The 70,811-nt window shown below is 46.1% G+C and overlaps 3 protein-coding genes and 2 long non-coding RNA genes across 5 annotated transcripts in view; 2 read left to right on the top strand and 3 right to left on the bottom strand.

Annotated features, from left to right (window-relative positions):
- Positions 1 to 13,452: 13,452 nt before the first annotated feature.
- Positions 13,453 to 15,393, top strand: LOC135827670 (uncharacterized). The gene has a single exon (XM_065340125.1). The coding sequence runs from the start codon at positions 13,453 to 13,455 to the stop codon at positions 15,391 to 15,393; it is 1,941 nt and encodes a 646-aa protein (XP_065196197.1).
- Positions 15,394 to 30,337: 14,944 nt separating this feature from the next.
- On the top strand, positions 30,338 to 32,638 carry LOC135827472 (uncharacterized). Its single transcript, XR_010555460.1, has 2 exons — positions 30,338 to 31,097; positions 31,989 to 32,638. It is a non-coding gene; the product is annotated as an uncharacterized LOC135827472 (long non-coding RNA).
- A 769-nt stretch (positions 32,639 to 33,407) lies between these two features.
- Positions 33,408 to 36,755, bottom strand: LOC135827331 (uncharacterized). The gene is made up of 2 exons (XM_065339851.1): positions 34,005 to 36,755; positions 33,408 to 33,906 (listed from the first exon to the last, which is right to left on the bottom strand). The coding sequence occupies exons 1-2, from the start codon at positions 35,112 to 35,114 to the stop codon at positions 33,904 to 33,906; spliced, it is 1,113 nt and encodes a 370-aa protein (XP_065195923.1). The 5' UTR covers positions 35,115 to 36,755; the 3' UTR covers positions 33,408 to 33,903.
- A 7,965-nt stretch (positions 36,756 to 44,720) lies between these two features.
- LOC135827527 (uncharacterized) lies at positions 44,721 to 57,674 on the bottom strand. The gene is made up of 3 exons (XR_010555483.1): positions 57,343 to 57,674; positions 56,697 to 56,778; positions 44,721 to 44,871 (listed from the first exon to the last, which is right to left on the bottom strand). It is a non-coding gene; the product is annotated as an uncharacterized LOC135827527 (long non-coding RNA).
- A 12,724-nt stretch (positions 57,675 to 70,398) lies between these two features.
- The window catches only part of LOC135827669 (uncharacterized protein K02A2.6-like), a 4,026-nt gene continuing 3,613 nt past the window's right edge, over positions 70,399 to 70,811 (bottom strand). Inside the window, exon 1 of the mRNA XM_065340123.1 lies at positions 70,399 to 70,811. This exon is cut by the window's right edge and continues 3,613 nt beyond it. Within this exon, the coding sequence (XP_065196195.1) occupies positions 70,399 to 70,811 (413 nt within the window).

Raw genomic sequence — 70,811 nt, 5'->3', positions numbered from 1 at the left:
CAACTCTACACACTAAATTACTCTCTCTCTCATTTACAAAACATATATCCTGCCTATAATTGAATATGCATGCATTGCTGCCAACCCGCTCTCGATCGCAGCCCTTGACCGTCTTGAGCGAATCCAGCCCAAGGCGGCCAGAAGTTGCCTCCGTCTCCCCCTCTACACTCCTCTGAATCATTCAACACTGCTCGATCGGCTCAAATGGCCAACAATGTTCTCTCGCCGCAAAGTGAAGTTCACCCTTCTTGCACACTCCATAAAATACCAATATGCCCCACTACACATAATTATGCATGCTCAACACCCCCGCTCAAGTTATGGCCCAGCAAAGCCTTTGACATGCACGTACTTGGCACCAACCACCCTCCAGAACCGATCGTTGTAAAGACTCCCCACTGTACAAGGCCCTCCCTGCTGGCATTCGTGACGTCTCCTCCCGACCTGCTCACTGCTGATTAACTCAATCTGCTCCTGCAGTGCTCGACCTCTCCCATACTTGTAAAATTCAAAGTGATGTAAATCCTTTTTTACTTTTAACCCACATCCCCACCAACAGCTTCTCACCTTCTCATAAACGTACTTGGTCCGACTTATTAAAATGTGCGTTTCGCTTCGAACATCAACCAAACAAATTCAAATAATCTCAGGACGGAATAAACTTTCCAACTATCTAACACTACCATTCAGTTGTCAAATTGTGATGTTGAAGAAGAAATGGCTCCAACTCTAAAGGAGGCAGCGGCTCAGGATCCTCGTCGACTCGAGCATTTTGCGTCCAATTTGGTCGTCAGAGGACTCCTGCTGCTTCTCGCGCAACACAGAGAAGGCCTGGTGCTGAAATCAAAACCCCGCTGCGATGGGGGATTGTCACGGAGTACCAGAACCTCTTGAGCGATCGTTCTCGAGTGCCTCCTGGCGGATTGAAGTCGCTGCAATCGCTGTTTCCTTGGCAGAATTTCAGCAAATGCGTCATCCAGAAACTCGTGCAGAAAGCACCAGCATCGCACCGTCCAGTTTGCTGATCTCTCTCGCAGTCGTTCACGATGTGGCGGCCGACGAATCAAGATCACAGAAGAGATCGTCGAGAAGTTGATCGAAATATATAACCGGCCTTGGGGTCGACTTTCAGGCGACAACCTGGCTGGAAAACTGAAGCGCAGAAAGGGTGAATTATCCGGCGGATACGTTGCGGAACCCTCGGATCCGCGCGCGGAGCCGCGATCGCGATGCGTCACAAGATCGCCAGTCTTCGGGCCGCCGGGGCAGTGGATTCGTGAAACAGGCAGGAAAGAGCAGCTTAGAGCACGCATGGTCTGACTGCATGACATGTCGACACAGATCAGACTCAGTACACGGTGGTCAGCAGTGATTTTTATGAGTGGTGCCGGTTTACTTGTTCGCCTCATTTGAAGGTGTCGTGGGAGCTTCAGGCTAAAACACCTACAGCCACTATTCTCGTAGTCGCACTGCACGAGGAGGAGGCGAAGTCGATCGTGGAAGTCGTGTATATCGAGTGAAAAAATCAAAGAAGCGCAGTGTAGCTTGGAGGAGATGAAAAAAAATGTCGACGCTTTTGCAGGTTGACGCACTTGCTGATGCGCCCTGAGACACCAGCAGCGATGAAAACTAGAAGGTCAGGCCAAGAAACGACACAGCAGTTATCTATCTACCGTCTCTTGGTTGATTTTTTAGTACAGGTGCTCCTTGAGTTTTGAAGTGAAGCGCACATTTTAATAAGTCGGACCAAGTATCTCTTATTGGCGATGGTGCCATCGTGAGAAAAGATTTTCAATAACAATCCAGCAGAAAGCCGCACGATTATGCCTCCGCCTCCCTCTCTACACCCATATCAACCACTCTGACCTTCTACACTGCATCAAATGGCCCACTCTCGTCCCCCGCTTTAAAGTGAAACACACATCATTTGCTCACTCCATCCATCACAGTTACGCCCCGCCTCATATTCTAATCCAACCCCAAATTGTGTCAACATAGGCTATAACTTCCGGCACACTCATCCTTGGCATTTGCCAACTGCAAGAACCGAACGCTGCCTGGGTTCCCCTCTGTACAAATCTCTCCATAATTTTACTGGCCTGTCATCAACAAAAAAAAAAGAAGCGATATTTAATTACCAGCTTTGTTTAAGCAAAATACATCAACACTGCTCCTCAAATCAATCTGCTGGTGCACGAACAACGCTCACCCTTACATCTAGTTTGATCACTGCTAGCCATGAAGCTTCCACATCATACTAATCTCACTATAATTATGATCTCTTATTGGTCACTGGCCATCGTGAGAATAAAAATTTGAAACAACAACAACAGGAAGCAAAGGAAGCCCGGATCCTGCATTGGGACTTAGTGCCGTTTTTTATTTGTTCGGTGTGCATGGACGCGATGATTCAGGTGGTCGTGTTCCCTGATGTTGAGGTTTCTGCTCCGTCAGTTGCCGTTCTTCAACTCTGTCACAATTGAATGCCTCAAATTCAATGCATTTTTACTATTTTACAGCTGCTAAAGGGTTTTATAATCACTTTATCAGCGCTTCTATGAGCTTGTACATGTAAAGAAATAAGTCTCTCTTCTAAACAGAATGAAGGTCGACTTACGTATCTCGCACACCACGAGAAAACGACGTGACAGGTCCACACGTTCACCAAATGTATTCAACGCCTTGTTATGTGTGTCCGGTAATCCTCTCCACGCCAATCTGATACCGTCTGTCAAGCCAATTGAGCACCCATCGTGGAACGATGCTTCAGAGAGAATTGTGCCATTGTGACTGCTACACAGTGCATGTGCTGAAGCGTAATTGAATAGCTCTTCAGTTATTCTTGTTATAATGTTTGGCGGCCTGCAAATTCTCATGCCGCTCAGCCCTTCAGTCATACAAAAAGAGATGAGGAACAAATACAGACCATGAGAACAAAAACCATGTGTGCAAGGATCCTGCAAAACCACTTGGGTGTGTTTGCGGGTAATGGGCATGGTTGACTACACATGCGACCATATATGTGCGTAACTGCAGTGGATTATGGGAGGGGGGGGGGGGGGGGTGCTTCGGCATTGGTGAACTCACATCTAAACTAACATAGTTAGTAATGGTGCGTCTACAGGTACATTGAAAATCCACATACCTTTGTGAATCGAACTTTTGTCCAGCGTCACTTTTCAAAGAGAATGTAGCAAAGTTGGCCGTATGAAGACTAGAGGAAGAAAGTCATCCTCTCCACTTCACAATCACGACACTGACAGAGATACGGAACGAAACAACTAGAATCCACAAGAAAACTGTACGCCCACCGCCGTGTTGACTTTGGTCTGACAATTTTCTATTATCATCAAAATACACCAGGAGCACTAGAAAAATCAGCTAGAGACGGACCTTTGAAGCTCTCTATTCCTTTTCCAAGTCACGGAAGTCGTCTCTCGACTTTCAAACCTGGAACAATACACACATGTATCTATGTTCCTTTTCCGCTATTCCACGAGCGCAGGTAAAGTTCACCAAAGTCCGCAGAGCAGCATCCATTCCGGCCAAACAGCTAAAATGCAAGTAAACCAGCAGTGCCATAGTACATGATGACATCAGTCCAGTCATGCAGTGAAATTAATGTTCAATTTCAACAATTTTATCAGTGTTTCTGCTGAATGTAAAAGACACAGGCATACAGGATCAATTCCTTTTGCTTTGCACCTGACTTAAAAGTGCGTTGGGCTTGCACACCATGACACCAGGCATGCGCTATCATCTAACACATTTGTTCTGTGCAGGTACACTCAGGGTTTACGGGGTCGATTCAGCTCTTGTTACAATAACGGACATTTTCATACCAACTCCACCCAACAGCCTCCCCCTTCACAATTTTAAAACGCTTCAAGCTTTCTTTTTGTGCGCCTGACGAAAAAGCAGAGTGCCACATCACGCGCACAGCGTAGGATGTTGGAGCCTTCTTGAGGTGTAGTGCCAGACCTCAAGGCCACACAATCTGGACCTGATGGTGAGCCGCATTGGGATTACATGAGAGACTCGAATCAGCAAGGATCCCTCTCCTTTCTTCTTTGAAAACGACCAGTTCGGCGCAACTCTACAAAACAGGATTGCTCTACTTTTGGGCAAAAGCTACTGGTTGGTTTAATCTGTTCACAGCTCATGTACTAGCTAGCTGTGCAGTAAAACCTGGTTTAAGTGACCACCCCATGGTGCAAACAAAACCGGTCGTTAAAGCCATGTGGTCTTTAAAACCAGGTCCCACAGCGTCTGTGTAGAACTGTTGGTGCATGGAAAAGCGGTTGTGAAGAGCATATGGTCGCTAAACCAAGAGGTCGCTTACACCAGGTTTTCCAGTAAAGAAAGTAATTTACACTTACTATAACATATCGGCACTGAGCTCAATGTACCATTACCGTTGCATCTAGCTAATGGATTCCCCAACAGAAAGTATGTATGCTCACATGTAAACTGTACAGTAGCACCATATTGAACAAGTGAAGCATTACTCATACCATTTTGTATAACTGGTACACTGCATTTGAGACCTGGACATAAGGTCAACAGAGAAGAAGAACAAGAAAATAAATTATCCCAATCCAATCTCGGCCTGAGATGTTACGACTTCGGCGGTATTAGTTATTCCTCGTAAACTCCTAATGGCTGTCGTGAGTCAGTCAAGTGTCAAGGTCGGCAACAAGTATGTGTTCCTCATTGGAACAACCAACATCATGTCCAACGTCGGTCTTAGTACATTTTTCTCATGCCTGGTTAGGATTCTCTCCAAACATGAAACACTCTGCACTTCAATGAAACATTCACAGTTGGCGTGAGACTCGGCTGGGGGCCCGCTATTTCCACATCCGTACGAGTGCCACTATCCTCTATGAATCAAGGCCCAGTTGCAGCTTCTGAAGCGATGGGTGGCGAATAGATCAGACCCACCACAAAGTGGAAAAAACCTAAAATCCCACTGGTTGCATACATGCTTCCCTCATGCCAGGCAAGGAGTTCCCAACTGACTGTGTTTCGCAGCAAACTTGAAAGTAAAGCATTTCCACGGCCGCGCTGGAGTAGAATTTTGCCAACAGTGACGTTTTCTTTATTTTCTCGATTTGTTGGCAACACGCTAAGCCACTTTTTAGTAGTAGTAGTAGTAGTAGTAGTAGTAGTAGTAGTAGTAGTAGTAGTAGTAGTAGTAGTAGTAGTAGTAGTAGTAGTAGTAGTAGTAGTAGTAGTAGTAGTAGTAGTAGTAGTAGTAGTAGTAGTAGTAGTAGTAGTAGTAGTAGTAGTAGTAGTAGTAGTAGTAGTAGTAGTAGTAGTAGTAGTAGTAGTAGTAGTAGTAGTAGTAGTAGTAGTAGTAGTAGTAGTAGTAGTAGTAGTAGTAGTAGTAGTAGTAGTAGTAGTAGTAGTAGTAGTAGTAGTAGTAGTAGTAGTAGTAGTAGTAGTAGTAGTAGTAGTAGTAGTAGTAGTAGTAGTAGTAGTAGTAGTAGTAGTAGTAGTAGTAGTAGTAGTAGTAGTAGTAGTAGTAGTAGTAGTAGTAGTAGTAGTAGTAGTAGTAGTAGTAGTAGTAGTAGTAGTAGTAGTAGTAGTAGTAGTAGTAGTAGTAGTAGTAGTAGTAGTAGTAGTAGTAGTAGTAGTAGTAGTAGTAGTAGTAGTAGTAGTAGTAGTAGTAGTAGTAGTAGTAGTAGTAGTAGTAGTAGTAGTAGTAGTAGTAGTAGTAGTAGTAGTAGTAGTAGTAGTAGTAGTAGTAGTAGTAGTAGTAGTAGTAGTAGTAGTAGTAGTAGTAGTAGTAGTAGTAGTAGTAGTAGTAGTAGTAGTAGTAGTAGTAGTAGTAGTAGTAGTAGTAGTAGTAGTAGTAGTAGTAGTAGTAGTAGTAGTAGTAGTAGTAGTAGTAGTAGTAGTAGTAGTAGTAGTAGTAGTAGTAGTAGTAGTAGTAGTAGTAGTAGTAGTAGTAGTAGTAGTAGTAGTAGTAGTAGTAGTAGTAGTAGTAGTAGTAGTAGTAGTAGTAGTAGTAGTAGTAGTAGTAGTAGTAGTAGTAGTAGTAGTAGTAGTAGTAGTAGTAGTAGTAGTAGTAGTAGTAGTAGTAGTAGTAGTAGTAGTAGTAGTAGTAGTAGTAGTAGTAGTAGTAGTAGTAGTAGTAGTAGTAGTAGTAGTAGTAGTAGTAGTAGTAGTAGTAGTAGTAGTAGTAGTAGTAGTAGTAGTAGTAGTAGTAGTAGTAGTAGTAGTAGTAGTAGTAGTAGTAGTAGTAGTAGTAGTAGTAGTAGTAGTAGTAGTAGTAGTAGTAGTAGTAGTAGTAGTAGTAGTAGTAGTAGTAGTAGTAGTAGTAGTAGTAGTAGTAGTAGTAGTAGTAGTAGTAGTAGTAGTAGTAGTAGTAGTAGTAGTAGTAGTAGTAGTAGTAGTAGTAGTAGTAGTAGTAGTAGTAGTAGTAGTAGTAGTAGTAGTAGTAGTAGTAGTAGTAGTAGTAGTAGTAGTAGTAGTAGTAGTAGTAGTAGTAGTAGTAGTAGTAGTAGTAGTAGTAGTAGTAGTAGTAGTAGTAGTAGTAGTAGTAGTAGTAGTAGTAGTAGTAGTAGTAGTAGTAGTAGTAGTAGTAGTAGTAGTAGTAGTAGTAGTAGTAGTAGTAGTAGTAGTAGTAGTAGTAGTAGTAGTAGTAGTAGTAGTAGTAGTAGTAGTAGTAGTAGTAGTAGTAGTAGTAGTAGTAGTAGTAGTAGTAGTAGTAGTAGTAGTAGTAGTAGTAGTAGTAGTAGTAGTAGTAGTAGTAGTAGTAGTAGTAGTAGTAGTAGTAGTAGTAGTAGTAGTAGTAGTAGTAGTAGTAGTAGTAGTAGTAGTAGTAGTAGTAGTAGTAGTAGTAGTAGTAGTAGTAGTAGTAGTAGTAGTAGTAGTAGTAGTAGTAGTAGTAGTAGTAGTAGTAGTAGTAGTAGTAGTAGTAGTAGTAGTAGTAGTAGTAGTAGTAGTAGTAGTAGTAGTAGTAGTAGTAGTAGTAGTAGTAGTAGTAGTAGTAGTAGTAGTAGTAGTAGTAGTAGTAGTAGTAGTAGTAGTAGTAGTAGTAGTAGTAGTAGTAGTAGTAGTAGTAGTAGTAGTAGTAGTAGTAGTAGTAGTAGTAGTAGTAGTAGTAGTAGTAGTAGTAGTAGTAGTAGTAGTAGTAGTAGTAGTAGTAGTAGTAGTAGTAGTAGTAGTAGTAGTAGTAGTAGTAGTAGTAGTAGTAGTAGTAGTAGTAGTAGTAGTAGTAGTAGTAGTAGTAGTAGTAGTAGTAGTAGTAGTAGTAGTAGTAGGAGCAGCAGCAGCAGCAGCAGCAGCAGCAGCAGCAGCAGCAGCAGCAGCAGCAGCAGCAGCAGCAGCAGCAGCAGCAGCAGCAGCAGCAGCAGCAGGCAGCAGCAGCAGCAGCAGCAGCAGCAGCAGCAGCAGGAGTAGTAGTAGTAGTAGTAGTAGTAGTAGTAGTAGTAGTAGTAGTAGTAGTAGTAGTAGTAGTAGTAGTAGTAGTAGTAGTAGTAGTAGTAGTAGTAGTAGTAGTAGTAGTAGTAGTAGTAGTAGTAGTAGTAGTAGTAGTAGTAGTAGTAGTAGTAGTAGTAGTAGTAGTAGTAGTAGTAGTAGTAGTAGTAGTAGTAGTAGTAGTAGTAGTAGTAGTAGTAGTAGTAGTAGTAGTAGTAGTAGTAGTAGTAGTAGTAGTAGTAGTAGTAGTAGTAGTAGTAGTAGTAGTAGTAGTAGTAGTAGTAGTAGTAGTAGTAGTAGTAGTAGTAGTAGTAGTAGTAGTAGTAGTAGTAGTAGTAGTAGTAGTAGTAGTAGTAGTAGTAGTAGTAGTAGTAGTAGTAGTAGTAGTAGTAGTAGTAGTAGTAGTAGTAGTAGTAGTAGTAGTAGTAGTAGTAGTAGTAGTAGTAGTAGTAGTAGTAGTAGTAGTAGTAGTAGTAGTAGTAGTAGTAGTAGTAGTAGTAGTAGTAGTAGTAGTAGTAGTAGTAGTAGTAGTAGTAGTAGTAGTAGTAGTAGTAGTAGTAGTAGTAGTAGTAGTAGTAGTAGTAGTAGTAGTAGTAGTAGTAGTAGTAGTAGTAGTAGTAGTAGTAGTAGTAGTAGTAGTAGTCCCTGCTGCCTGCCATTGCTGGTGTGTCTCTAAGCAGTGACGATCCCCTTCGTCAGCTTATGGGACTTCCATGCCGCCGTGGCGGGCTAGGCATCCCCCCAGTTGCACCATTATGTGAGGGTGAGTATTCGCAGTGTACCGAAGCCGTGCGCCCAATAATTGAGGCAGCCGTGCCACAGCTTGCTGCCGATAGCACGCGAACGGCTGCGAGCCGGCCAGATGCAGCTGAGGAGTTGGCCGAGGTCGAATTGGCGGATGAGGAATCGTCCGGAGAGGCAGTGGAGCGGAACTCAGTAACTAACATCAACAACGTGGAAGCTATGCCGCTGAATTCTGGGTCGGTGGATATTGTCTCTGCTGACCGGGAGCGCTGTGATGTTCGTTCTGTGGATGGAGGTGATGCGTCAGAGATTTGGCTCTCACTGCGTCCGCCGCGTCACACAGTCAACAATGAAACCGCTGATGAGTCTCTCACCTCATCATGGCTTCCGCACCGGCCACCGTCAGCTTCAATGGAAATTCCGTCACGCGAGGCTAGCGTTAGCGAGGCTGTGATGGAGACTCGCCAGCGTTTAAGAGAAGGCAAGAAGAAGAGAGACGCTAGGGACATAGAGATCCTGGCCACAGTACATGATCACCTGACGCCAGACCAGCGATTCTTGGTGGAGATAGCTGGTGAGAAGGGCGTGTCCTCCTGGCTGACTGTTGAACCAAGGTCCGCCCATGGCACAACACTTAACAAATCAGATTTTCGAGATGCTGTGGCCCTTCGGTACGGTCTACCGCTTGATGGTCTTCCAACGAACTGTGTATGCGGAGCTAACTTGTCGACTGACCATGCCATGGTGTGCCCTTGTGGTGGCTATCCCACCGCAAGGCATAATGAGATACGTGATCTCATCGCTGAGCTACTCAGAAGTGTAAGTCCCGATGTGGCAATCGAGCCCAACCTTCTCCCATTTGGTGGTGAGACATTGGCATGGTCAACATCTAACCGATCCCAGGAAGCGCGGCTTGACGTCAGGGCTCGTGGCTTTTGGACGCGGCAGCAGGAGGCCTTCTTCGATATCCGGGTAACGCATCCCAGGGCCACCTTGCTGTCTCGTGAAAAAGCCATGAGCCAATTGGAGCGCAATGAGCGGGAAAAAAAGCGGCATTACGCAGAGCGAGTGAATCAGATCGATCGGGGCACATTCACCCCTCTGGTATTTGCGACCAACGGCATGATAGGGAAGGAGTGTTCCGTGTTTTTGAAGGCATTGGTTGGCCGTATTCTAGAGAAAAATGCTGATTTGGTGTATTCTGTTGTTGTCAATCATTTGCGATGCCGTTTGTCATTCTGCCTACTTCGCTGGTGTATCACCTGTTTACGTGGCTCTAGGTCCTCCTATCGCTCTAAGCGCTCGGCGAGCTTTGTGAATGACTGCCGTGTGCTCTCTAGGGCATAGTTTTTCGTTGTCATCATCTCGTATAATGTCAAAATGTGATCTAAAGTTTGTTTTCCGGTGTCCTGAAGTTTTTTCTTTTGTATGAATCTCGGTTTCATTTCTGGCGGTGTTCAAGCAGTTCTGGTTTGGATGTTTTTCTTTCCTTTTCCTTCCCCTTTTTCATGTATAAACATTGCTGTTGCCATTAATATTTGTTATCTTTCTATTTTGTTACAATTTTGCTGTTCGCCTTTTGAATTCATTGCCCTCCTTGCATTCACATCTTCATTGCTTTGTGCTTTCAATAAAAACACATTTCAGTAGTAGTAGTAGTAGTAGTAGTAGTAGTAGTAGTAGTAGTAGTAGTAGTAGTAGTAGTAGTAGTAGTAGTAGTAGTAGTAGTAGTAGTAGTAGTAGTAGTAGTAGTAGTAGTAGTAGTAGTAGTAGTAGTAGTAGTAGTAGTAGTAGTAGTAGTAGTAGTAGTAGTAGTAGTAGTAGTAGTAGTAGTAGTAGTAGTAGTAGTAGTAGTAGTAGTAGTAGTAGTAGTAGTAGTAGTAGTAGTAGTAGTAGTAGTAGTAGTAGTAGTAGTAGTAGTAGTAGTAGTAGTAGTAGTAGTAGTAGTAGTAGTAGTAGTAGTAGTAGTAGTAGTAGTAGTAGTAGTAGTAGTAGTAGTAGTAGTAGTAGTAGTAGTAGTAGTAGTAGTAGTAGTAGTAGTAGTAGTAGTAGTAGTAGTAGTAGTAGTAGTAGTAGTAGTAGTAGTAGTAGTAGTAGTAGTAGTAGTAGTAGTAGTAGTAGTAGTAGTAGTAGTAGTAGTAGTAGTAGTAGTAGTAGTAGTAGTAGTAGTAGTAGTAGTAGTAGTAGTAGTAGTAGTAGTAGTAGTAGTAGTAGTAGTAGTAGTAGTAGTAGTAGTAGTAGTAGTAGTAGTAGTAGTAGTAGTAGTAGTAGTAGTAGTAGTAGTAGTAGTAGTAGTAGTAGTAGTAGTAGTAGTAGTAGTAGTAGTAGTAGTAGTAGTAGTAGTAGTAGTAGTAGTAGTAGTAGTAGTAGTAGTAGTAGTAGTAGTAGTAGTAGTAGTAGTAGTAGTAGTAGTAGTAGTAGTAGTAGTAGTAGTAGTAGTAGTAGTAGTAGTAGTAGTAGTAGTAGTAGTAGTAGTAGTAGTAGTAGTAGTAGTAGTAGTAGTAGTAGTAGTAGTAGTAGTAGTAGTAGTAGTAGTAGTAGTAGTAGTAGTAGTAGTAGTAGTAGTAGTAGTAGTAGTAGTAGTAGTAGTAGTAGTAGTAGTAGTAGTAGTAGTAGTAGTAGTAGTAGTAGTAGTAGTAGTAGTAGTAGTAGTAGTAGTAGTAGTAGTAGTAGTAGTAGTAGTAGTAGTAGTAGTAGTAGTAGTAGTAGTAGTAGTAGTAGTAGTAGTAGTAGTAGTAGTAGTAGTAGTAGTAGTAGTAGTAGTAGTAGTAGTAGTAGTAGTAGTAGTAGTAGTAGTAGTAGTAGTAGTAGTAGTAGTAGTAGTAGTAGTAGTAGTAGTAGTAGTAGTAGTAGTAGTAGTAGTAGTAGTAGTAGTAGTAGTAGTAGTAGTAGTAGTAGTAGTAGTAGTAGTAGTAGTAGTAGTAGTAGTAGTAGTAGTAGTAGTAGTAGTAGTAGTAGTAGTAGTAGTAGTAGTAGTAGTAGTAGTAGTAGTAGTAGTAGTAGTAGTAGTAGTAGTAGTAGTAGTAGTAGTAGTAGTAGTAGTAGTAGTAGTAGTAGTAGTAGTAGTAGTAGTAGTAGTAGTAGTAGTAGTAGTAGTAGTAGTAGTAGTAGTAGTAGTAGTAGTAGTAGTAGTAGTAGTAGTAGTAGTAGTAGTAGTAGTAGTAGTAGTAGTAGTAGTAGTAGTAGTAGTAGTAGTAGTAGTAGTAGTAGTAGTAGTAGTAGTAGTAGTAGTAGTAGTAGTAGTAGTAGTAGTAGTAGTAGTAGTAGTAGTAGTAGTAGTAGTAGTAGTAGTAGTAGTAGTAGTAGTAGTAGTAGTAGTAGTAGTAGTAGTAGTAGTAGTAGTAGTAGTAGTAGTAGTAGTAGTAGTAGTAGTAGTAGTAGTAGTAGTAGTAGTAGTAGTAGTAGTAGTAGTAGTAGTAGTAGTAGTAGTAGTAGTAGTAGTAGTAGTAGTAGTAGTAGTAGTAGTAGTAGTAGTAGTAGTAGTAGTAGTAGTAGTAGTAGTAGTAGTAGTAGTAGTAGTAGTAGTAGTAGTAGTAGTAGTAGTAGTAGTAGTAGTAGTAGTAGTAGTAGTAGTAGTAGTAGTAGTAGTAGTAGTAGTAGTAGTAGTAGTAGTAGTAGTAGTAGTAGTAGTAGTAGTAGTAGTAGTAGTAGTAGTAGTAGTAGTAGTAGTAGTAGTAGTAGTAGTAGTAGTAGTAGTAGTAGTAGTAGTAGTAGTAGTAGTAGTAGTAGTAGTAGTAGTAGTAGTAGTAGTAGTAGTAGTAGTAGTAGTAGTAGTAGTAGTAGTAGTAGTAGTAGTAGTAGTAGTAGTAGTAGTAGTAGTAGTAGTAGTAGTAGTAGTAGTAGTAGTAGTAGTAGTAGTAGTAGTAGTAGTAGTAGTAGTAGTAGTAGTAGTAGTAGTAGTAGTAGTAGTAGTAGTAGTAGTAGTAGTAGTAGTAGTAGTAGTAGTAGTAGTAGTAGTAGTAGTAGTAGTAGTAGTAGTAGTAGTAGTAGTAGTAGTAGTAGTAGTAGTAGTAGTAGTAGTAGTAGTAGTAGTAGTAGTAGTAGTAGTAGTAGTAGTAGTAGTAGTAGTAGTAGTAGTAGTAGTAGTAGTAGTAGTAGTAGTAGTAGTAGTAGTAGTAGTAGTAGTAGTAGTAGTAGTAGTAGTAGTAGTAGTAGTAGTAGTAGTAGTAGTAGTAGTAGTAGTAGTAGTAGTAGTAGTAGTAGTAGTAGTAGTAGTAGTAGTAGTGGTAGTGGTAGTGGTAGTGGTAGTGGTAGTGGTAGTGGTAGTGGTAGTGGTAGTGGTAGTGGTAGTGGTAGTGGTAGTGGTAGTGGTAGTGGTAGTGGTAGTGGTAGTGGTAGTGGTAGTGGTAGTGGTAGTGGTAGTGGTAGTGGTAGTGGTAGTGGTAGTGGTAGTGGTAGTGGTAGTGGTAGTGGTAGTGGTAGTGGTAGTGGTAGTGGTAGTGGTAGTGGTAGTGGTAGTGGTAGTGGTAGTGGTAGTGGTAGTGGTAGTGGTAGTGGTAGTGGTAGTGGTAGTGGTAGTGGTAGTGGTAGTGGTAGTGGTAGTGGTAGTGGTAGTGGTAGTGGTAGTGGTAGTGGTAGTGGTAGTGGTAGTGGTAGTGGTAGTGGTAGTGGTAGTGGTAGTGGTAGTGGTAGTGGTAGTGGTAGTGGTAGTGGTAGTGGTAGTGGTAGTGGTAGTGGTAGTGGTAGTCGTAGTGGTAGTGGTAGTGGTAGTGGTAGTGGTAGTGGTAGTGGTAGTGGTAGTAGTAGTAGTAGTAGTAGTGGTAGTAGTAGTAGTAGTAGTAGTAGTAGTAGTAGTAGTAGTAGTAGTAGTAGTAGTAGTAGTAGTAGTAGTAGTAGTAGTAGTAGTAGTAGTAGTAGTAGTAGTAGTAGTAGTAGTAGTAGTAGTAGTAGTAGTAGTAGTAGTAGTAGTAGTAGTAGTAGTAGTAGTAGTAGTAGTAGTAGTAGTAGTAGTAGTAGTAGTAGTAGTAGTAGTAGTAGTAGTAGTAGTAGTAGTAGTAGTAGTAGTAGTAGTAGTAGTAGTAGTAGTAGTAGTAGTAGTAGTAGTAGTAGTAGTAGTAGTAGTAGTAGCAGTAGTAGTAGTAGTAGTAGTAGTAGTAGTAGTAGTAGTAGTAGTAGTAGTAGTAGTAGTAGTAGTAGTAGTAGTAGTAGTAGTAGTAGTAGTAGTAGTAGTAGTAGTAGTAGTAGTAGTAGTAGTAGTAGTAGTAGTAGTAGTAGTAGTAGTAGTAGTAGTGGCCCATCGCTGTGGGTGAGGTGTTTCGGCGTGCAGTTGGCAAGGCAATCATGGCGGCGATTGAGAAGGATGTGGTGATTGCGACGGCGCCAACCCAGCTGTGCGTCGGGATACCATCGGCATGTGAAGTGGCTGTGGAGGCGCTGTCATCGGTATTTGCCAAGGAGGAGTCAGAGGCAATACTCCTCGTCGACGCCACTAACGCCTTTAATTCAGTGAACCGGGCAGCTGCACTGAATAACATACCACGCGTGTGCCCAGCTGCAGGGCGGGTATTTGTGAACACGTACCAAGCGGATATCCCCCTGTACCTGGATGGTGGCGAGACACTCTACTCAAGAGAGGGCACGTGCCAAGGAGATCCACTGGCCATGGCATTTTATGCTTTGGCTACCGTCCCTCTGGCCAAGCATCTGTCCACAACATGCAGTGGTTCCATGCAGGTGTGGTATGCTGACGACGATGCCGCTGTGGACCGCGTTGTGGCACTCGGTGAGTACTGGAACTGCATCTCGGCTGAGGGCCCGAAGTATGGCTACAAGCCTAATGCTGCCAAGACCGTGCTCCTCGTCAAGAGCCATCTGGTGTCAGACGCTGAGCGGGTATTTGCAGGCACTGGCATCCGGATTTGCTCTGATGGCGTCCGGTATCTCGGTGGAGTCATCGGCAGCACTGAGTTCTGTGATGGGTTTGTGGGAAGCCGTGTGGGTGACTGGTGTGCTTTAACCAAGAGGCTGGCGAGTGTTGCAGAGACCCAGCCCCACGCGGCTTACCACTTATTCATCTCTGCCATTCAGTCTCGGTGGTCATACTTGCAGCGCGTTGCTAATGCTGACGGGGCACTCTACGCACCCCTGGATCGCGTCCTAAATGATCAGCTGCTGCCTGCATTCACGGGCCATTCTGTGCCGGTTGAGGGAGGTTTGCGAGCACTGCTTTCCCTTCCAGCAAAGCTTGGTGGTCTTGCGGTCCGTAGCAATGTGTCACGGGCGGCTGCTGAGCGCACCTTGTGCCGAGACGCCATTGCACCCATGGTGGAGTTGGTAGTCGGTGGCACCTCCACGCATGAGGTGTCGTCTGTGGTAACAGCATGCAGGACATTGGCTGCAGGTGCTCGGGCGGCGCGCCGTGTTCAGCAGCGGAACTTGGCAGAGGAGATCCGATCCGGCCTCCCGCCCACGCAACGGCTACTGGTAGAGGTCGCAGGTGAAGATGGCGTCTCAAGTTGGTTGACGACTCCACCTGCGACTACAATGCCTGGGACCGTTTTCAGCAGGACGGATTTCCGTGAAGCTGTGGGCCTACGATATGGCCTTCCCTTGGAAGGTTTGCCAGCATCATGCGTGTGTGGCAAAGACATGACAAGCCACCACGCTATGACATGCCCCTGTGGCGGGTACCCAACGCAACGTCACAACGAGGTTCGGGACCTGCTGGCTAGTGCCATGTCCGAGGTGGCGTATGATGTCGAGTTGGAGCCTGTTCTGCTGCCTCTCGATGGTGAGACGGTCTCAGGTATTAGAGCTGATGCCGCTCGTGCAGACATACGGGCTCGCGGTTTCTGGACGCGACAGCAAAACGCCTTCTTTGATGTTCGGGTTACCCACCCAAGGCCGTCTTTGCTGTCGCGTTCGGGAGTAGCGAGCCAGTTGTCTGACAACGAGAGGCAGAAGAAGCGCCAGTACTCGAGCCGGATCAACAACGTCGACCGCGGTTCGTTCACGCCGTTGGTTTTCGCCACCAATGGGCAGTGTGCGCCGGAGGCGTCAATATTCCTGAAGTCGTTAGCAGCTCAAATCAGTGAGAGGAACCGTGATCTCCCCTACTCACTGATCATGCGCCAGCTTCGTGCCCGGATCAGTGTGTGCCTGATTCGCTGGCAAATAACTTGTCTGCGGGGGTCACGGCACTCGTACCGCCGAAGGCTCATGGGTACTGGTCATGGCGGTTTTGTGGTGGAGTGTAGGGCCCGTGCCCACCTGGCTGTTTAGCATGCCTGACCTAACTGTTTCATGATATTGTCTGTATTTTTGTTGTAGCAATTTTGCTATTATATGTTGGTCATGATTTGATGGTTGACTTGCCCGTTTTCTTTGTGCACCTTATCTGGTTTTCTCTTGTCTGGGTTGTTGGATGAGTTGGGTAAACGGTGCTGCTTTGATTGTGTTTGCGGATGCAAGTTTACTCTTTGTTTTGGTATTCGATAGTTGACTTGATTCTTTTATTATATTTTCTTATTGGATTTTCCGATTTATTTGATTTGATTTTCCTATCTACGATATACTTGATTGGATTTGTCACCATTGCCTTCTTTGCTTCCGTTTTTTGAATTCTTCATTCCGGCACCCAGTTTGTTATCAAATAAAGTCAACGTTCTCAGTAGTAGTAGTAGTAGTAGTAGTAGTAGTAGTAGTAGTAGTAGTAGTAGTAGTAGTAGTAGTAGTAGTAGTAGTGGTAGTGGTAGTGGTAGTGGTAGTGGTAGTGGTAGTGGTAGTGGTAGTGGTAGTGGTAGTGGTAGTGGTAGTGGTAGTGGTAGTGGTAGTGGTAGTGGTAGTGGTAGTGGTAGTGGTAGTGGTAGTGGTAGTGGTAGTGGTAGTGGTAGTGGTAGTGGTAGTGGTAGTGGTAGTGGTAGTGGTAGTGGTAGTGGTAGTGGTAGTGGTAGTGGTAGTGGTAGTAGTAGTAGTAGTAGTAGTAGTAGTAGTAGTAGTAGTAGTAGTAGTAGTAGTAGTAGTAGTAGTAGTAGTAGTAGTAGTAGTAGTAGTAGTAGTAGTAGTAGTAGTAGTAGTAGTAGTAGTAGTAGTAGTAGTAGTAGTAGTAGTAGTAGTAGTAGTAGTAGTAGTAGTAGTAGTAGTAGTAGTAGTAGTAGTAGTAGTAGTAGTAGTAGTAGTAGTAGTAGTAGTAGTAGTAGTAGTAGTAGTAGTAGTAGTAGTAGTAGTAGTAGTAGTAGTAGTAGTAGTAGTAGTAGTAGTAGTAGTAGTAGTAGTAGTAGTAGTAGTAGTAGTAGTAGTAGTAGTAGTAGTAGTAGTAGTAGTAGTAGTAGTAGTAGTAGTAGTAGTAGTAGTAGTAGTAGTGGTAGTAGTAACCGCTCGGCAGGTGCCCGCCTGGACATCCGGGCTTGTGGCTTCTGGACGAGACAGCAAGATGCCTTTTTCGACATCCGGGTTACACACCCAAAGGCAAGCTTGCTGTCGCGTCAGGAAGTCATCAGCCAGCTCCGAACGCATGAACGGATGAAGAAGCGCCAGTACGGAGAGCGGGTGACAGCAGTTGACAGAGGTACGTTTACACCGCTAGTTTTTTCTACCTCGGGCATGATTGGCAGAGAATGTTCAATGGCACTGAAGACACTGGCATGCCTGATTGCTGAGAAGAACGTCGACCTACACGTATCGGTTATCATGGGTCAGCTCCGTTGTAAGCTGTCAGTCTGCCTTATGCGATGGGCAGTCACCTGTTTGCGTGGTTCAAGATCGTCATACCGCCGCAACAGGATGAATTTCACGACGATGTGCAGGTTGCGGGCAGCCTGAGCGTGATAGTACCTGACAGACATTTGCCCAACATTGCCCCATGATAATGAATTCTTGAGTTTTTGGACATTGTATTGCATTGCTGCTCCATCTACATGGCTGTATTTGTGTTTCACATCTCCATTTCAAGTTTCCTAATAAAGATTGTGTCAAGTAGTAGTAGTAGTAGCAGTAGTAGTAGTAGTAGTAGTAGTAGTAGTAGTAGTAGTAGTAGTAGTAGTAGTAGTAGTAGTAGTAGTAGTAGTAGTAGTAGTAGTAGTAGTAGTAGTAGTAGTAGTAGTAGTAGTAGTAGTAGTAGTAGTAGTAGTAGTAGTAGTAGTAGTAGTAGTAGTAGTAGTAGTAGTAGTAGTAGTAGTAGTAGTAGTAGTAGTAGTAGTAGTAGTAGTAGTAGTAGTAGTAGTAGTAGTAGTAGTAGTAGTAGTAGTAGTAGTAGTAGTAGTAGTAGTAGTAGTAGTAGTAGTAGTAGTAGTAGTAGTAGTAGTAGTAGTAGTAGTAGTAGTAGTAGTAGTAGTAGTAGTAGTAGTAGTAGTAGTAGTAGTAGTAGTAGTAGTAGTAGTAGTAGTAGTAGTAGTAGTAGTAGTAGTAGTAGTAGTAGTAGTAGTAGTAGTAGTAGTAGTAGTAGTAGTAGTAGTAGTAGTAGTAGTAGTAGTAGTAGTAGTAGTAGTAGTAGTAGTAGTAGTAGTAGTAGTAGTAGTAGTAGTAGTAGTAGTAGTAGTAGTAGTAGTAGTAGTAGTAGTAGTAGTAGTAGTAGTAGTAGTAGTAGTAGTAGTAGTAGTAGTAGTAGTAGTAGTAGTAGTAGTAGTAGTAGTAGTAGTAGTAGTAGTAGTAGTAGTAGTAGTAGTAGTAGTAGTAGTAGTAGTAGTAGTAGTAGTAGTAGTAGTAGTAGTAGTAGTAGTAGTAGTAGTAGTAGTAGTAGTAGTAGTAGTAGTAGTAGTAGTAGTAGTAGTAGTAGTAGTAGTAGTAGTAGTAGTAGTAGTAGTAGTAGTAGTAGTAGTAGTAGTAGTAGTAGTAGTAGTAGTAGTGGATTCTTTCACACGAGAAAACATGCCAAGGGGACCCTTTAGCAATTGCGATCTATGCGGTAGCAATCATGCCTCTCATTAATTCTCTATCCACTTAATGTCCCAACACAACACAGATCTGGTATGCGGACGATGATTCGGCTGCTGGTACTGTGGGCAATGTATTCGACTGTTGGTCCACACTTCGTGAAATCGGCCCAGAATATGGATACTACCCCAATGCATCAAAGACCGTCCTTCTTGTAAAGGAGGCATGTGCGGATGAGGCCCGCCGTATCTTTTCTTGCACGGGAATCAGCATCGTGACAGAGGGCTGCAGATACCTTGGCGGCGCGCTGGGATTGGATGAATTCCGCGAATCATTCATCCGGGAGAGGGTTGACAGGTGGGCTGCAGAGGTCGATCGCCTTGCGGCTTGCTGTCACCAAGCCCCATGCGACATACACTGTACTCGTGCGCAGCATAATTTCTCGTAGATACTGTCTAAGGGCAGTCAGCTGTGAGGCTACACAGTTTGCGAAGCTGGATCAGGCCATTCGGGAAAAATTGTTGCCCGCAGTCTCCGACATGATTTTGCAAGATGATGACCCGCTGCGATGTTTAATTTCACTGCCTTGTCGAATGGGTGGGTTAGGTATCCCCAAGATTTCAGTTTCTTGCGGGGTCGCGCACATAGAGTGCGAGCACACCGTGCGTCCCATCGTCGAATTGTGTGTGCCTCAATTACAGGAACAGCCTGCAGCATCATCTAGGTCTCAAAGCCTTCATGTTGCATCGCCTCCTGCCGAATCGTCGGCGGCTTCTCCCAGCGCGCAATCATGTGGTGTTGGAGAGGATGCAGGTGAGGAGGATGGTGATGATTGGCCGCCGCCACGACCTCCTGTGACAGCGCCATCTCACGGAGCTCGCAGCCTCATCAGCAATGCAGTCACGGAATGTCCCAGGCGCCTGCAGAATACCCGCAAGGACAGAGTTCGTCAAGAACAACAGCCTTTCAACAACATTCTGCAAACGGACCAATCGAACGGAATTTTTGACAAAACAAACGGGCCAGAATGATTCCCAGTGATTCCCGTTGTGGATTGTGACCAGCCAAACGCAATCTAAGTGTGTATCCCGGACACATTCTTCCTCACAACACCCTTCAGGTACAATCTTCCTCTGCCTACAGAAGCTCAACTGATGAGGGGTGAATTCCCAGAACCACTGTGTATTGAGCAAGGAGTGTTGTTTTCTTGCAAGAAACACATGAGAACGAGTTGTGTGGCAACTATCCACGATTTTCTTTTTACATTTTATGCCTGGCTTTAAAATTTTAAAATCAGTTTCGGGATTTAAAAAGATCGTTTAGCAACGCGAAGGTTCGATACCTCCGTTCTTCTTTGAAAACGACCAGTTCGGCGCAACTCTACAAAACAGGATTTCAATACTATTCAGCAAAAGCTACAGGTTGGTTTTACCTGATCACAGCTAGCTGTACTTGGAAAGAAAGTAATTTTCACTTACTATAACATGTCGGCACTGAGCTCAATGTACCATCACCGTTGCACGTAGCTTATGGATTCCCCAACAGAAAGTATGTATGCTTGCATGTAAACTGAACAACAGCACCATATTGAATGAGTGAAGCATTACTCATACCAAATTGTATGGCTGGCACGCTGCAATTGAGAACTGGACACAAGGTCAACAGGGAAGAAGAACAAGAAAAGAAATTATCACTATTCCAATCTTGGCCTCAGAAAATTTTCGACAAGTCTGGTGAGGATCCTCTGCAAACATGAAACAATCTACACTTCAATGAAAACATTCACAGTTTGCGTGAGACGGGGCTGGAGGCCCAAGTTTTCCGCATCCGTAGGAGCTCCGCTACCCTCCATGGGTAAGGTGGGCGAGGGCAACAAGAAAGAAGAAAAAGAAGGAAGGAAGTTATCCCTATTTTTGACTGCTCTAGTAAGTCCTGCTTGGAAACAGAAGGATTCTTCCAGCAGTGATGCGACCCGCGGTTAATAGGGAACTTGTGGCCAGGTACGAGGGAAACATGGGTGCAGTGAATGGGATTTCGGTCTTTGATCACTTGGTGGTGGGTCTGATCTACATGGTGGTGATGTTGCTGCGGATGCGGAAAATTCCGCTTCCAGCCCAGTTTCACACAAATCGTGAAATATATAATAGTGAGGGTAATCACCCAGCCTGAAACCTTCCAGTACTCCTAAAAGTGGGTATTTGGAAATTGATAATTTTTTAACAAGAGAGATTGGAAGCTCCAAATCGGAGCACAAGACTGATCTCAAGGTGCCTCAAAGAGGTGGTGCACACACACACACACACACACACACACACACACGCACACACGTACACACACATACTACTACTACTACTACTACTACTACTACTCCTACTACTACTACTACTATCAATCAGCTACTCCTTGGGGTCACGCCGCCCTCCACTCAGAGAACTGAGCGCAAGGTGACGGGCAGTGGCGCAAACAAAACAGAAAGTACAGCAAAATGAATTGAAAAAAAGGAAATCAAAACAAGCTGCCATATTGATGGAAAGGGACTCACAAACAGAGGAAGGAAATATCACAAACCAGATAAACAGTCTCCTGTAGGTCCACAATAACATGCAACGACTGAAGAAAGGAACAAAATGAATGTCAACATGATGTTCTGTTCAACAACACCGTCTGTACGCGTACTGCTTCGGCCTTCATGCACCAGAAAAGCACAATCTTGAGCTGGAGGGTGGGCACCGAACGTCCCACAAGGGCTCCACAAGACGTACTTTCACGAAACGACGAGGAGTATGCGCACACACACACACACACACACACACAAACACACACACGCAGACACACCTCAGACCTCAGGCTTCAGACCTGCCCATCGCGGAAGCAATGATAGCGAACAGGTATGTTAGACATAGCAACTTGTGCTGGGATTGCACCATTCAACAGCTTGCAACGCTGATACCCAGATACACCCACACATACACACACACAAGCACAAACACACACACACACACACACAGAAAATAGGCAGCATGACTACTAGCTAGGTTCAAGTGATCTTGCGGACAAGGTTACCAAGGTAGAATTTGTTTGCATGGCGACACTTGGACACAACCTCTGCCCTCTCGTTGAGGGAGCGGGTCTTGTCGGCCCAGGCAATCTCTAGCTAATCAGCCAGACAAAGGTATGTTGATGACCATTGAATCGTGTTCTGAAAGTCCCTTCCGTGAATACGGTGCATTCTTTGATGTGGCTCCTGGTCACATGTACACTGTACACAATGCTCGATGTTAGACAGACTTTTGCAATATATATTTTAACCAACTGAACCCTTACCATCACAGAAGGGCAGTGAAGTGAGATTTCCATCAGCCGTGCAATTTGGCGTGGCATCACCCACTACCTCCTGACCCTCTTGGCAAGAATAGGTGACACTGTGTGGGAATTGGACTACGGTTCTGTCAGCAGTACCATTGGCAATAACTGGTACGCTACAGTTCAGCTTCAGCGCTGTGCACAGAATAACGAAAAAATGGTACATTTCTTAATTTTACTTGATTATGTTGTTGATTGAGAGCAATAAATGCGCAATATGCGTTAGAGTTCTCGGAATAAAGTAAAAAGGAAATTATTCTGTCTGTACCCGAAAGGTAACTCACGTAGTGCAGCTGGTAAACTTGGTTATCTTTCAGTGATGTCAATCCCTCCTCTTTCCTCGAACGAATTATTCTACAAGTGTGCTTCACGAATGAACGAATATTCCAATATTCTATACGTGAATACAATGTGCCAAACAGGACTTTCTGTGTTCACACTATAGTTCCCTCCTTCATGATAATAAATCGATATCTCTTATCATATTACCACTGATTTATATCATGTGGAAAATGGTCAATTGCTTCGTGCCTCCCAGGGTAAATTCCATCTAGCTGTTTCTGGCTAGTATCAGTTCTATCACACTTATCAATCGTCCTTATTGGCGTCACGCCATCGTGGAACAAAATAATAATAATAATTGCTCTTACGAACTTAGAAGTTGCGACTTCGGCGGTAATAGTCATGAAGTTGGTTGCTCCAACGAGGAGCACACGCGAATTGCTCTTACGTTTTTTGAATGCACTAAACCAAGTCATGCTGGTATATCAGAAGCGTTATATACCCCTTTTTCTTGGGCATTCCTCTTCTCACTAGAATTTTATTACACTTTTTGCAATGACCACAAGGCAAACACAACAAAATGAAATATGAGAGGCTAGTGATGGTGAAACAGCTGGCAGTAAGAAGCTTGTCATAATTACCGGTATAGGGTTTGTGATAAGCAAAGAATGTGTGCAGTGCTGCCAAACTCAAATGTGGCCTAATTTATCATTTAATAGAAAACCAAAAATGCTGATATTCTGCTTTGCATGGACAAATGCTCCGACCTTCCTATTGACAAAATCATACATTCGTCCCCTCTAAATGACGATAAATAAGTGAATAACTGGTCGTACGACCCTTGGTCGGCTGAGCTTCACAGGTCCCACCCACTCCGTCTTGCTGGATATGTACCACTGTGTCGAGTTCTCCTGCTCATTTTAGTTCATCATGCAGTGAGTGTTCAATAGTAAAAAATAAAAATAAAAAGTGCACCCTGACTCATTTCATTTTTCTTGACCTGCAGCCTGCTTACTGGCAGTCGCTTAATTGGTTCAAGTCTATGTGGTATCACCCGTAGCCACGTTCGTCTACCCGAAGCTAGACCTACCTTATTCATAAATTCCCCTTTCTTTTCCACCCACTCCACATGGCTTCGACTGCCTCTCAGTGTTACGCAAGCTGCGGATAAGACACAGTTCTGTGCACTCGTCAGACAGCACTTCAGTATCTTCCAGTGAACTAAATCACAGTCACCTCTTCCGCTGCATAGCTCGCTGGGCATCCCATTGCTTTGTAACTTGCTAATCCCTACCCCTTTTGTGTACGTGCTTTTCATTTCTCTTTTCTCTTCTTCCGTGGTTGGCCTCACCCTCTCCTCAATTCACTAGGATGTCTTGGGTGCGGAAAAAAACAAACAACAAAACACTAGTGTGTTATCAAAGAAGCGTCAGATCGTCAGACTTACGATCACATGAGAGGACTTGTGTTATTCCTTTGCACCCTGGTGTACTATGGTGGTACGCATATCCACGGTCACAAACAACGTCACAGTCTTCAGTGATGGTAGAGATATGGTCTCCGACAGCTGAATTCAAATTGATGAAAGGAACACGATGTGCAACAAAATCCTCTTTTTCATCTCTGACAGTGACATTTATATTTATTCCCGGAGCTATGCAGAAGACGTTACTTCAGTAACGTCTGGCTAGCCAGGGTCCACACAGCTTAAATTTGGTGTTTGTTTGTTTGTGTGTTTGTGTCACGCCTGGCACTACCCCGTATCTGTCCCGTACCGTACCATACCATCAAACACAGCTGGCCACATACAGCTGGCCGCAATATTCAAATAGGGCTTTCAAACGCAAGATCATATCGTGAAGCAACTTGGAAGAATGAGTATGAATGCGAAGTGTATGGGGGAATGCCTGTAGGGCGATAGTGCGGGTTCGAATCCCAGGTAATGCCTTAAAAAATAGGAGAATTGAAAAAATTATATAACATCCCAATTCCTTTTTTGCCATCATCAAGGCGGTACTTGGTGTCGTATTACCCTGTCCCGTACCTGCCCCGTGCCTGCCCCGTACCTGTCCCGTACCGGTCCCATACCTGCCCCGTGCCTGTCCCATACCTGTCCCGTACCTGTCCCGTACGTTTCCTGTACCGTACCATACAATCAAAGACGGCTGGCCACAATGCATATTCAAATAGGGCTTTTAAATACAAGATCATAACGTGAAGCAACTTGAAAGAATTAATATGTATGCAAAGTGTATCCGGGGGTGCATGTAGGGCGATAGTGTGGGTTAGAATCCCAAGTTATGTCAAAAACAAAAAAGTAGAAATTTATAAGAATTTATAACATCCCTATGCTTCTTTTGTCTAGGTCATCATGGCAAAAAAAGCATAGCGTAGGGCCCTGAGCTTCCAAGCTCTCTCGTTTTATTTAATTTCAAAGGATCAGTCGGGGAATTGAAGTTCTCCCAATCCTTTCGAAATTATTTATTTTATTCTTATTTACAACGCGGATGGCGAGCCAATTAAATTATGGTGAAATAGGAGAAGGACAAAATGTTACGAGTTTTGACTTACTCTCCACCAACGTAACCAGATCTTATTCCTTCAGCGAGTGCAACAAATAGGCACAAAACTGACAAGGAGTACCGAGACATTCGGCGACCTGACACCTAGCTCCAACACTTCTCCAAAGCGCAAACCAACAACCTTTCAACTTGGAAGGCTCAGGTTCGGAAAGGTCCAAGAGGAGAAAGAAGAGCGCAACGAAGAAGAGCACGAGCTACGCATCACGGCAACAAAGAATGCCGAAAGTCTGGATGATGACGAAACTAGTAAGACAATCTCAGTACTCCTTGTCAGTTTTGTGCCATTTTGTCACACTCGCTGACTGTATAAGATCTGGTTGCGTTGGTGGACAGTTAGTCATAACTTCCAACCTTTTTGTCCTTCTCCGTTTTCACTATTCCTATTTTACTCGGGAATTCCCAACAGGCGTCATCCCCTTTATACAGGCAGTCATAAGATAGTCTTGATGGATTATCGAAATCCAGCAGATGAATTACACATTTCACGTAGAGTGGTATTCGGCGTGCCAGATTTCAGAGCTTAGTAACGATATCATGACCCATGCCTTTGGGTAACCCAGGGCTTCCGTTTTGATAATATTTCGTGATGAAAGTGAGTTCTGTTTGTTTACCAAACCGTGGTGCACTAGCAGCGTTGCTTCTTCCTGCTTTTAGAGATACGTTCACTAAAAGAGCATTGCGAGAGTTGGCAATGTCGGAGGGCTGGCTGTGAGGTTTTGGAGATGATGGTGGGCAGGACAGTGCCCTTGTATTTTCCTCGGTTTTTTCTTTTCTTTTTTCTCGTTTTTTTGCGTTTTTTGCATGGATTTTGATGTTAAAAGGGGATTAGGGACTCTTCGATCTTTCCCTTACCAAATGGTACCATTTACACAATACATTCATGCAATTGTTATCTGTTTTTGGGTTTTGTGTTCTAATCATTCGTCGTGCCAGTGTCAATAATATTCTGTTTGCCCGTAAAAGGGGCCCTTTCTCTTAAAAGTGGGCTGTGAGCAACACTCGTTCATACTCAATCGCTGAAGTTTAGAAATCAATTTGTGAAATACTGTCCAGTATTCGATATAATTATAAAAACTCCAATTTGAAATTGGATTTTGACATATCGATTATGCTATGACTAATTGGCAATTTTGCGTGGTATCCAGAGGCTCAGATTGACCGTTTTGATTTCTTTGCACCGCTACAAAAGTGATTGGACAGAGGCAAGGGCAGATAAAGCCACTGCTGTGAAAACACAAGTTCTCGAGAGTGAAAGGCCTTCTCGCGTGTGACATTGTGTTCGTTTCAATGCAGTTGTATCCCGACTCCGCCGTACCGCTGATGTTTACGACGTGGTATACGCTAGAGGCGCTATGTGCGGTTTTGCTGTGTGCGCTGTTGTATGTGGTATGTGTATGCTTTTCTCATAAACGCTGTCATTTTCATGCTATAACTACCTGGTGGTTTGAGTGTTATTCATTATTGTTAGTCGATCAAAGTCAATATACTGTCAAGAGTAAATAGTTGTCCTCGTGCCGTGTGGTCATTCGCTCCTGACACGTTAGAGAACCAGAGGGTTCACAACATTTGGCGACCACGCCAGGATACGAAGCGAGCATGGCACAGGAACTATGGATCATTGAAGCCCGCTTTATTGCCAATGGAATTCTGTTAGGATTGAAAGGCGAGGAGTTGAGGGAACATGTGAAGAAGAGGCTCCGACAGTGCGGGGAGTTTGAAGAGCGCAGTGCTAGACGGCAAGAGGGTGCGCTCCGCACAGAGTTTAATGAAAAGCTCATGGACGAGCGCATCGGCGTCAGTACATATGAGGAAGCAAAACGAGATTTGCTTGCCTCGCTCGGAAGGACGCCGGACAAGGCGTGGAAGACTTTGCTCACAGACAAGCAGCGGTCAGAGGAGTATTTGAAGCCAGTGGGAGGATCAGATCCAAGGCCCAGTGCGTCGGTGCAGTGCATGGCAACATCGGTCGGAGACGCTCACCAGCAGCTGGAGTCTCGGCCGAACGGTGTAGAGGCGCAAGGCGTAGCGGCGCAAGGTGTAGAGGCGAAAGACGTCGAGGCGCAAGACGCAGAGGCGCAAGCCGCAGAGGCGCAAGACGCATAGGCGCAAGACGCAGAGGCGCAAGACGCAGAGGCGCAAGACACAGAGACGCAAGAGTTAGAGGCGCAAGAGTTAGAGGCGCAAGAGTTAGAGACGCAAGACGTAGAGGCGCAAGGAGTAGAAGCTAAGGAATTGACCAGGGCGATACTGGTTAGCACGGAAGAGGTTAACGGCGAGACTGTGTGGAACACAGAAATCAGATGTGTATTCTCGGGTTCCGCAACCGCCCCGGTGTGTACCGGTGACCGTGTCGTGTGTGCCCACATCGGCGAGCTTTACGACATTATCGGTTGTGTGTTGTCTGGTCCAGCGACTGTCCCATGTCGAAGTGGATCGGTGACAGTGCCGTGTGCGACAGCCCACAGCGGCAAGCTTCGCAAAATCGAGTTGACCGAATTGGTGGGCATTAGTGATATTCTACCATGGCGACCACCGCAGCAGCAGATGACGCGTAGTAAGCACCAAATCGTTTGACTGGTGAGTTGTTGTACGGCGGTGAGAAGCCCTTTTGTGGGGAGAATGTTGTGAAACCACAAGTTCTCGAGAGTGAAAGGCCTTCTCGCTTGTGACATTGTGTTCGTTTCAACCCAGTAGTATCCTGACTCCGCCGTACCGCTGATGTTTACGACGTGGTATACGCTCCAGCGCTATGTGCGGTTTTGCTGTGTGCGCTGTTGTTGTATGTGGTATGTGTATGCTTTTCTCATGTACGCTGTCATTTTCACGCTATAACTACCTGGTGGTTTTAGTGTTAGTTATTCATTCATTGTTCATTGTTAATTAGTCGATCGAAGTGAAATATACTGTTGAGAATAAATAGCTGTCCGCGTGCCGTGTGGGGTTGTTCGTTTCTGACACTTTAGAGAACCAGAGGGTTTATAACAGCCACAACAGGTGATATGAACTAGTAGCATATGCTTTTGCAGACAGGGTCTCTGTTGGCAGGACCTGGTTTGGTAACCTTGGTTTCCTTCTGAGCCAAGGAATACATTATAAGTCTGGGTTGGAATGTGGCACAATAAATTTGCTGCAAACCCAAAGGCAATTGAGCACTTACGAAATTCACATATAACATGTAACGGTCTGTGTGCAAAAAAGCCAAAATTGGCAGTAGACCAGTGTACTTGATTTCCATTTTCATCTTTATAACCACTGTTAATCCAGGACACAGTTTTTGGGTTCATGTCCATTACATCCGTACAGTTTGCTCGAAAGGACTCCCAGCTTAAGATCTTGCCATTGTGCAAATCACAGCCTTTCAGAGCGGTTGTATAGTTGACTCTTCCCCAACGAAATGCATCCCGGAGAACAGTGTGGGTACGTGGACAAAAGCTGTAGCTGTCTAGGCCGGGATCTTCTGCAGGTTTGTACACGGAACACACTTAACCGTATATAAAGTCGAAATAAAAGAACAATATGTTTACTTACTGTAAGACCGGAAAGTCTAACGAGTCTCAAAGTCTAACGTTTTAACGATCAGTTATTTTTCGTTCTTCGAAAAATACGTTATCGCTAGATGTCTGCGTAAATATGCGCAGACAGATGGGTGGCAAAGTAGCCAGCGTTTAACTTTCTGCACGTAATCATGCCAAAATTACTTGTCACGTGAGTCTCCCCGGGAGAGGGGAGAGACACTCAAAAGGGGTCTTGGAAAGATGATTCGAGTGGCTATTGAACCGCCTAACGGCCGAAAAACCTTGAAATCCCAAACTCTAGGGTGGACTTGAATATCATCCCACTTATGGGCTCGCCACACGTCAGTGATATGGTGAGGACAAGTAGCAGAAAACAGCATCAGGATATTTGTCCCGGGATCCAACTGCAGTTACCCCTGCCCCCCTGGAAAGGTAACACTTGCTACTAATGTGTGTGTGGCTAAATCAGAATGGATCTGATAATTTAAAAGCTTCACTAGCACCATTGTTTCCACAAGAGTTACTGTAGCCAGAAGCAGTCCATGGTTATCAGGTATTGAAAGCATGAAGCCTCAAACCAACAAAGCTGGCAGGTAAAACATTACACCTTCAAACAGAAGAGGTCATTAGCAACAGACCAAAGCGAACTAGCAGGGGAATATGCACCCATAGGCCCACTCATTTGCATTTCTGACCATCAAATGGTTGTTCTTTGTTCGACGCTCACGCTGCTATCTGGCGTTCACAAAGCGTTTGTCGCACCGGAATCGGAGCGTCTCTTTAAGGTAATGTTTGGTTGGGCATTTTCAGAATGTCATCGACAACCATTCTGGAATGGGGATTGGTAAGAACCACCTGACCAAGCAAACGGGCCAGGAATCAACTAGGAAGCACTTGACATAATAATTCCATCATGTAACTGTGGAACAGCGGCTATCTTCTCTTTTACCCGACTCTATTTTCCTTGAGAGAGTCAAGGTACTTCTGAGTGCATGATTTAAGGCACTTGAAACTGTAGCTACATTGGTTGGCTCGTGGTAACCATTATCATGTTTGATTCCGGAATGAGAATGCTCATTCCAGCATGTGAGGTGGAATGATCATTCTCCAAAAAGAATAATTCTCAGCCATTCCCATTCTGCAAAGGGACCAATCGAACGGAATTTTTGACAAAACAAACGGGCCAGAATGATTCCCAGTGATTCCGATTGTGGATTGTGACCAGCCAAACGCAATCTAAGCATGTATCCCTGACACATTCTTCCTCACAATACTCTTCAGGTACAATCTTCCTCTGCCTACAGAAGCTGAACTGATGAGGGGTGAATTCCCCTCGAGTGGTGTTTTCTTGCAGGAAACAAATGAGAACGAGTTGTGTAGCAACTATCCACGATTCTCGTTTTACATTTTATGACTGGCTTATTAAATTTTAAAATCAGTTTTGGGATTTGAAAAGATCGTTTAGCAACGCGAAAGTAGGATACCTCCGTTCTTCTTTGAAAACGACCAGTTCGGCGCAACTCTACAAAACAGGATTTCTATACTTTTCAGCAAAAGCTACAGGTTGGTTTTACCTGATCACAGCTAGCTGTACTTGGAAAGAAAGTAATTTACACTTACTATAACATATTGGCATTGAGCTCAATGTACCATCTTCGTTGCATGTAGCTGATGAATTCCCCCACAGAAAGTATGTATGCTGACATGTAAACTGAACAGCAGCACCATATTGAACGAATGAAGCATTACTCATACCAAATTGTATGGCTGGCACGCTGCAATTGAGAACTAGACACAAGGTCAATAGGGAAGAAGAACAAGAAAAGAAATTATCACTATTCCAATCTTGGCCTCAGAACGTTTTCGATATGTCTGGTGAGGATCCTCTGCAAACATGAAACAATCTACACTTCAATGAAAACATTCACAGTTTGCGTGAGACTGGGCTGGAGGCCAGAGTTTTCTGCATCCGTAGGAGCGCCACCTTCCTCCATGGGTAAGGTGGGTAAGGGGAACAGAGCAGAAGAAGGAAAGTAATTCGCACCAAAACAACTGGTGGGTAGGAAACCCGTCTCGACTGTTTTTTTAGGCAGTGACGAATAAAGTAAAAGGAGAAAGGAAATAGAAAAAAAGGAAGCGACTGCCACTGTGGGCCAATGCCTGGGTTTGAGCAAAAACAGTGGAGGCTAAAAAGCTCTTCAGAGCGGGAGCAGGCCAGTACTCAGCGTAGTGCAATATGGACGAGACTCTTGTAGTGAGGTTGTGGACGAAACTGTTGTATTAAAATTGAGTTGTGGTGTAATGCAGTTAAACAGCAGCTAGGTGCAGCGAAATCATACAGCGAAAAGCAACGCGCAGTGTTGTGGCTTTGTGCAATAGTCGCTCTATGCGGCGAAAGCATCAACAGATAGACTGGCTCCAGCGCGGCGCAGCACAAACAAGTAGACTAGAAAAAGAAGAAGAAAAAAACGAACGAAGGCTCGTCCCTATTTTTGACTGTTCTAGTGAGACCTGCTTGGAAACGGAAGGATTCTTTCAGCAGTGATTCTTTCAGCAGTGATGCGACCCGCAGTTAATTAGGAACATCTGGCCGGGCACGAGATAAACATGTGTTACGAATTTGTAGTACGACTATGATTTACGCATGTCGTTGTATTTGGTTCTTGTCTTGTGGAGTCCAGTGTCTGATGTCATATATGGTCTAGGTGTACGCGCGAGTATGGTGTGATGTGTGACGTTTATGGTATGTGGTGCATGCAGGAGTACGCGTTGTCAGAGTGTGAGGATGTGCTTCCGTCTGTGTGAGAGTGACTGTCCAGTGAATGCAGTACATGCGCAGTGCTAGTTTGGTCTGGGAATGAGAGTCGTGTGTGATTCGTCCGTGGTCTGGTTGTCTTGGTCTTGGTCATGTGTTCTGTATGTATTAGTCCCTGATTGGTCGTCACGATTTGTCCTCGGTTTATTACTGCTTGTTCTTTGTTGATCCTCTGAGTCTTTTCCCGGGAGTCTTTCCCGTCGTCGTTTTCTGTCTAGTCTTTTCGTCTTTCTCCTCCTGTGCCCTCGCCGTTTATTATTGAAGTGAATACTAGTATGGAAGCTAACGGAATGGTGCGTTGTTGAGTGACCGGGGCCAGGGGGAGAAGCCTACAACCATTTCCTTTACAGTGGCGCCCAACGGTATTTCGACGCGGAGTACTGCCTCCGCAGTCCACGACCCTGGGATCGTTTGGTTTTCGGCGTGGCTTCAGTTTGTGCTCGCCGTTTTGAAATATATTTTATTTCTCTCGTCGACCAACTCACTTCACCGAGATTGCTACTACGGCCATGGAGATGGAAAGGCGTTCGCCAGCCTGGCCTGCAGGCCCCTTACCCGGTGAGTCGCTACCAGTAAAGGGTTTGGTGTTTGCAGTGTGCGTATGTTTGCTGTCAGTGCGCGAGGGGATAGTTGTGTAACTGTTTGGTTTCCTGTGATGGTTTGTAGGATTCTCGTTTCGGATCCAGGTTGAATTTTTTTGTGAGCGTATGGTTTCGTAATTATTGTGTTTCGGCATATGGGGTTTCGGCATAGTTAATTGGGAACTCGTGGCCTGGCACGAGGAAAACATGGATGCAGCTAATGGGATTTTCGGTCTTTGACCACTTGCTGGTGAGCTGATCTACTCACCTCCCACCGCTTTAGGAGCTGCATCTGCGCCTTGATCCTTGAAGGGTGGTGGCGTTCCTACGGATGCGGAAAACCCGGCTTCCAGCCGAGTCTCACGCGAACCGTGAAAATTTTTTTTTTTTTAATATGGGTTTCTCTAGTTCGTTTGGGTGGGCGTCTGATCATGGTGAGCCACGGTCTGCCTGGTGGTCTGCAGGGATCCTGTGTTTTGTTGTATCGGTTTGCCTTGCGGGTGTTATGGTTTCCGTGTGTTGCTGGTTGGCCCTTGCGCGCCCCAGTCGGTCCCTGACAGTTTTTTTCTCGTTTTTTTGCGAAGCGGATGTAGTTCCGTGTTTTTCAGGTTCAATCCCTGTGTTTTTTTCCGGTTCAATCCCTGTGTTTTTTTTCAGGTTCAATCCCTGTGGTTTTTTCTCTATAATATTATTTGCGTAATGGCGGCCATAGTAATTTGTTTCGTCTATACTGTCCTCACTGTTCGTTTAACCCTACATGCCTGCTGTTCCTATGAATACCATGTACTGATCGAATGCTCTTGTACCTGTGTTTCGTTTTTTGCCCTGCTTGGTGCACCATACCTGGAACAACAACGGACTGGCCAAGCCGTACAAGCTTGCCATACGGTCGGTCGTCAGGCTCACAACTACCCGACAACCAAGGGCCTTACTGTTTCTTTTCTCTGATGTTGGTCATTTGTTCTGCCTGTTCTTTATTTTCCCTGAGTCGAGAGTCGAGGTCGACTCTCGCCGGAGGGGAAGGCTATGTTACGAATTTGTAGTACGACTATGATTTACGCATGTCGTTGTATTTGGTTCTTGTCTTGTGGAGTCCAGTGTCTGATGTCATATATGGTCTAGGTGTACGCACGAGTATGGTGTGATGTGTGACGTTTATGGTATGTGGTGCATGCAGGAGTACGCGTTGTCAGAGTGTGAGGATGTGCTTCCGTCTGTGTGAGAGTGACTGTCCAGTGAATGCAGTACATGCGCAGTGCTAGTTTGGTCTGGGAATGAGAGTCGTGTGTGATTCGTCCGTGGTCTGGTTGTCTTGGTCTTGGTCATGTGTTCTGTACGTATTAGTCCCTGATTGGTCGTCACGATTTGTCCTCGGTTTATTACTGCTTGTTCTTTGTTGATCCTCTGAGTCTTTTCCCGGGAGTCTTTCCCGTCGTCGTTTTCTGTCTAGTCTTTTCGTCTTTCTCCTCCTGTGCCCTCGCCGTTTAATATTGAAGTGAATACTAGTATGGAAGCTAACGGAATGGTGCGTTGTTGAGTGACCGGGGCCAGGGGGAGAAACCTACAACCATTTCCTTTACACATGGATGCAGTGAATGGGATTTCGGTCTTTGACCACTTGGTGGTGGGTCTGATCTACATGGTGGTGATGTTGCTGCGGATGCGGAAAACTCCTCTTCCAGCACAGTTTCACGCAAACCATGAAATATTTAATATAACAGTAATTCATACATCCGAGTTTCATAATAGTAATTATTATTATAAATTGGAAATTTTTATTTCCATTGCTATCAGGTTCGGCCTCATTTCCTCTGTGCTGCGCTGATGAGTTCACAAAGAACGAAACAGCATGCTCTCCGCAGATTGAGTAAGTATCTATTATTGCACGATTAAAGAGGTCAATATATGAAATATAGAACGAGTAAAAGACCGAGGTCCCCCGAGGTCTTTTACGAGATCTACATTTCATATATTGACCGATTATGAGTGCAATAATAGATTTATCATACCTAAACTGTTTTTAGCTTTGTTTACAGGAAGAAAGGAATCCTATTGTAATAGTACATAGTATGTACATATGCCGTTTACATTGGATTTTTTTTTTTTTTTTTTTAACAAAGACCACTGAATGCCAAACATGAGATGCAGCTAGGGGAAGCACGCACAACCTGAATCGTGGCAGTGGTGGTGAGGTTTAGGGAGCTCCGCCGACCTAGGGTCTCGACTTCATAGCCACCTAGACGCACCAAGAGTTGGTGGGGAGGGAGAGCGAGAGAGAGAGAGGGAGAGAGAGAGAGAGTAAGTTACATTTATAAAGACAGGTAAGTCTAACAAATGAGGACTGAGACCTCTACAACAGGGTTTTTACGCCTGAAAGCAGGTGCATGATTTAACAAGCAGGTTGTCAGTCTAGATTTTATGCGCAGATGGAGAAAAAGCGCAGAATTTTTGTAATGAGATGAAAAGCAGAAATAATAAGAAATAATAAGAAAAGATGAAATGAAAGCCTGCTCACAACCCCGCCCAGCCTTGCGAACTGGGTATGGTGGATTAAGAACCCGGTTCAACGCTCGAGCAAGCGCTCTCCACTCAAGGTGTTCACAGCAACTGATAGGAACTCATATGGGGAAATTATAGAAAAGAAATAATAAGATAAAGAGAATAAATTTCAACGCACCTCAATAAACGGAGCCCCACATACAGTACCTCAGAAAAGTGGATCTTCCGACCAGTGTTTTTGTTGACGCCGCAACCAGATGATGTAGCTGCTTCGCAGAGACGTCTTACTGCACAAATTACAAATAAATTTTATTCTTCGATTAGAAAATCCAAGCGCTTTCAGAGCCCTCCGAAGAGAGTCCGGGATGAAACCACGCACACCTACCTCAACCGAAAAAGAAACGACCTGCCACCCGTTTGCTCGGCATTGATCGGCCAGATCCGCATACCGCCTGTCCTTCCGCGAGTTACTGACACTGAATCTGTCCTCAGCACAAACTGTCAACTCCATCCAGAATACAATCCTACGACTCGTAGAGTACAGAACCATATCTGGTCTTAGGGTGGTAAGTGCAACACAGCTAGGGAAAGAAATCTTTGCACTAACTGAGTCGACAAGAAGTTTCCAGTCTGAGGCCGCTGACAGGAGATCAGTCGTAACCAACTTTCGTCTGGGCTGAACGCGAACTGGCTTCTCTCCCGCCTTGCAAAACGAGATGAAGTCAAGCTCATTTGAATTTTCGGTTTGTACGGTGTTTGCAGCAGTGCGGATTCGAATCTCCTCACGCATGTTCCTGACGATGACCCCGAGTACGTTGTCGTGCCTCCAGGTGTAACGTCCCTGGTCCAGCGCTACGCGACAAGCGCCAAGCACGTGGCGCGTAGTACAGGCCCAGGTACGGCACAAACTACAGTACGGATCCACTACGGTGTTTCCCCAACGGCGTAGGTTCGTCGGAGAAGGTAGCACGTCGAGGGTTGATGCGAGAAGAAATTTCAAATCCTTACCAGTACCACCGTACAAAAGGGATTTCCACGAGAGGTCCTGCCACATCACCGATGTCCACTCCAACCACTTGCCTTGCACCTGAAGAGTCTTCAGCCTCAAAATCTGCTCCTGCGCGTTGATCTCCTCAAATGTTTGAAGGAGATCCTTCCTCGGGGGTTTGGAATGCTGCTTCGGAGCAGGAGCACCCAACCCTGCACGATGACTTGAAGATGACGGTGGACGGAGAGTCCCTGAACCTACTGATGCCTCTGCACACTCCAGCTCTATTGTCGCCGCATATCGCTTTGTCAGCTTCGCATCCTTACTCCGACGCAGAGTGTACAGCGCCCTCATGCGCGCGCGTCCCCACTCGATCGAAGAATGTGCCATTTGATGGACTGGCACTTTTTCCACACCGTAGGAAGGTAGTGGAGGCGTAAGCCAAAGCGTTTGCGACTGCCAATAAAAAGAATGGCAGAGTTTGCGCATCGAGGTAGGCCTGACCATTTCTTCAGAAATGGTAAACACATAAAGTGCAGTTCACGTACAAAACCTTGTGTGAGTTCAAGAACCTGGAAAGACCAAGAAAGCTTGGGCACTACAAGATGGTGGTAAAGCCATAGCTTGTGGTGGTCTTGAAGCCAAGAGCCATCTACTTTTTGCATGAGAGATACAGTGAGTTGACGGATGTCTTCCCGCTGGGTCTGCTCAGAGCAATCAGCATGCAGCCTTCGCCCCAGGAACTTGAACTCTGCAGTGTCAATGAAAGCGATCTTCCTCCCTGACATTGTCAGGCAGGGATCGTAAGGTTTGTACCGGCCATCTACAAGCTTTGCTGCACTGCTTTTGCATTTGTGCGGCGCCGCCTGCATACATTGGGTCCACGAGAGAAAGTCCTCCGTGACCGCAATGAGTTTTTGACAACCTGCACTAGATTTGCTATAGAGGCCTAAGTCATCAGCAAAAGCTGTTTGGGACACTTGCAAAGGGGCAGATTTAAAATCATAGGAGAGGCAACTTAATTCAGGGGCTGCAAGTGAGTCCAGCAGAAGCTGGAAACAAATATTGAAAAGGACCGGGGACAAGGGGCACCCCTGGAAAACACCAATGTTGTAATTAAAGGTGGGTGTGTGTGGTTGTACGACGAAAGCGCAAAGACTGTCGTAGTAGGAAAAAATTAATTTCCTGAATTGCAAAGGAAGGCTGTAGTGGGTTAGAGCATACTGTATCAGATTGTGGCGCACTGAACCAAATGCATTCTTCAAATCTATCCACGCAATGCAAATTTGGCGTTTTGCCGTCTTTGCATCACGCATCGCCTCATAACAAAGTGATGTATGCTCTAAGCACCCAGCCTTTGCAGGCATAAATCCTTTCTGGTTGTCACCATCGAAGAACTTATTGCCTAGCATATGTTTCAAGAGGCGCTTTGCAACTAAGGTGAAAAAGATCTTCCCGGACGTGTTCGCTAGAGCAATCGGTCGGAATTTCGAAGGATCATCAGACACCTCCCCCTTGGCCAGGAGTGTGATACACGCTACCTGCCACTGCCTTGGAATGATCTTGCTCTCCCAAACCCGCCCAAAGATGGTGAAAAGAATGGATTGAAGGGAGGGACAAAGCTTCCAAACTATGTAAGGTATCTTGTCAGGACCCGGTGCAGAGGTGTTGCGACACTTCTTCAAAACATTCTGAAATTCAGTCCATGTAGGGGTCCCCTCATCGACTGGGTGGGTGCAATCCCGGGGCTTCCCTGCACTGGGGCAGGATTCGTACGAAGTGGCACGATCCTGGTCTGCATATGTGTGTTGGAAGTACTCAAAGCAGGTAGTGTCAGAGAAAGTGGGTTTGACATGGTTGGTTGGTTGAAACAATTTCTTTCCGAAGGCATATGGGTCCTTGAGAAAGGCATCCTGGTCCCTCTTGTTCCGGGATCGATCGTCGTACATCTTTTGTTGTTTCAAAAGACGCTTGATTTGTTTTCCAATTGAAAAATACTCATTTCTGAGCGCTGCAGGTACTTCGTCCGGGTTTTTGATCTTACGAAATTGGCGCTTTAAATCACGCCTGTGAGCCCGGAGTTTTTCCACTGCACGGTTTTTATTTGCATTCTTGTGTTTTGGTGGAGGTGGTGGTGGTTTCTGGTCGAAAAACCCGAGAGAGAGAGAGAGAGAGAGAGAGAGAGAGAGAGAAAGAGAGAGAGAGAGAGAGAGAGAGCGGGAGAGAGCGAGTAAGTTACATTTATAAAGACAGGTAAGTCTAACAAATGAGGACTGAGACCTCTACAACAGGGTTTTTACGCCTGAAAGCAGGTGCATGATTTAACAAGCAGGTTGTCAGTCTAGATTTTATGCGCAGATGGAGAAAAAGCGCAGAATTTGTGTAATGAGATGAAAAGCAGAAATAATAAGAAATAATAAGAAAAGATGAAATGAAAGCCTGCTCACAACCCCGCCCAGCCTTGCGAACTGGGTATGGTGGATTAAGAACCCGGTGAGAGAGAGAGAGAGAGAGAGAGAGAGAGATAGAGAGAGAGAGAGAGAGAGAGAGAGAGAGAGAGAGAGAGAGAGAGAGAGAGAGAGAGAGAGAGGGAGGGAGAGAGAGGCTGCGAAACTGTTAAAGTAAAATAAAAGGAACATTGAAAATATGAGATGATTGGTGAGGTGACTGCAGCCTCAGCTATTTGGCCAGCAAAGTCATAATTGTTACAGTAGGCCAGCTATTACATGAACAAGGGAGCTACTGTGCCGCAACATAGAGCGAGGGAGAGTATATAAGCTAGCGAAAAAACTTCAATAAAGACACTGTCTCAGATGCGGTGTGTGCACTACGGCTGAGGTGGGTGTGGGAGGTCTGCTAGAGGCTCTCAGTCGCCCAGCTCCAGTGGTGCAGCTGGAGGTGACGGTGGACATGGCACTTAAAGGCTTGCAGGCCCTCCAGGTGCGGGGGTCTCAGCAGTATGCTTTGGGGCAGAGCATTCCATGTCTGCACAGCGCTGGCAGGAAATGCGCGAAGACAGCTGTTTCAGGTGCGTGCTGGCAGGTTAGTCGATAGCTGGTGTGGGTGCGTAGGCTGAGCAGACACGCGGGTGGGCTGTATGTCCTGAGGTCGACGTTGGGCACCAGGGGGGAGGATCTTCTTTAGCGGGCTGTCCGCATCTAGGCAGAATAGCTTGTACAAGTATGCAAGCGAGGCCACTGTCCGCCACAGAGATAGACTAGGGAGCCAGGAGCCCGATCCGATGATGTGGATGGCTCGTCGCTGGATCTGGTATAGCTTGGCCAAGTGTGAGGGTGGCGCACCAAGCCAGACCAGGGGACAGTACTCCAGCACAGGTCGGACAAACCCCTTGTAGGCTCGGAGTCGGCCAGGGGGCTCTAGGATAGCAGAGGCCTTCCGCAGGAAGCCTAGGCGTTGCTGTGCTCTGGAGCGGATCGTGCGGATGTGCTGCGCATATGTCAGCTGGGAGTCAAAGGTGACGCCCAGGAGCTTCAGGTGGCCTGCCTCGCTGACTGGCGTAGCGTCGAAAGTGGTTCTCGGGAGCTGCCAAGGCTGGCGATGATGTGCGATTGCCATGGCTTGGGTCTTGGAGGGCTCAAACTTGATTTTCCACTCCACGCCCCAGCGAGACAGTGCATCCACACCCTGTTGCATGATTGCAGAGCTGCCAGGTATGGACACTCTTGAGGTGATGAAGTTGAAGAGCGTAGTGTCATCGGCATATGCTGCGAGGTCCATTCAAGGAGGGAGATGGTCCTCGGCGTCATTTGTGTACAGGATGAACCGTGTCGGTCCCAGGATGCTGCCCTGGGGGACGCCAGCTCTCACCGGGTAGGGCTGAGATAGCTCCCCACCAACAGCTGCGGTTAGGTTCCGGTTGCTCAAGTAGTCGCGGAGCCAGCCAAGCAGGTGACCAGCTACGCCATAACGCTCTGCCTCGTGGAGCACTCCAGTGTGCGAGACACGGTCAAACGCACCAGCCACATCCACTGCGATCACCCTTACTGCACCACCGCTTGCGGCCACCCTGCCCCACTGCGAATTCAATAGGGTGAGGATATCCTGGGTGCCAAGTCTGCTGCGGAACCCATACTGGCTCTGGGAGAGGATATTGTTTGACTCAAGGAATTTCCTGAGGGCACGGTTGACGATAGCCTCCATCACCTTGAACAAGATGGGGAGGAGTGAGATAGGTCTGTAGTTGCTCACATCAGATTTCGATTTCTTCTTGTGGACGGGTACAACCATGGCAGTCTTCCATAGGGTAGGCTGGCGTCCTGCCCGAAAGGACTTGGCGAACAGTTTCGACACAGGGACTGAAAGTTCCTTGCTGCACTCCTGCAAGACTCGGCCAGGCAGGCCATCTGGTCCTGTGGCTTTTGCAGCGGAGACCTTCCTGAGCTCGCGCTCGACCGCACAAGGTCGGAAGTGCACTGTGTGGAGCTGCGCATCTGAGCGGCGACGAACTGGTGGGAGCTCGTCTGCCTGCAAGTCATCCGTACCCAAACTGCACTTTGACGAGAAGAACTTTCCAAAAGCCTCAGCTTTCGCTGCGCTCTGCCTGACTTCGACACTGTTGTCCTGGGTCAAGGTCGGGATCTCCGAGGAACGGCTGCTATGGCCACCAGCACGTTTGATCGTAGTCCACCACTCTCGGCTGGAGAGACCTCCAGCGCTGATCTTGCGCCTTACTGTCGCAATGTGGGCCATCTTTACTCGATGCAGAGTGGCGACTGCGGCAGTTGCTGCCTCCTTGAAGATTGAAAGAAGTGCAGCATCATCAGGGGACGCCCGATGGCGCCTCCACGCCTGTTGTTTTCTGTCAACACATGCTTGGCATTCAGGAGACCACCAGATTGGGTTGCTGGCTCGCTGCTTCAATACTTTGGATGGTATGAATCGTTTCATTGCCTCTGTGACTTTCCTGGTGAGTTTGTCACATGAGGTGTCAACGTCATCAGTAGCAAGGAAGGACCAGTCTGAGTCGCGCAGGAAGGCGCGTAGGCGGGGCCAGTCGGCTTGCTGGTACCGCCATACTGTGCGCTTGGTCGGACGGTCTGGGGTTGGTGACACATCAAAATGTGCAACTATCACTGCATGATCGGATTTGCCAAGGGGTGGATGCAGAGGCGTGACGATTCTGCCTGGTAAATCTGACATTACGAGGTCCAAGGTGTTGCGACCACGGGTTGGCTCATGGAAGAGCTGCTCAAGACCATACATGTGGCACATGTCCTCTGCATATTCGCCTGCACATGTCGTTCGACTGCTGTGGAGCCAGTCTTGGTTGTGCACATTAAAGTCACCAGCTAGAATCACAGGCGAATTTCGGCGCGCTGTCGACTCGAGGCCCGCAGATATGGCGTCAAAGATGGTGATGTCCGTGTCTGAGCACGTTCCAGGGCGGTAAGCTGCACATATGACCACACACTGGCCGTTGCACAGCTTGACGCTTAGCCAGATGAGCTCCTGATCAAGCACGTCGATTGTTTCCAGCTCCCGCATAGCGAGGGAAGTCTTAACCCAGACTGCCACACCACCGCCATGGCGAGTCCTGTCACGCCGCAAGGGTGAGTAATAGCCAGGGACCGTCAGCTCTGCTTGCGTAGTACTTTCTGGGGTGAGCTTGGTTTCTGTGATGATGTCGATATCAGGTTGGACTTGGTCTAGGGTGTGCTGGAACTCACCAAGTTTGGATTCCAGTCCGAAGGCATTTGTGAGCAGGAGCGTTAGGCTGGGGGGCATCATTTGGATTGCTGCTCAGTGCGTTCCTTAAATCGCCATGGCCTCGCGTACAGGGGCCTTGGCCAGAAATTCTCAGTTGTGACTAGGGTGAGGTCCTTAGCGTCCACAGTTAGGTGGGCAGACACTCTTCCTGCCTCCGTGGTGTGGACGCTGCAAGTGTGCACCGTTGCCGTACCCCCTGCTGCAACTGCACGCTGCTGGGTGAAGCTTTTCAGTCCCTCCTCAGTGCAGCTTGAGCTTAAATTGCCTACATACAAAACTGCCCTCCTGGACCTGGGAGGCTCTCCTGACACCAGTTGCCAGCTGTCGTCGTCTAAGACCTCCAGGACTGGCTTGGAGCGATGTTTAGCTCTCCTGCTGTAGGGGCCCTCAATGCCAATGATCTCAGAATTACTGTCTTCCTCACTGGACGCCTCAGGCTGAGGGTCACTGCCAGTGTCACCCACGCTACGGGGATCACCCGTACTAGCAGTGCACGCGGCAGCCTGGCCTGTGCGGGTACTACGGGTACGAATTATCGACGATTTCGTAGATCTACGCTTCGTACGCTGGCTCTGCTGAGAAGCTTGAACATTTGGGAGAACACTTGCCTTGGCAATGGCGGCTTCCTTGAGGGAGACAACTTCCTGAGTCAGGCCTGACACTTGCCGTGACAGGTCATTGATTCTTTTGTTGAGGCGATCCTTGCGATCGGCCGACTCGGACGCTAAGTTCGCCAGGGTCTTGATAACCTCAATCACAGACGACTCGATACCCGGGAGGGAGCACAGCAGTTTCGTCTCGACCTCTGAGAGCCCCTTGAGGGCGGCCTTTGTAGCTGGGGGCATGGCCGCCAGAGGTGGGTCAGCCCTACTACACGATACTAACTAACTAATACTGCTAGTGGTCCTCTTGGCCACACCGACGGGCTGCCAGAGACTGAAAAACTGCGGACCTCAAAAATTTGCTTCCACTTCAGTAAACTTCAAAAGTCTATACATTACTTCTCTGTAAACAGAAGTTTTCAGTTGTCACTTGCAGTATGTTCCGTAAGTTCTTTGACTGAGAATCTGACAGTTAGGGTTCAAGTCTCAGCATTTGACTTCAGAATTTTCTTCTTTCATTTTTGATTTTTTTCTAAGTTGAGGAAAAAGTTCTAAGTCCTCGGGCTAAGTGGTCAATAATAAGTGGTCAATATAAGCGGTCAATATATGCTGATATTTGACCGCTTAGAGATCACAAGTTTCTGTGGGGGTCAATAATAAGAGAGTGATAATATGTATAGGATATTGACCAAGACGAGGTCTATATGGGAAATATAGGCCGAGTAAAAGACCGAGGTCCGCCGAGGTCTTTTACGAGGCCTATATTTCCCATATCGACCGAAGTCGAGGTCAATATCCTATTTATCACGATTCCTTTGCCATAACCCCAAAATTTGAACCTTTAGGAGCTATTTTAACCTTTTTAGTATAGCATTTGTACTATAGTGTACATAGGATGTTGCCTATTTTGGGTAAAGGACTGTAAGAACAACAGGGTTCAGCATCTGCAGCACAGTGGCTGGGTGGTATAAGGGGTTGCTTGAGGTTCATACTGTTGTGAGTTCGAATCCTGCTTGTTCTCTTCCTTTGTCTTCTTTCTTTCAATTTTTCTTTTTGAAAGGGAGAGAAAAATGCTAAGTCCCTCCAAAGTCGAAAGATTACAATGCCTAAGTGGTCGATACAAGCGGTCGATATAAGCGGTCGATATTGCGGCGATATGGGTAATATAGGACCAGTCAAGGATCACGAGAATTAGTGGAGGTCGATATAGAAGAGTGATAAATAATAATAATATCACGATCCTCGGCTTTTGCCTTGTTAAGCACTCTCAGTAGGCTGCTCTAGTGCTGCTGCATCGCGTAATGCCCGCTACCTTTGTAGTTTGAGCACTCTGGCGCTAGAGCGACGAGCTACCTTAATGTCTGTGGTGCCTCCTTTGCACCATGGCTGGTAACTCGGCCTATTTAGCTCGTGGCTGTACTGATGAGGCCTTTATGGCTGAAACAGCTTGCTGTCTACAGCATTGGGTATCACGCTCCTCGGCTTTCACCTTGTTGAGCACTCTCAGTAGGCTGCTCTAATGCTGCTGCATCGCGCAATGCTCGCTACTTTTTGTAGTTTGAGCACTCTGGCGCTAGAGCGACGAGCTACCTTAATGTCTGTGGTGCCTCCTTTGCACTATGGCTGGTAGCTCGGCCTATTTAGCTCGTAGCTGTACTGATGAGGCCTTTATGGCCGAAACAGCTTGCTGTCTACAGCATTGGGTAACGTCAGGCGAAATTACTGGTCAGTCGGCGTCACGCATTTTTCACAAAAAAATTGCGTTTCACCTGCTAGGAGAGTATGCGTGTACTCGAGTCTCATCCTGAGCACGTTTTTTTCTTCTTTTTTTCAGCTCCAGCATAGCTGTATTTTTCATTGCAAAGCCGTCCTCGATTGTTGTGTTCGTTGTTCAAACGAAGTGGACATTCAATCATGAAGGCAGAAGACATAGGAGCCTGATTGGAGTTTCTCGTGGCATAGGACGGCCACACAGAGACACTTTGGGATTTTCTGAATATAAAATACCGTACGCACGATGCTGAGATCAATTTGTGCGATATCAAATTGTTTGTGATCTACCACATCAAGCAGAACGGGATCCAAACACAAGCTTTACCGACGGTTAGGCTGCCGACCTGACTGGACAAATGATCCCTGGCTTCAACAGACGCCGGACACCATGTCCTTTGCCGCAACGTCCATCTCCAAAAAGAACTGCATCTTCGTCGTGAAAAGGCTTGAAATACTCAATATTCAACCGAGATTCGCTGTCTCACCCTTTCTCAGATCGAATCATTTTTTTGTTGTAGCAGTTGCAGGGCAGATCCCCGCCACTACTTGAACAGAAGATGGCTCCAAAGCATGCCTGGAACAAGCCATATCGAGGTTGCAAGCCACCCCTCTCAGCACTTTTTTTGAAGAAATTCGAAATTTCAATGGTGGAAGATATACTATGAAGAGACTTTCAAAAAGTATATTTCGCGGAGCGATCGCTCAACCTACGTCATTCAAACTTTGCAGGATGGTTCAGACGTACATGCTAGGCATGGAAGCACAGAAGATGATATCATAGCTGACACACGGAGTCACACACACAGCAGATTCGTGTGCACAGATACTAAATTAGTGGACGTCGTCATCTTCTTCCCGCTGATCTCAAATGTACGATGACGTGCTATTTCGCCTGACGTATAATATAATATATATAATCACTCTCTTAGTATTGACTTCCATTGATTTTCGCTGTACGTAAGCAGGCAAATATTCCTGCATATTTAACTCCTTATGGCTATATTGACTGTTTATATTTGTCTGCTTAGGGGTTGCACAGTTGAACGGTGCCTAGTGCAGCATGGTCACTGCATGAGTAAGTGGTAGTGCAACGTTTGTGCAATCATAAAACCGGGATTCATGAGGTTATTGTTCTGGAATTTGAAATACGGACTGTTTGTCGTGATAAATCTAATATTGACTTCGTACTTGGTCAGCATAGGAAATAAAAGCCGAGTAAAAGACCGAGGCGAAGCCGAGGGGCTTTTATTTCCTATGTTGACCTCGTCCTCAGTCAATAATACTTCGAAGTAGATACATATTGATGGTAATCTCTCAGCCTGAAACCTTCCCATACTCCAAAAAAGTGGGTATTTGGAGTTTGATAACTTTTTCTCACAAGAGAGATTGGAAGCTTTGTTGCAACTCGGAGCACAGGACATCATCTCAAGGTGCCTCAAAGAGGTGGTGCACACATACACACACACACACACACACACACACACACACACACACACACACACACACACACACACACACACACACACACACACACACACACACACACTCACACACAGACACACACAAACACACACACAAACACACACAGACACACACAAACACACACACACACACACATACACACAGGCACAAACACACACACACACACACACACACACAAACACACACACACACACACACACACACAAACACACACACAGAAAATAGGCAGCATGACTACTAGCAAAATTCAAGTGATCTTGCGGAAAAAGTGGCCAAGGTAGAATTTATTTGCATGACGACACTTAAACCCAACCTCTGCCCTCTCGTTGAGGGAGCGGGTCTTGTCAGCCCCCGCAATCTCTAGCTTATCAGCCAGACACAGGTATGCTGAAGACCATTGAATCATATATTGAATGTCCCTTCCGTGAATACGGTGTACTCCTTGATGTGGCTCCTGGTCACATGTACCCTGACTTTTTCAATATATATTTGTTAACCAATTGAACCCTTACCATCACAGAAGGGCAGTGAAGTGAGATTTCCATCAGCCATGCAATTTGTCGTGGCATCACCCACTATCCCCAGACCCTCTTGGCAAGAATAGGTGACACTGTTTGGGAATTGGACCACGGTTTTGTCAGCAGTACCATTGGCAATATCAGGTACGCTACAGTTCAGCGCTGTGCACAGAATAACCGGAAAAAATGGTACATTTCTTATTTTTAAAATGGCAATGAATAAAACTAATTGTGCACTCATGAATCATAACCATGTACATGTATAAAACAATAATTTTTACTAAATGGCCCAGAATCTGCGAAAACCAGGCTTAGGGTGAAATTTCACAAAATGACTTTTCCCATTTTCAGCTTCTACTGGGCATGGGAGGTCAGGAGACAAAATATTACAAGTGTGGGTCGACTCATAGTGGTATTAAAAGTATCTCAAACACACCAGGGTATTGTGTTAAAAAATCAAAAAAAAACCCAAAATTGTTATCACAGGAAAGAAATGAAGAGAGATCCACCAGAGCGAAGGAAGAGACATGGATGATTTTTGTTTAGGTGACATGACAAGGTAGGCATGTGGGGGCAGGCTTGTTGTGGCCCCTTGGTAGCCAGTGCAGGCTGTCGTAATAAAACGACTCATCCGTGTTCCATTCCCGTGCATCGTACATGCATGGTGCGACGGCACAATGACAGCTGTCGCAAATCACACTGAGTATTACACGTGTTTTTTGGTGATTCCTGGTTAGCTGCTAGCTTTTCCCTACTCGAAGTTGTTGCCGCCGCGAAATCTGGGGGTTTGTGTTCGTCCTGGCGAAAACCGTGTTTTGATCCGTTGAGGGAGACGAGAGATACAGTGCGAAGACGTACGATCTGTCCGAGAATCGGCGAAGAAGAAAGCTTCGCAGACTACCCGTAGTGGTTGGGAACAGAATGGAACATATACCAGTCGATGCCTGTCATGGTAGGGATGACTGCTACGAAGTTTTAGCCCCATGCTCCCCAGCGCTTTTTAGCGCCCGACAATAATTACCAAATTTCATCGATTTTCAATGTGGATCAAAGCATAGTCTCCTCAATCTTCTCCAGTCGAGCAGAGTCTGGACGCTACAATGTCGAGACGCGAAAAGAGAGCATGCATGAACACACAGGAGCATCACATGCAGCTGCATTCTGCCTTGACGAAGCTGAGAACAACACCAGCACCACGCATTTGGAAGACGTTTCGAAGAAGACGAAGAACTACATATCCGCGTTAAAAAAAGCCTCTGTACTGCGTGTGTGCATGCAGTATGCATGCATGCATGCGCGAAGCACGGGGTCCGCGGATCAACTTCGTTCAAAAATCATTGTGCCACACGGGTTGTATGATTCGTGTGCGATTATAGTCTTTCTTCTTGACAAACAAAAGTGAAGTTTTTCGATCTTCAAATCGCCATAGTGTCCTGGTCATGACTCCAAATCAGCTGAAACTTTGCAGGAGGAATGAAAATGCCATGCTGAATCGATTGGTACCATTTTCGAAGGGTTTCCTTGAAAAATAAAATTTAGCCTGCACTGGCTACCCTTGGTGCTGCAGGCTGTAGTGGCCATGCACAGTTCTGCATGAATTTTGTTTGCTCCTCACTCAGCACATTCTGGGGCTGCATACATGTACTGGCATGCTCTGGCGCTACACACCACAAGGAAACCCGACTCCAGTTGAGATGGCACCTTTTGAAGGGTGAATCTAGTACAACTATTCAAAAACAAGCAAGAACACAGCCTTTCAAACTGTTCCACTGTTCGTAGTATGCGCATAGTGATAGTGTGCTGGCGTGCTGCAGTGTCTGATTGGTGCTGACCAGCAAATGAAATCTCGGCACGCCGTACAATCCCTTGCAGCTAGCTGTCCAGCGAGGAAAGTCTCGAGTGGAGGCCTCTCGATCTGCTCGCTCATTCGCCTGGCATTCAGTAGCACTTCATCGCCAAGGACTTCAATTCAAAACAGTTTTCACACTGCGCTTCTAGCCTTTTTCCTCGTGAACTTGCTGCAAACGTATGAGCTCTGCTGCGCGGGTTCCCTTTGCGTGAGGCCCAGAAACAGCTAGTGTCTCCATACTTCGATTGGCTGGGTCGATGCCGTCCAGGTTCTCCTCGCTATCGCCATCACGACTCTAACTGGAGACGATTTCTTCACCATTTTCCGCAAGCAGCAGCTAGCGCAGAAATTTCGTGAACTTGCTGCAAACGTATGAGCTCTGCTGCGCGGGTTCCCTTTGCGTGAGGCCCAGAAACAGCTAGTGTCTCCATACTTCGATTGGCTGGGTCGATGCCGTCCAGGTTCTCCTCGCTATCGCCATCACGACTCTAACTGGAGACGATTTCTTCACCATTTTCCGCAAGCAGCAGCTAGCGCAGAAATTTCGCCATCCCTGAGTGAAGGAGATGGAATCCGTTCGATCAGCTCAAAAACTCTTCGTTGTGACTAGAGGAGTAGCAGGGAATATTCTACCGGAAGCCCTTTGACTTCCCTGACTGCTGAAACCCTTCCTGCCATGACTGCTACTTCTTCAAGCAAGCGAGATTCTCTTTGGTTCCACTTCACTGCACTCGAGCGTCCACGCGACACAACCGTTTTACAAAACATCAATTTTCTCAAAAAAATGATTTTCACCCTAAGCCTGGTTTTCGCAGAAGTTGGGCCAAATGAAAAAATTCCACAACGTTTTCTTGTGACTATCATCAGTGGAACATTGTCACATGGTAAAAAATCACTTAAACAACCAGTTATGTAGCTAGAATAATATTTATAAAAATAGCAGCTCGCGGTTACACATAACGTCAATTCCACCAGCAGTGTGAGTTTATGCATTACAATGTGAAAATTGTAGCGGTTAATGAATGAGGCAGCTATGTCACATGTGTGCGGGTGTGGACAACTGTATAAACAGAAAGAAAACGTTGTAGCACTCACACTCTTCAAATAATACGCACTCACCCTTTGTTGTCCACACACGCACACATGTGACATGGCTGCCTCATTCATTGACCGCTACAATTTTTAAATTTAAAATTCAATTTTAAGTTTTAAAATCAGTTACGGGATTTGAAAAGATCCTAGTGATTAACCCTTTATGTACCAGCCATCTAATATATGTAAGGGGCGATCGCAGCCAAAGAAGCAACCATGGTATGAAATCTAGACAACTTTTGTATATGCAAGTTGTGTTTTCCTGACTCCATATGTATCACTGCACCAAGGTAAGCATGGATATTGGTACAGCATGCAGTACTATATGAAGGCCATAGGTGGAATACCAAAAAATACGTGCCAATTGTGCATATTTCTGACCAACCAGGGTATCACAAACAAATACAGTCAACTTTGCTAATAACGACAGCGGATATAACGACAATTCGCGAATAGCGACATAATTTTCATGCCCAGAGCAAAGTCCCTTCCAACTGTGACACTTAATGAGACTTCGGGTATAACGACACTTCGCGAATAAGGACACTTTCCTGATCCCCCGCCGAGTGTCGTTATAAGCGAAGTTGACTGTAGACTGAGAATTAGTTCGTGCTCGTGTACTGGGAACATAGGGACAAAACAACCTCATAAGCGTTGTCTCAGTGCATGAAGTGCAACAACATACCAGTTATATGGTCATATTGTCACATATTTGAGGTGAAACAATTGGTTCAAAATTTCAAATTTTGAATTCTTGTGTCAGATTCGAAATCTATATTTTTCTTCATCTACTCACATCCAGCGTAAGGTAAGTGAAAGAGAAGACAAGAAGCAGTCGCTGGATGGTGAATTACGCCTGCCTTGACGATTTTAGGCCATCGCTGCCCTCCCTCTCGCTCCTGTTTTGAGAGCGAATACTGCGATGGGATCAGCGATACAAATTTGCAGTTTCGAGTTGAATTCCGCAATGATATCGCCACAGCCGATCTCTCCAATCGTTCACCACATCTAGAAGACGTCGACATGACCTAGAACAAGCTACATCTTCGCTACAAGCAGAGAAACTGAGCGAGAACACGATCGAAACAGCGACAATTGTTTGCACTGAAAAGCATACTTTTGAACCCGTTCGTTCTCCATACTTTGAAATGGCAACCTACCCATGTCGTACATCAAAATTTTCAGCGGGATCTCAGCTGTCCAGCGCAAAAAAAAATGCGGGCCGATCGGAGCTACGGCGGCGGGGACCGCGCGCTTGATTGGAGTGCAGCGAACCGTACCATATGGTATGGTTTCAAATCTTTATTCTCACGATAGCCAGTGGCCAATAAGAGATAATAGTGTAAGAAAGGAGAAAGAGTGAGGAAGAATTGGGTGGGCAGGGCCTAGGGGTTAATGGGGTGTACGGGCAGGGGTGGTCGCCACACGACCATACAGAGTTGTGTACTTAAGTGTACGGCCAGGGGTGGTTCAAGATGGGGCTGGTACACAAAGGGTTAAGGACGTTTAGCAACGCGAAAGTTCGAAAGAAAATTCGAGTCTGGGAATGAGTACAGGAAAAAAGCTTGAAACTTTGAAAACTTGGACACGAATATGCAGTGATTTGAAAAAGCAACTTTCTCTTTTCCCGGTACGCATTTGACTACAGGGAGTAGTAATTTTACAGCCCCCTGCTCGAGACTGGGCTGCATATACGGTACGGTACTACAAGATTCAGATAACTTCGAGAAAAAGTCATTTCGCATTGCTAAACGTCACAAGTTTTCTTTTTCGAAATTGATTTCGCGAAATATCACCACGACCAAAAGTTCAAATTTTCGCATTGCTAAATGTCTTTAGTATTAAGAATCCAGCCCCTGAATATGTTTGCTTGCCTCTGTGTCCTTCCGCACACTGGTTCTGCTGCACGGTGCTTACCATCATATCGACAAGAGATAATATCATCAGCCATAGGTTTAGACTCCATTTGATCATTATTCGTTCAACTCGGATGGTGAGCCAATATAATGATGATGAAGAAAGGAAAAGGAAAAAATGTTACGAGTTATGACAAACTGTCCACCAACATTTTGTGGCACTCGCTGACTGTACAACACCTGGTTACGTTGGTGGACGGTTGGTCATAACTAGTAACAGTGTTTCCTTTTCATTTCCTTGTTCCTTTCCTTTTCCATAATACAGTACAGGCAATAAGCTGTTCTTAACCCTTTGAGAACTACCCAAAACCACCTGGATTCCTACCACTTTCAGGCAAAAATCGGTATTTTCAAAAATTGATCTAGTGTCATAAAATGGTTCTAAAGAGACATAGACAACAGTAGGCAACAAAAACCAAAGTTTTAACATCAATATATCCATTATAGAGGTCAGAATGGTAAATTCAAAATACGTTTATGTTGCGATTTTCTCCAAAAATTGGGATTTTCAAAAATTGGATATAGTGTCCTAAAGTTTGATTTTAAGGAGGCTCCAACCTTCTGCGCTGCGCAGCCGGTCTGGCGCTCTGTTTTTTGCAGGCAAAAGTCTTGTTTCTGCCGATAAGTGCGAAAAGTTGGGAAATTCCCATCTCAACTTACTAAAATTTGAACTCCGCGATCGACAGTCTTATCAGAGAATATTGTTTCATTCTTCGTATAAAGATAATGCCAAGGGCCTCAGACAAGGAGACACGTGACAGGTTACTTGCCTCGGCACTCTCAACAAAGTAACAAGTTAGTTTCAAATTCGAAATAATTTCTCGATCGGCGCATTCTCTAAGTATACTCAAATATGGCCGGTTCTCCACGGGACCGACGCGGATCGACTGCGACATGTCTCACCTTGACGAAGAATCAGATCGTATTCGTCTGAGCAACATATGAGCAACATATGAGCGATTTCAAGCACCCAATAATATATCGATATTGCAATTTTCTCAAAAACGGATATACTCGTCTTTAGGAATTCAGCTATGCCATAAAAAACGGGCATATTCGTCCTTCGTCCTCAAAGGTTTAAAAATTGGTGAAATTCTAGCCTGGCCATTCTTCGGCGGTCCGTTCTTCGGTGCCCGACAGTACTGTAATGAACTGCACTGTCATTAACACGAATCAACCGGTAGTACCAGGTGTTAACGGGTATTAGCGAATGTTACCGCGAGTTACCGGGCTCTAACATGTATTAGCGAGTGTAACCGAGTACTGTACAGACAGTATTTGCGGGTTTTACAGGGTGATAGACTGATAGCTCTTGCTGACCACTGCATAAACCTCTACATATTCAGGGCCGGAGGCTGCTTCTGCCGAGCCGTGCGGCTGAAGGACCACCTTGAAGGTGGGTCTGGGGTGCCAGAAATGTTTTTATAATTTAGAGGGAAAATCCTGCACTTTGGGCGACTCCATGGACAAAAATCGACACCTGGCACCTGACCGTCAACAAAACGAAGACGATCGTGATGACACTGTGCGGTGCTTTCCCCCTGACAATAACGTTGAAAGGCAAAACACTGAACAGAGTCCAGAGCCAGCCACACCTGGGTATCATCGTTCAGGCCGACCTGAAGTGGAATGCCCACATCCAGCGCATCGAGAGCCAAGTTGCGCGCACTCTCCACCTCTTGAGACGGATTTGTGGACGTCTTTCACCCACCGCACTGTCAGCACTGTACACCACGTATATACGCCCCGTTATCGAATATGGTTCTCTGGCTATGTCAGCTATGAATGTTCAGCAACAAGATGTCCTTGAACGTCTCCAACGGCGGTCAGCAAAACTCTGCCTCTGACTCCCCCTCTTCAGTCCTTGCCATCACAGTTCGTTACTCCACCACGTCACTTGGCCAACCCTCTCATCACGCAGGAAGCTCAAGCAGCTAATCTTTGCACACACCATCGCTGTCAGACGATCCCCGCCACACATCCAGCTTGCGACCTCAGGCTACATCACCGAGCCACCAAGCCGAGAATTGAGGCGTCATCGAGTCTTTGCCCTCCCCACCACCCACTCCACCCGCCTTCAACGTTCACCCTTGTACTCAGCATGTACTCAGTACCACCACCTGCCACCACACTGTTACTCCCTCCGAGAAATAAATGCATTCAAAAGAGAGGTTTCCTCAATCATAGTATCATCTATTTGCACATGCTCCAACCCCCGCTGTAGCCCAGCCTAGGTATAGTATTTTAATCAAGGTCTATCGCCTACCTGCCCTCGCAATGGATATACTTCCTTCTTCGTCTTTACTTAAATGAACCACCCAAACAACGGCTGCCACTAGCCACTGTTTCTCCCGGTTTATTGCACCCACTCTGATTGATAACACATACAGTCGTCACCAAAAAAATCCAGCCAATGCCAAGGATACACGTACATACTATAGGTATGGTAGGTACGCAGTACTTCATCGCGGGTTCATGCACTGGAGTGGCACCATACGTGCACTGTCACTAGTCTACAAGGCCACTGCCACTAATGGAAGCACACGCAAGGCTTATTGTTACTCTGTACTGGCCGTCGTGGAGCGATAGCAGTTACCTAATTTCAGACTTAGAGTGAATTTGATGTGCACTCTAAAACCTTTGATCGACTCTTACATCGGAGCAAACTTCAACATGCCAGTTTCCGTCCACAAACAATATTTCGAATGAACAATCAACGCTGATGATCGGTTTGGGCCTATACAAATTAGGCTGTCAAGGCGTTCCGGTATCGAACGGTCGCCTCTACATGGTGTATGCGGGCCGAGCGCCTGCCGACATGTCAACAATGTCAATGAAGTAACTGCACTACATGTAGACTCGGTCTACCACTACCACGATGATACAGTGCATGCGCCACAGTACAGCTACCGGTAGCTAGAATTGCATTTGGCCGGATTTTTTTGGCGACGACTGTAGTACTGTCTCTCTCTTATTGGCTACGGCCACCGTGAGAATAAAGATAATAATAATAATAATTGTGGAAGAGAAAAAGACATATGGATACGAGTTAAGAGTAACTCTCCATCACTGTAACATGATACTATATACAGTCAGAAAGTGCAATAACTAGGCACAAAACTGACAGAGTACTGAAACATTCGACGTCCTGACACCTAGCTTTAACACATCTCCTGATGAGCCGTCACGAACCATACGGCGAAACGTACGTCGTGTGAAACAACTTGTTTTGTAGTCAACTAGTCCATCACAATGTCATGCATGAGGAGTACTGTAGGAGTTTGGCTTTCGGCTTGTACAATTCGTTTTCGCAAAGCTTCCCTTTCTTTACTTATCTTTGATATTTATGACCCACCCAAGTTGGGTGGTGTGCTGCTTTGCTGCTTCGAATTGTAGTTAGACCGCTTTGTCAAATATCGTACTGGTCTCGTCATCGTCCAGTAACAATCGACATTCTTTGTTCATTGGGACTGTGGCTTTTGCTCGTTTTCGTTGCGCTTGCCTTCCCCTCTTTGGTCTTTTCCATAACCTTGAACCTTCCAAGTTGGAAGGCTGTCGGTTAGCGCTACTGAGATGTGTTAAAGCTAGGTGTCAGGACGTCGAATGTTTCAGTACTCTGTCAGTTTTGTGCCTAGTTATTGCACTTTCTGACTGTACATAGTATCATGTTACAGTGATGGAGAGTTACTCTTAACTCGTATCCATATGTCTTTTTCTCTTCCACATTTATTTATGGCTCAAAATCTGAGTTTCAAATAATAATAATAATAATAATAATAAAATCATACATCGAAACTTTTTCACCCCCGGTTTTGGATGCTCCACGTGGACCGACTTTTTGGGAAGTTGCTACGGCCATGGCCGTACCGGCCGTATGGGTGGCGCCGGCCCTGTTATGTCACATGTACACGCACTGCTGCTCTGCACCACTCTTGTCAACCTATGATGACAAGCCTTTTGCATTGGTGCCAGGTCCTTTGGTCATTCCATATTTGCTTTGTTACACAGGGTTGGTTTAGTCTACATTTGGCACCCTTCCCACTCATGAGTGCCATTTGTAGCACCTTTTTGCCCATATAGCTTTGCCCCTATCACTCTGTCATAGACTAGCTGTTAACCCTTTCCATGCATTGCGCGAAATCACGCGACATCTGTACATTTTCGATCTGCGGGATGAACATGACGACGCCCATGCATTTGGTATCAGGGAGTAGTAAGATGCCGATATATTACTACTCCATCCCTCAAATCGTACTGTCAAGCGCATACGCGGGAGTGTAGCATGCCATCGCTTACATTTTCCAGCTCAGGGTTGCCCTGGCTACCAATGGATGAGATTTCAGGGTCACAGCTTGCGCAATGGCTTTGTACATGTACTCTTGGAATGGCCACTCGACGCACTCAGCACAAATTCTCTATTGCATGCATGCACAATATGTCCAAATTTCGTATTTTTGTTGATTTTACCAAAGTCATGGAGGCTGGTCGGTGAGGAGCAGGTAGCCATCGCTTGTGGAATTAAACACAGGGTTCCACTGTGTGGCTGATTCTGCATGAGCCATGTCCAAACAAGGAACATTGGCTTTGTGTTTTGCCATCGAAGTAACATAGCCAGCAATCGCATGTCATCACGTACATTGAAAATCAACATCATTTTGCGAATCGACCTTTTTTTCAGGTTCACTTTTCAACGAGGACGAAGCAAAGTCGGCCAAACGAAGCCTAGAGGAAGAAAATCACCCTCTCCACTTCACCATCACGATACTGAAAAACAGAGAGGTTCCAGGCTGTCCAAGAGAGTGATACTGACATAGATACGAGATGAAGCAACTAAAAAATCCACAAGAAAGCTGTACGGCCAACATCGCGCGCTGACTTTGGTCGGACTTTGGTCTGAGAATTTCTATCACGATCAAAAATGTACGAGGAGCACTCAAAAATAAGCCACAGACGTACCTTTATCGCTCTCTACTCCTTTTTCAAGACACAAAAGTCGACTCTCCACTTTCAAACCAGGAACCAGACATACCAGTGGTCCTTTTCAGCTGCTCCACGAGCGCAGGAAATGTTCACCAAGGGGCGCAGAGCAGCATCCATTCCAGAAAAAGAGCTAAAATACGAGTGAGACTGCATGCCTGAGTACATGAGTACATGTATGAGTACATGCAGAACATAGTCAATTTCAGCGTTTCTGCTCCAAACAGCAACTAGCTTCGACTAGAAACAAAGATTACACCAAAGGATCAAACAACAACCATTTTCTGCAGTTTTTTTGCAGATGGCTTCCTTGTGCTTGGCCCAGCACGCCAAAAATCACACCTCGGAGTACAAAAATTACAACTCTCAGATGTCCTCGATTGCTGGCCATGGTCACTTTCATTGTTTTCAGTGTTTTTTTTTCCGTTCAACGTTTCTGAGATTTTTTGAATTTTTGAATTTTCATTCTTTTATTCTTTTGTTCTTCATGTTCACTGCCTCGTTTGCCGTCTGATCTGGAGAATGTGATGGAGGTGCCTGTGGTTGAGCCTGGTATAACGGTTGTCGTGCTGTTGCTGTATTTCCGTTCTGCTCGCAACGTTGTAGATCACAAACAATTTGAAATCACATGAATTGTACTTACCGCCGTGCGTGCGGTATAAGGAAACGCTGTGCAGATTGGATTGTCGCAATGTATCTATATGTGTGCCTGGTCATCCTGTGCCACGCAACAACTCCAACCAGACGCCATCGTCCTCGGCCCTGTTGATCGATTGTCGACTTTCCTTGAAGAACGATCGATCAAAAAATCGAGGACTCTTTGCAAAAAACGGCTGAAAAAAGGAAGAAAAAGGGTGCTCAGAATGAGATTCAAGTACACAACCATGTTCCCAGCAGTTTATGTGGATGTCGCTCATAGATGTGCGATTTCGCGCAATGACCCAGAATCCACTTTCCGGACTTGCACCAGTGGCGGGTTTAGGGGGTGCCCGGGGGGGGGGGGGTGCCCCCCCGCGTTTCGACCTAGGTTTCGAAAAAAAAGGCAGGGCGGGGGGGGGGGCGTGCTCGCGCCCTGAACGCTCGTCCAAAAGCGGTTGCATGGTACGGTGCATGAGCTTTTGTAGATTGTACACACTACAGAGTACTAGTGATCATGCATGGCTACAGAACACACGGTGCTTTTATTATTACTATAGCATCATCATCTCGTGGCAAGCAATGCCGATATTGAATGAGAGATTTTAAAATGGATGACCTGGGATGGTAGCATGATTTCATCTACCCCCATCCCGGCCGCATCCCCCCCCCCCCCCCCCCCCTCCCCGAAGCCAAATCCTGGACACGCCACTGCGCACATGTAGATTCATTCTGTTTGATTTGTGGTTCTTTTCTTGCACGGTTCTTGCAGCAAGTTTAGCTTTGCACATTTTTTTCAACCGTTTGGAGTCCGTAACTTTTTTGCTTCCGCAGAATTTGTGGCAGTCACGAAAATGCGCAATCCATTTCCAACATAACTTTGGTTCTACTTCACCGATTTTGAAGATCTTGGGCTCGTTGGAAAGCTCTCGATGAGAGAAATACACTGACCCTAAACTCGCCATGAGCACTATTCATTGACCGCCACAACGCGCCCCAAACGCGAGTCCAGCTCCAGATCTGAGACGAAATCGGTCTCCTGTAGCCATTCCACTGAATCTAGCTCGGAACTGTTCAAATTATGTTCGTGTAGAAGCTTACCTTGCCGTGACTTTGCGCCGCGCCGGTCCTGGCACATGCCGCCTGTCATGAAGCTGGGAAAATCCCTTTTTTCACGCACTGCTGACTCGCAGCAAGCTGTGCAGGCAACTTGAAATGTTCGATCGCTCGGCGCTCACTCAAACTTCATCGGAGAGACTTCGGACCTGTTCGAGGCGATAGCAAAGAGTTTTCATTACCCTCTACACCCTTCGATTGTTAAATTTGGTCAAGATTTGGCCGAGAACCGAAAGTTTGACTGCGCCTACATGCATACAAAATGCCAATGGTTCGAAATAGAACCATGGACTCCAAAGGAAGTAGAGAGATAAGTATTACCCCCAGGCGTTCACTGGAGTCAGTTCCTTTGCTAACCACTTGGCCACATATTTAATAGTACCACAGAATCTTCTACTCACATGTTACATCTGCATGAGTCTCCGCTGGACCATACAAAAGATGCACGGCAATCACTATGCACAGTCGGTGGATACTCCACATCTGGAAACACAGGAATTGTTCGAACGCCACATTGGCGCAAAGATTCACCGGCAGAACCCTAACCAAGAGGTGAAGCAGAATTGCAGTAACTGCATCACCCTGGAACGTTGGAATGAAAACTCAGGAATTGATGGAAAAGACTAATCGATAGCATTAACTATGTCGCCTTCTCACTATCTCTCTCTATCTCTCTCTCTCTCTCTCTCTCTCTCTCTCTCTCTCTCCCTCTCTCTCTCTCTCTCTCTTCTCTCTCTCTCTCTCTCTCTCTCTCTCTCTCTCTCTCTCTCTCTCTCTCTCTCCTTCACTCTCTCTCTCTCTCTCTCTCTCTCTCTCTCTCTCTCTCTCTCTCTCTCTCTCTCTCTCTCTCTCTCTCTCTCTCTCTCTCTCTCTCTCTCTCTCTCTCTCTCTCTCTCTCTCTCTCTCTCTCTCTCTCTCTCTCTCTCTCTCTCTCTATCTCTCTCTCTCTCTATCTCTCTCTCTCTCTCTCTCTCTCTCTCTCTCTCTCTCTCTCTCTCTCTCTCTCCCTATTTCTCTCTCTCTCTCTGTGTGTTGATTTGGACTTACCGTGAGATCTCTCCAGGTTGTCCGAGGAGCTGGTAAGAAGGTCGTCGACGTGGAAGTTGAACGTAGACTGAGGAAGATATGTGGAGTGTAGTCGCACGCGACGTGATGGCTTATTGTTGTCTTCGCGAGTTGTGCTCTGGAGACGTCGATCTTGCGTGGTGTCGTAGGTCGCGTGCGGGGATCGCGCGTAGATCTGCGTGCGGTGAAGTTGGCGCGCGTGGTGCTTCCGACGTTTGTCGTCCTCGTCGTTCCGACAAGTGCGAGTCGTACTTGCGGAATTGCTTCTTTCGCGATTGTGCGTTGCATCCCCGCCATTGGGGTCAGTATTTGACCGGGGCGTTGTCCATACCGCTTGTTTTGGATATGGTGCACGGTGAGGTGAGTGTGCGGTCTCCGTTGATCTGAGTTTGTTGTGCCCAGGTCCGAGTACGACTACGAGTCCGTACCGCGTAAACCGTGCGTGTTGAATTTTTTTTGTGAAGATCGAAAAATGATCTGCGAGCAAAACGGCTCGATCGGGCCGGCAGTCGTGTGTACCTGTTGTGTACAGCGAGATCTGCAGAGTGGCGCGCTTGTTGCAACCGTCTAGGTGAATGGATGCTATATACAGAAGCCTTGCTTGGTAGTTTAACATGTTTTTCGATTTTGACAGCATGTTACAAGGCGAGGACGCGTAGTGCTCCTGACTACAACCATAACCCGGTTGGCAGAGTCCCGGTCTTGCGACCATTTGAACCGTATTGGGAAAACCCAGGTTCGGACCCTCGTTACTCTACGGGTTGGTAGGATTTTTATAATTTTCGTTTTTTGTGTTGTAGAAGTCGTCGTGTTGCCGCCGTAGTATTGTTCACGTTGCTGCCGCTGCAGGGATTATTATTATTATTATTATTATTATCAAATTTTTGATAGGGCAATCCCCACAGGCCTAAGGCCTTCTTACAGGGTACCCTAGAAATGAAAGTACTGAATTACGGAATAGATGCAGGGAAGAGCATAAGCGGACTGCAGCGGGGAGGGCATTCCAACGGTCGGAACCGATGAAAGAAACTGAAAAGAGACCGAAACGAGTTTTAGCCTTGGGTAGAGTCACAGACGAAGATACCTGGGAGCGAGTGCAGGAATTGGTACGAGTAGAAGTAGAACGAAGGCAAAAGCAATCAGTAAGGAGAGTAGTAGTTAACTGATTCAGGACACGAAACACTAAGATATAGAGTTTGAACTGATAGCGCACAGACAAAGGGAGAATGTGATGGCGTGCATTAATAAGGGATACGTCAGAAAAACGAGGCATACTGAACACAATGCGTAGAGCTCTATTACTAAGACGGACTAGACGGTCATGCAGAGTTACTGACAAGCAGTGAGCAAATGAGTTGCTCCCATACTCGAGTACTGTCTGAATGGAACAAATGTAAAATGCACGCTTTGCAGTTACCGTCATGTGATCTCGGACCTTTCTGAACATGGCTAACTTACTTCCAACTTTCCGCTCTAGTTGCCTAACGTGCTCTCCAAAGGAGAGATGTTCGTCGAGTATAATGCCAAGGTATCGAATGTGTGCACTAGGGTTGATTGTGACCTCACCCAGCTGTAGAGCGACGCTAGGGTCAAGGGGCTTGCACTTTGACCTGAACACGACAAACTGCGTCTTGGAAGGATTCAGCAGTAAGCCTCTGGCCGCCAAGAACTCTTTCACTTTCACAATGTCTTCTGTCAACTCCTTGCACAATCGTTTGACGTTCTTGCCAGCTTTGTACAGGGAGACGTCGTCCGCGTACTGTCGAGCCTTGCAGTGCTGGGGTACAGATGGGAGCTTTCTGACTGACAGATTGAAGAGAGAGGGCCCCAAGACAGAGCCTTGCGGAACCCCCCTGTTGCTGCTATATGTAAGGCCTTGCTGTGTCTTGGTGACCACACGTTGCTTCCTGTGGGTAAGGTAGCTACAGAACCACTGCAAGGCAGTACCACCGACACCGATTTCCAGAAGTTCACTCAGTAGAACTTCATGACTAACTGTGTCGAATGCCTTAGACATGTCTAGAAAGGCAGCTACGACATAATCACCATTGTCCAAGGAGAGCATCCAGTCGTTGATCACGGGAGTGAGCAAGTCCTCGCAGGAGTGGCCTCTGCGGTAGGCAAATTGCTCAGCAGGTAGGGGTAACAGTGGTGGTGGTGCATTATAGATATAGTACATTAGTTGGTCGTGTACAATATGTTCCAGTAGCTTAGACATGTGGGACAGGAGTGATATTGGTCTATAGTTGGATGGGACTGACTTATCTCCACGCTTGTAGATAGGCCGCACGTTTGCTAGTTTGTATGTCGATGGAAAATCTCCAGACGTAAGAGACTTGGTAAATAGTTTGGCTAAAGATGGGGCGATCTCATCTTTGATGAGCTTGTAGGCCTGGGCGGGGATGTTATCAGGTCCTGTGGCTTTACGACTGTTCATTCTCTGGATATGGAGTTGGACTTGTGGAACAGTGACTGGTGTGAACTGTGTCAGGGAGTATTCCGATACAGGGCCATTAGGAGTGCGTAGTGTACTGCCAGAAAGTGATGTATCGTTGACAACGTCTGTAAATGTCTTTGTGATGTCGGCTACTTCGGCAGCAGGTTCCTGGTTGATTTTAATTCTACCCAGTAGATTGTTCATGACACTCCATTGCTCTCTTGGGTGGTTTCGATGATTGATTAGTTGTTGCTGGAAGTATGTAGACCGTTTCTTCCTAGTTAAAAGTTTACATTGTCTTCGTAGAGTTCGGAATTGTTGCAGCAGGTCTGAGCGATCAGGACGTTTTATCATTGCACGGTGTGCTCGTTTACGCTTGAATAAAGTCTGCCGGAGCTCGTCGTCTACCCAAGGCGATGGAGTATAGCTCTTCTTGGCGTTAACAGTCTTTAGTGGGCAGTACTCATTCAATGCATCACTGACTGCATCCTGCCAGTGTTCAGTATAACTGTCTAGAGACATCTGTGATGAACTGCATGTGATCTGCTGGTGGAGAGTAGACATATGTTTAGCAGCTGTCTCTTGGAATTGCTTAATCTTCAACGTACGCAGCGGTGGCTTTCGTACTTGTACCTGTCTGTTTGTCTTGAGCGTGCTGGTGGTAGCATGGATATTGTAGTTCACACAAACAAGTTGGTGATCGGAAATATCACATGGAATAACATTGCAGTCTTTGTAAATCAGTTCATCCCTGCCTGGTCTCGCAGTAGACGTGGTGGAGGAAGAGCTTGAGATCAGTGCTAGGTCTATGGTTGTTGCACTAGGGAATCTAGTTGGTGACGTGACAACGTTTCGGAGATCAAAATCATGGCAGAATGTTCGTAGGTGAGGGTAATGTGCGTGACTAGGGTCTTGGACATTGACATTGAAATCGCCTAGAATTATGCACGCAGAGCATATATGCACGCAGAGGATCACGTCTTGAAAGGATTTGTGATGTTATTTTCTTGTCTTCCTCTGTAATTAAATCATTTGTAATTTATATTTCTTTTTTCTTTTGTTCTTTTGTTCTTTTTCTTTTTTCTTGTCTTTTTCCAACTTCTGCCCATGGCGTCCTTCTCTCAGCTCGGCAGCTGTAACAGTCATAGTCATCACCATGACGACTGTTGTGAGAAGGTGCTCGCTGCTGACGAGGTTGGTGATGTCCCGACGAGGCCATGGGTAGGCCTTCACCACGTCGGAACACCCCGTCTGCACGTTGGTGTTGAGGTCTGGGTGTTGATGGACGTTGATGTTGTTGTAATAGTTGTTGTTGTTGTTGTAATTGTCGTTGATTGTTGTTGTTGTTTCAAATCTTTATTCTCACGATAGCCAGTGGCCAATAAGAGATAATAGTGTAAGAAAGGAGAAAGAGTGAGGAAGAATTGGGTGGGCAGGGCCTAGGGGTTAATGACTACTTAAGTGTACGGGCAGGGGTGGTCGCCACACGAGCATACAGAGTTGCGTACTTAAGTGTACGGGCAGGGGTGGTCGCTACACGAGCATACAGAGTTGTGCAACAGCAGGGATATCTCGGATTTGAAGGGAGTACGAGAAGGGTTTTCGCGAAGCTGGGTGGGCAGGCAATTAAAGTAATGAAGGGCCTTGTACAGGGGAGAATGGAGACAGCGGTCAGTCCGCGGAGTTGGCAAGTGCCAAGTACGAGAGCGACGTAAATTATACGAAGGTTGCACGTTGCTAGCAGTATGCAGCGAGAGTATATGTGGTGGGGCATAATTGTGGCGCAGAGAATGCGCGAAGAGTATATGTTTAACTTTAAAACGTGAAAATAATGTTGGCCATTTGATGCGATGCAAAAGGTGGGAGTGTTCTAAGTGTGTGTAAAGGGGAAGGTGGAGACATATTCTGGCGGCTTTCCGCTGGAGTCGTTCTAGCCTGTCAAGGGAAGTGTGGGACAACGGTGTGAGAGCAGTGCTCGCATATGAGAATATAGGTAGTATGTATGTCTGATAGATGTGAGATAAAGAATCACTGGTGAGTGTAGACCTTAGTCTAAAAAGAATATTGAAAGACTTGAGTGATTTTTTGACTATGTATTCAACATGCTCCGTCCAACGGAGGTCATGCTGAAAGATTATTCCGAGGTGTTTGTGTTTTTGTGCTACGGTAAGCGGACTATTCCTGAGGGTGATCTGGGGTAGCTGTTCAGGGGGGCGGTTATTGTGGTAGAACGGGAGGATGACTGTTTTCTTTGTGTTAACCAGCAGGTGCCATCTTTGAAGCCAGTCTCCAGCTGCTGTGACACTCTGTTGTAGGTTTCGGGTGCAGTCTTGAAGAGTTCTCGCTATGGAAATCAGAGCGGTGTCATCTGCAAACTGGCTACAGGTGGTGCCGGGATTCTCACATGCATGTGGAAGGTCTATGGTGTAGACGAGGAATAGAAGCGGCCCAAGAACAGATCCCTGAGGGACGCCGGCAGGGATCTCGAGGAAAGGCGATAGGTCGCCATCCACCTGGACCCTTTGCCGACGCCCCAACAGGTACCGTCGGAACCACTCCAGGGCGTTGCCCTGGACACCATAGTGGGAGAGTTTTGCTAGAAGGCCTGCATGCCACACACGATCGAAGGCCTTGCTTAGATCGAAAAAGCAGGCATTGACGTGTTTCCCGTCGTCTCTCGCAGTGGAGAGGGTATGGACGAGACGGGCGAGCTGCTGCTCAGTGCCGTCTTTCTCGCGGAATCCGGACTGCTGGTTGGGCAGGTGGGGTGTGATGTGCTTGTAGAGGAGTTGATGTGCAATTTTTTCTTGGATTTTTGATGTAGTGCTCAAGAGAGAGATGGGTCTATAATTTGTTGGTTGGGTTGGGTCACCCGGCTTGGGTACTGGAGTAATGGTGGCATCTTTCCACTCCTGTGGGATTTCTCCGGTTTGGAACGATAGATTAAAGAGGGACGATAACGACGGTGCAAGTTCCTTAGCCGCTTCTTTGAGGAGGCGGTTTGGAATAGAGTCAAACCCGGGGCTTTTGTTGGTATCAACTCCTCGGAGGAGTTTTTCGACCTCAGCTTGGGAAGTCGAGATTTCTTGAAGGGGACTGAGGATGTCAGGGGTGGTGTTGATGGCTGGAGTTTGCTCATCCGCATTGGCCACGGACAGCTTGCTCTGTGAAATGAAGAATTCGTTGAGGGCAGCGGCTTTTTGTGCTGGTGTCGTTGCAGGAGTTGCTTGGCTGACGAGTTCGGGTATGCGTTGTTTTGTAGCTGTAGTTAGGTGCTTCATGAGGCGGTGTAGGGAAGTAGAGGAGGCTGTTGAGTTGTTTACGAAATCCGATTTAGCACGACGCAGGAGGGTGGTGACACGGTTTCTTTGGGCAGTGAACGTGTTCCAGTCGTCAGGCGAGCGTGAGTGAAGGTATATTCTGTGTTTTCTGTGCTTATCCTTGATCTCTTTCAAGAGGCCCTTTGATATCCATGGTCGTGCTGGCACGTTCTTCCTGTCCCAAGGGGGGTGAGTGCGAGTAACTTGGCAGTGTTCTTGGGCGATGCTCATGACATTGTCACGCCAGGATCGCCAGAAGGTGTCAACTGGGCATGGGTCGTGTTGGTTTGGATGGTGGTTGAGATTTGTGCGTGAAAGGGCTTCTCGAAGAAGGTGGATAGTGCTGTCTGTCCATGACCAGAATGTGGTGCTTCTGGATCGTGGAGGGGAGTTGTTAATTATGGGGGGCAGTTATCGATGTGGCCACTGATAGTAGTGTGATCGGATGCGCCAAACGGTGGAAGTGATTGGATATGAATATCATTGGTGTGGAGTGAGGAGATAACAAGGTCTAGACATGAGAGAGGTGTTTGTCGGTGGATGTAAGTAGGGAATCTGACATGTTGTGTGAGGCCGTATGTGTGTAGCAGAGTTTGTATGTCGTCCCCAAGGCGATCTGTTCTGTCTGTGGTGAGCCACGCACTGTTCTTGGCATTGAAGTCTCCAAGTAGTAGGAGGTCGTCACCTTCGGCTCTAGCGGTTTTGATGCTTCTTTCCAGTTCCGCACAGAAGAGGGTGCCATCGCTACGGGGTGGTCGGTAAATGATTGCAACAACGAGGGAAAGGTTACCGGTGGATATTCTCGTCCATATGCATTCTGCTGCTGTCATTGGTATTGTCAGAACCCTTGTGTTGAAACGTTCCGCTATGTACAAGGCAACACCACCACCATAGTCCTGTCTGTCAGCTCTGATCAGCTTGTAGCCTGGGATTGCATAGAGACTGTCAGGGTCTGATGTGTCAGCCCAGGTTTCCTGGACTGCAATGACTGATAGTTCGTTCTGAGATTCAGAGCACGAACGGGTAAAGGTAAGTAACTCGTCCATTTTGTTGAATATGCAACGCACATTGGTGCTGAGAAAGTTCAAATTCACTGACATTGGTATTGTTTTTTTTGGGGGGAATTTTATTTTTTTTTATTTTTTTTTAAATGTTTTTGTCTTTTGGCTAGTTGTTGAAACTTATCTGGACTCAGTATTTTGGGTGTTTCCTCTGAGGGGAGGGCCATGTCCCATCGGCCTTGGCTTTCTCCTCCATGGTCGAATGGCCGTGGCTGTGTCGGCGACGACGAGGACCGCTGGGTATCCAATCCGCATCGTCAGAGGCAACCGTGGTGGCCCCGTCGTCGTGGCCTGCCCCAGTGCCTGTAGGCGGAGGGGTGCCGGACATTGGGGGTGTACTGGGAGCGATTACCTGCAAGCTGGAACTCTCAGCTACCTCAGTTTGGTCGACAGAGGATGGAGTATTGCTCTGTATTTCCTTGGATTCCCCGTCGCTGGTTGTGTTCTCAGACACACTGGCACTGTTCATTTCAGCGGTTTTCTGTGTTGCATCCTTGCTACTAGTACTAGTACCAGCAGGGGATCCGTCGGGTGCAGTGCTCACCTGTTCGGCCGCCCCGTGCGTACAGTTGAACTGTGCGCGGGCTCCCTGTTGAGCTGCGCTGGCGTACGAGTGTGAACCCTTGGGCTCTGTGCGCGTGCGTGCTGAGCTGGTGGATTGATTTGAGCTCTCGGGCTATGCGCTGGGGTCCGTGTTTGTACAGCTACTACCTGAACTAGCACTCACAACAGCCTCACTACCTCCTGCATCGGGCGCACTTGTACCCGAGCTCAGTTGTGATCCAGGGAGTGCAGCCGAATTGGTGCTCTGTGTATTTGTGGGTGGTTTGTTCGTGGGCCGCTTGCTCGGACACGATCGAGCAAAGTGCTCCCCCATGCAGATCCTGCAGGTGGCCCTCTGGTCCTCGTGACGGACACGAAACTGGTGCTGGTCGGCTGTGCGGACAAATGACGGAACTTGCCGACATCCCTCCTTCAGCTCTATGGTGGCGAATCGCATACCTGTCCCTACAGTAATCCCCGACGGGGTTTGAATTTGACCATGGCGGATGTCTCCCTGGATCTGGCCAAATGCAGCCAAAGCACTGCAGATAACGGTATTCTCGATCCAGATCGGGACATCAAAGATATGGAGTTGTAGTTGTTTGGTGAATGCAGGGCGTACAGAGAAATGGCTGTCGCCGATAAAAAACCCGTGCCCCAGCAGTGCGTCAGTCTGCGTAGCAGATAATAACGTTACCTTTGTGAGGTTGGAATTGGTGATCTGGACGGAGGCGACGTCCGTGTACCCTTGGGTAACAAGGGCCTCGGCTACATCCACTGTCTTGATACCGGCGTGACTGGTGAAAACTACGGTGTTGGCCTTCATGTCTTCACGGGTAAGTGATTTCCATCGTGGCTCGCCATTTCGGGCAGCAGTACTAATGTTGCGCTCCATGGTTGGGGTCTGGTACCCCGGGTAAGCCTCAATCCGCAGAAATCTAGGGAAAAACTGGGAGCGCCAAAATCTGCTTCCTACTCCTACTCAACTTTTGTTGTTACTCCTACTCAACTTTTGTTGTTGTTGTTGTTGTTGTTGTTGTTGTTGTTCTCCTTAGTGTTGTTCTCGTTGTTGCTTTTGGTCTTGGTCCGAAATAGTCCTGTTCACGGACCTCATGAATTCCACAAATAAAACAGAGTCATATTTCTTAAATCAGCTTCAGGGTTACTTTTCCTGCAATTATGAATGATTTGTGGAATGTTGCAATTGGTAACATGGAAACATAAGTTCAGTGCAGCGTCCAGGATGTTGTTCATGTGAGGTACGCCGGTTTTTGGGGTCAAATGTCGGAAGTCAGCATTGCTTACCTCGGCTGTTGCGCTGGACCGTCTTGGGTTCACTCGTAGTTATTAATTGTGCGTCCCCCCAGGGGGTTTGGGCTCTCCGGTATTAATCCTTTGTTGAACGAGAAATTATTTACTAATTAATTATTGATGAAGGGGTTAGTGTTGTATCACGTTCTTCGTGGCTTGGGCTGAGTCTTCTGTCAGGTGGACGGAGCTATAAAACACACAGACGGGACGGCGGTTATTGGTGCATCGAAGGAGAAGAGAAGTCTCACTGGCGGGTCTCTGAGAGAGACACACGTGTTGACTTTGGACTTACCGTGAGATCTCTCCAGGTTGTCCGAGGAGCTGGTAAGATGGTCGTCGACGTCGAAGGTGAACGTAGGCTGAGGAAGATATGTGGAGTGTAGTCGGACACGACGTGATGGCTTCTTGTTGTCTTCGCGAGTTGTGTTCTGGAGACGTCGATCTTGCGTGGTGTCGTAGGTCGCCCGCGGGGATCGCGCGTAGATCTGCGTGCGGTGATGCTGGCGCGCGTGGTACATGTACTCCGGAGCGTTTGTCGTCCTCGTCGTTCCGACAATGGTGAGTCGTACTTGCGGACTTGCTTCTTTCGCGATTGTGCGTTGCATTTCCGCCGTTGGGGTCAGTATTTGACCCAGGCGTTGTCCATACCGCTTGTTCTGGATATGTTGTGCGGTCTCCGTTGATCTGGGTTTGTGGTGGTCAGGTCCGAGTACGAATCTACCACGTGAACCGTGTGTGGTGATTAATTATTTTATTTGGGTGGAGATCGAAAATGATCTCCGATCCGAGGAAAACGGCTCGATCCAGGCGGCGGTCGAGTGTGCCTGTTGTGTATAGCGAGAGCTGCAGAGTGCAGTAATTATTGGCGCCATTGTTTTTTGAAGGGTGACCGTTGATTTCCGCCATCGTTGTAGTAATAGCCGGGAGGCGGGTGATAATTCTTGGTAAAGTCCTTGCGGAATTATGGTGGCCATTTTTGTCCAGTTTTGGAATGATAGTAAGAACATAGGATGGGCATTGGAAATTTGCGTGGAATGAGAATAAGTGTGCAAAAATATATGTTATGTATATAAGAAGGTGTTGAGGAAAGATGTGTGGAGTGAATGGAAACAAGGTTAGTGCGATGGTGGTGAGCAACATGTGAAAGTGACAAGTTCATACTATGTCATTTTATTTATTCCCTGTAATGTAAGTTTTCAGGCACAATCTTCCTCAGCCTACTCAAGCTCAACTGATGAGGGGTGAATTCCCCGAAACACTGTGTATTGAGCAGGGAGTGTTGCTTTCTTGCAGGTTTGCCGAGTCGAAGGTTCGATGGACTTCTCGTGTGCTCTGGATGGCAGTCGTGAGTCAGTCAAGTGTCAAGTAAAGTCGGCGGAATAGCGCGAGCTCCGGTGTGGGGAGCAAACCTTTCTTACAAAATGTAAGTTTTATGAAGAAAACCCCTTGGATTTTCTTGTGATGGTCGGAGTGGGACACTGGGTAGTTAAGGAGGAAATTATAATTATAATGATATGACGGGATTAAAAACGAAGGGTTGTGTGTAGTGAGTGGACAAGTTGAGGAAAATGGTGGTGGACACAGATGTGATTCCGGGATGTTATTATTACTTAATTAATTTAATATTATTCACTGGTTATTGTATTTTCTGTAAATATGATTTTGTAATTTTAAAATTCAAGAAAGGTTGCAAACAAATTGCAGAAAATTGCCGGGGGGGCTCCCCTCGGCTCCCGTGCACCCCCCTAGTTGGGGGGCCGAGCACGCCCCTGCTACACTCCACATATCTTCCTCAGCCTACGTTCACCTTCGACGTCGACGACCATCTTACCAGCTCCTCGGACAACCTGGAGAGATCTCACGGTAAGTCCAAAGTCAACACGTGTGTCTCTCTCAGAGACCCGCCAGTGAGACTTCTCTTCTCCTTCGATACACCAATAACCGCCGTCCCGTCTGTGTGTTTTATAGCTCCGTCCACCTGACAGAAGACTCAGCCCAAGCCACGAAGAACGTGATACAACACTAACCCCTTCATCAATAATTAATTAGTAAACAATTTCTCGTTCAACAAAGGATTAATACCGGAGAGCCCAAACCCCCTGGGGGGACGCACAATTAATTAACTACGAGTGAACCCAAGACGGTCCAGCGCAACAGCCGAGGTAAGCAATGCTGACTTCCGACATTTGACCCCAAAAACCGGCGTACCTCACCTGAACAACATCCTGGACGCTGCACTGAACTTATGTTTCCATGTTACCAATTGCAACATTCCACAAATCATTCATAATTGAAGGAAAAGTAACCCTGAAGCTGATTTAAGAAATATGACTCTGTTTTATTTGTGGAATTCACGAGGTCCGTGAACAAGACTATTAGTATTACCAAGACCAAAAGCAACAACGAGAACAACACTAAGGAGAACAACAACAACAACAACAACAACAACAACAACAACAACAACAACAACAACAACAACAACAACAATCAACGACAATTACAACAACAACAACAACAACAACTATTACAACAACATCAACGTCCATCAACACCCAGACCACAACACCAACGTGCAGACGGGGTGTTCCGACGTGGTACCTACCCATGGCCTCGTCGGGACATCACCAACCTCGTCAGCAGCGAGCACCTTCTCACAACAGTCGTCATGGTGATGACTATGACTGTTACAGCTGACGAGCTGAGAGAAGGACGCCATGGGCAGAAGTTGGAAAAAGACAAGAAAAAAGAAAAAGAACAAAAGAACAAAAGAAAAAAGAAATATAAATTACAAATAATTTAATTACAGAGGAAGACAAGAAAATAACATCACAAATCCTTTCCAGACGTGATCCCTGCAGCGGCAGCAACTTGAACAATACTACGGCGGCAACACGACGACTTCTACAACACAAAAAACGAAAATTATAAAAATCCTACCAACCCGTAGAGTAACGAGGGTCCGAACCTGGGTTTTCCCAATACGGTTCAAATGGTCGCAAGACCGGGACTCTGCCAACCGGGTTATGGTTGTAGTCAGGAGCACTACGCGTCCTCGCCTTGTAACATGCTGTCAAAATGGAAAAACGTGAATGGATGCTGTAATCTGCCCGCGTGTGGTACTGCATTCTCAGCGCTACATGCATGCACACAACGACGTGGCATAGAGAGAAAATGCAGCGTACAGAAAATGCATGAATCATCGTAGCCATAGAGATACTAAATATGGCGACTGCCAAAGTCCGCGTGCAGCGCGGAGTGCAGGTGCATGCAACGAAAAGAAAAGCAATAATTTGAATGCAGAACAAGCAGAAACTAGTTACTTGCAATGTGCTGAAATGAAAGAATAAAGAATTGTTGATTTCGAAGGTGAAAACAGTGTCTGTCAAGGGGTGCTTGCACCCAGCGACAGGTTGACAGCACACCCTGTCAGCGAGAGTAAGTTTCGCCAAGTAGATCGTAGCGGAGTTGCCGCGGATGGCGATAATGCACCGGATCAAGTACTAGTAAGTACATGTACATTGCAACCAATTAGTGTGTCAACAATTCTACTTGTATAATACGTTAGCACAATTCACAAGATATTCCGCTCGTGAACATGTCGTGGTACGAACACGCATAGCAATTACTGTATCATAAAATGTGTCTCGATGTAGACGTAACAGATATGCACTCGTGATGTAATTCTAACAGACTAACAAATAAATATTACACTCGCGAAATGCATAGCAGTAATACGCACCGCACCAATATTTCAAGCGATCTAGCATGTCTTGACAATACGGCCCTTGCAGCATGTGACAGTTCTGTACACAATTCGTAACTACAATACACTAATAATAATGTAGTATCTGTAGACATCTATTCAGTCACTCACAAGTCAGCCATTGTGCTAAACAGATCTTCTTTAGTTCTCTATCAGAAGTGCGCCATGTCATCTCTCTCGTGCTATACATAAAGCGGTGCAAGCACGTGCATGCCTGCATGTGCTTACATAGTACTACATACAACTGCATGTACGATATCTACATTACCCCCCTTCCCTCAAAAAGAAAAAAAAAAGAAGAAAGAGAAAAAAGGAAAACAAAAACAAAACAAAAACCCTTGCATCCGTATCCTGCAGCTTGCAGAGGAATGTACGTACATGTGTTGGAGTAAAAGAGAGACGGGAAGTGTTGCAACTATTAGAAATAATCTGACTCAAACTTGAGGCAAAAACACCATGAGTTTGAGTTACAATGCAAACTCGACCAATAAGGGGAAAAAAGAAAGAAAAATCTAAATATTCACAAGGTAGTTAGAAGATTCTAAACAACGCCAATCTGGTAGCGATTGAAGCCACTCATTTGGTGATGCATGACTCGACGACTCAGATGTCAGCTTCACGTGCTTTCGCTGTAAGCTTGATCTGACGGCCAGCTCTGGTCTGTACGCCCTCGCAGAATACACTTGGACGAGATGTTGGCGGTGACAGTGACATACAGGCCGGTGTTGCAGGTGGTGCTGTCGTCTCCGGTGGAGCTGCAGGAGACAACGGCAATGTGAGCGCAGTTACCGGAGCTTCGGGCCTGGATGATGCGCTGCTCGCTGACGAAAGGCTTGTTGGGTCGGACACTGGCAGTGCTGGAGCACACACTGGCTCTGGCACATGCTCCCTCTCTGACTGTGCCGGAGGTTCACTCATGGGTGCTTTCTCCGCTACTGCTGCTGGTGCTACAAACTCGGTGACATGCTGACGGTTCCGGAGCAGTATGCGTGACCCATCAGTGACCCCAACCTGAC

The sequence above is a fragment of the Sycon ciliatum genome, chromosome 11 (assembly GCF_964019385.1).
Source record: "Sycon ciliatum chromosome 11, ocSycCili1.1, whole genome shotgun sequence".
NCBI classification, from domain to species: Eukaryota; Metazoa; Porifera; class Calcarea; order Leucosolenida; family Sycettidae; genus Sycon; species Sycon ciliatum.
The sequence above is the reverse complement of the archived record's forward strand: the minus strand, read 5'-3'. Positions and strand labels throughout refer to the sequence as shown.

Coding starts and splice junctions, on each gene's coding strand:
- LOC135827331 (XM_065339851.1), bottom strand. CDS start 35,114: ATGGTCAGGCCTACCTCGATGCGCAAACTCTGCCATTCTTTTTATTGG.
- LOC135827670 (XM_065340125.1), top strand. CDS start 13,453: ATGGCGGCGATTGAGAAGGATGTGGTGATTGCGACGGCGCCAACCCAG.